The sequence below is a fragment of the Numenius arquata genome, chromosome 7 (assembly GCF_964106895.1).
Source record: "Numenius arquata chromosome 7, bNumArq3.hap1.1, whole genome shotgun sequence".
NCBI lineage: Eukaryota > Metazoa > Chordata > Aves > Charadriiformes > Scolopacidae > Numenius > Numenius arquata.
The window spans coordinates 55,689,000-55,761,088 of record NC_133582.1 but is presented as its reverse complement, the minus strand read 5'-3'; the positions used below and the strand labels follow the sequence as shown (position 1 = coordinate 55,761,088).

Here is a 72,089-nt window from a genome sequence, read left to right as displayed (position 1 = left end):
TGCCACAAGTAGTTGGTAGCTGCTTCCTGGGTGAGAAAAGGGACAGAAAGGGCCCTCGCCTGCTTTAAAGAGGTCAAAGAGGGAAGAGTCCAAGTTTGGAGGGGAACTCCTCTATCACAGTTATAAACCAGCATGAAGTTAGTGTTGGAGAATGCCCATGTGTTTGGCTCTGCAGACTAACACTTAGGGCACTTAACTGGTAGAGAAAAGACCTTGTTTAGATGCATGGTCCATGGGGATAATACATGAATGGATGCCTCTGTCACTGAATTTAAAAAAATAATAATAATTTATTTTTAAAAACACCAAAACAGACACAAGTAGGTTTTCCTAGGAGTAGGAAGTAGGAGTTACTTACTCTCTAGGCTATAACGCTGGGATATTTCTTCTCTGATGTCCTTCTAGACTTCTAACCATTGCATTTTTGGAATATATCTCAGATTTTCTTGGGTCAGAACCTTACATGTGAGTTGATAATATTCCTTCCGTTTAAAACTGCAGCTGAGGCTTTAGCTCCTCCACTGTCTTGTCCCAGCTCCAGTCAGCATGTCATGGCAAAGCTTACCTTGTACTGGCAACAAGTCCGCGCTGCTAAAGGGTAGCAAGGGGACTATTCTGTTTCAACCACTGTCATTCTAAGCTTCCCCCGAAATTCCTGTGCTTTCCTGCAGGCACCAGGAACAGCAGGGTTTCTCAGCCTCACCAGTAGCTGGCTGCCACTTCACAATACCAAGAGGGTGTTCAAACAGTATATTCAGCAATTAGAGACAGCCTCATTTGAGTATTCTATTACTGCTGGCAGGCAGCTGAACTTTAGCCAAGCCACGGCAATGCAGAAAAGACAATGAGACTTAGTGCTTCATGGCTTGCTCTTTCTTCTTGCCAGACAGGGTTGGTGGTGTTTTGTTTTTTTTTTTTTAAACAATCATTACGGAAGTATATGATGCAACACAATGTAATCTAAACATTTCTTCCTCATAAAACTTCAATCTTCGCTTACTGTTTGTTCACTACTCCTTTGAACCTAGTAGCCTGCTTGTGGCAGCAGCAGAAGTACATGCAAAGTTATTTTGTAGCATAATTGTAACAGCATTTGTCATGTACTAGCAAATCCCTTAGAAACGGGTTTTCCACATGCCTCCAGTCTTGGAGTGCAGAGGGTCTAGCATTTGGATCGGATGAGTCAGAAGGCTTTGTAGGTCAGACCTATGTCCTTACTCCATTAAAATAGATTTTTCACCTTTCCATTTCATACTTCCCCGTTCTCCTATTCAACCTTCCTCTTTTTCCACCTCCTTTTCCTGTGCAGTTCACGCTTTGATGATCTGATTAGACTCATCCTCAAAGTGGAGTTAAGCTGGGATTGAAGAAAAGTGTTTGCTCGCTGCTCAGAAATAGAAACTGGCCAGGAAACATGCACACCACCTGTGACCAGAAAATAATTAAAATAGTAACAGATGTAACTCTGGACACAGGACACTCCAGAGTGTCCTTGCAGGGGGTGCTAAAAGACAGTGTCTAAGGAAATTTCTCACTGCCCAGCTAAGAAGAAGATATTGAAACATTAACTTTCAAGAAATATTGAAAATGGCAAAAGGAAATATTTTGTCAATGAAAAAGTAAATTGAAAGATTGTATTGGTGGAAACGTAAGGAGGGGGAGAAGAGGGAGAATGACATCATGCTTCATGAAAAAACCTCAAATGTCCCTCAGGAGAGAAAGTCACATCTGTCACTCTTCCACCAGGTCAGCCGGTGCTCACAGGCAGGGCTGCTGGCTGCACTTGGGGCATCTCACCAGCACCCCACTTTCACCCCCTTTCCCCTGGTCACCTTTTCCTTACTCGGTCTGGATGACAGTCAGTGCAGCGTTACGAGGGAGAAAAAGAAAGAAGGAGCTGGTCATACAAAATGAATTGAGATGCAAAGGGGAAAAGGAATAGGAATATCAGCATTCCTTATTGTTAATGAACGGTGAGCAACAGGCTGATTTAAGACAACTATTTTTCTCTTTCGGGTCCCTAAAAGTTGCCTTTACAGCTAGAAATTGGCTGGTGTCTATGAATCTACATCTAGCTTTAAAACATGCTGCTAATCCTGCAACACATATACAATGAAGTCTTCTTTCATTATTTGAATAAAAAAGAGGGTGGCTTTGGTAAATGGAGAAAGTGTCCCAATTTCTGTGTCTCAACTGTTGCCTGTGCTACAACCAGAAAGGAGTATTTTTAGTGTACTATAAATACATATGGCTTATTTACTCCCATATTTTCAAAAGAGATCTTAGTGTGCTCTGCATGAATGGATGTGAGGGATATAGGAAAATTAAGTGGTTTTCCAATAGAAATCATAAATACTACGTTCTGCAGCAAGCAGCCACTACTGTTAATATTTGCAAAGAAATATTAGTTCCAAAAGGTGCTTTTTTTTTCCACAAAGGTAGATACTTGGTATTTAAGGACCTGATGCTGAATCTGTGTAAAACTTCATTGTGAGATAATTTCTAAAACTCCTGGAGGAACAGAGGAGGGAAGGGGACTAAAATACAAAGTATTCACGAGGACTGGAAAAGAGAACAGCCCGCAGAAGACCCTGCAGCAATGACAGCGTTGCCTTTGTAACCCAGAAAAGACACTGTCACCAGGGAGATCATTACACAGGGACTGGTATCCAAAAGCTTTGCATCACCTTATAAAAAAAAAGCAGCAAAACAATCCTATGGCCTGGACAAATCTCTAGGACCTCTGCACAGCCTGCATCACCTCAGAAATAGGCAATCCCTGCTTTCCCAGCCCCCTAAGAGATCAATTATGGAATTCTTTTGAATAATAAAACATAAGTGAAATTTCAGTCTCAGCTGCTACCTTACCTTGCATTTAAATTGAGTCATCAGAAAGGTGGAGGCAGCGGCACAGGAAGGGTAGGGGAAGTTTATAGCCTATAGTTTATAGTGCTCTAGCTTGGCATGAATAAAGTTGGTATCTTGCACAGAAATGGTTACTGTGACTGGTATTACTGATTTTGAGCACCTAATTTCAAGCCCCTCATTTTTAGACAATTTATGCTGCTGCAGAAGCAGTAACTCTGGAGGACAGCTTGGTGTAGGTGGTCCCAGGCTGGCAATGGCCTTTGTGTTGCTCCCCACCTCCCACCGAGGCTGTGGCTGGTCCTCCCCAGTGCCCACAGCCCACTGCCCAGGGCCACCACAGGATGGGCTACACCAACACCACATCACCTTGCCTGGAGCTCGCCTCAGAAAGGAACATTTCCACATGAATTAGCCCTTTAGGACAGGTTTTTAATTAGTGGCATTTCTTTGTAACTGATGCTGTCTGATGCTCTGAATGGTCTATGAAATCTCGCCTTAAGGCAGAGGCCATTGTGCATGAATTGCGCCAGTGGCCAGTGCCAATTCCTGTGGTATTTATACAGGAACCCTGTCATGGATTTCTGCTAGCCTGAGATGACATCATGAAGCGATACATTTGCTTACTTTTGACCTCTCACAAACAATACCAGAAGTCCTTTTTCTGCAGGACTTCCAGGTTCCTTCTTGTACCTCCAAACTTTTTTTCTCCATGGGTTAGTGCTGGAGCATGCTGGTTGTTGATTTAATAGTGAGACAGTGGAATGGGGCAGCAGCTTCTGCATCCTGGCCCGTGGAGCTTTTCCTTACGCTAAGATATTAACACAGCATGCATCTATCAGACTATCTTTGAACCAGTTTGCAAGCAACGTGTATAGGAACAGCTCTTGTGCAATGAAGCAGGTTTGGAGCAGGAAAGTTGCAACATGAATTCACAGTTTGTCTTCCAGATCTTACCCCGACTTGTAGTGAAATCCCTCAGCAGAATGGCCAGGCTTGCACTTAGCAGCTAGGAAGAAAAAGTGCACCATTGCATACTTGTGTTTTCTCTCTCTCTCTTTTTTTTTTTTTTAATTTTAAAGAGGGTTTATGTTTACCTTGACAGAAGAGGGCTAACTCTGTGGGTCACAAGCCCTGTGGCCCCACAGCAGCTGGGCTGGGAGGCTGGTGATGGCAAAGCAAGGGCTCCCTGCCCTGGTTCCATGGGTCCCAGCTCATGCCCAGGCACCTGGGAGCCTCACAGTAATCCTTCACGGCCAGGACGTGGGATTAAATTTATTTCTGTAACTCTGAAATTCACAGCTGCAGCTACTGAAGTTAATCACCATAAATTTCATAAAGGTTCACAGACATTTTCTAGGCCAAGTATTGATGTTCATGGAGGTGTTGCATTAAAAGTAAAGAATTGACTATTTAGACTTCCTTGACTGGTAACGCTTAACCAAAACACTGTTTGGAGAGTGAGATAATTAAAGCAAGTCAGATCATACAGAACACAGTGTCGGTATGTGAAAGGTTAACGTCAGGTAGTGAGACTGTTTCAGAAACATCTCAGCCAGAACTGACAGTTTTATAGCCTGCTGGAAAATATACCTTTACTTTTCTCAGCAGCACTTCAGAGCCTTCATATATCAATTGGTCCAGAAGGAAAATGTGAAGATTATTGTTTTGTCTAAACAAAAATAGTCTGTTTCAACAAATTTTGTGACCGAAATTAATGGGACTAAAATAATATGTCAAAATCATTGTGTGCTTAAGATCAGTATCATGTTCACTTGTTTTCCTTTGGGTCTACACACTGGAAAACATTTACAGGATGCGAGACTCCTTGTGAATTTCCATGGGTTTTGAGCCTACAGATAAACTCAGTAATATAAAAATACATGTGATTAATGACCAGTACTTGAAATAATACTGCAGAAGCATTGGCAAAGGTCAAGTTCTTATATGTCTCTATTCCATTTTGTTTACTGTGGGAAATGTTGGGTATGTTGCTGAAGTCCCAGTGTGGTATATATGGGTCCACTTATGTCATTGCACATATCTTTCAAACTTTTCACTGACCAAATAATTTTTCTGGATGTAACTGTGGTTTATGAGGAAGCCATGCCAATTCCAACCAGCAGATATTAAGTTCAATGGAGTGCAAGGCACTTTCTTTTGCATTACAGCTAAAATCTCATAACCACCTCTATCCAAAAGAAATACGAGCTTTTAACAGCTTTGAGGCGAAACTCATAATAATAATCTTTTTATGTAACATTTTTCATTTCAGGATTGTACAAAGCACTTTGATTGATGGAATTGCTTTTAAGCCAAGAGAGATCATTATGATTTTGGTCTCCTGCAAAGAGCAGACCTGTGGTTCTTCTACAGTACTGTGTAACTTGTGGCCACTGTAGAAACCTTGGGACACTCCCATCAAGGAGGTTATATCACACTTATTTTGCAAATAGGGAAATTGTGATATTCAGTTAACTGGCTGGCTCTCAGAACACACAGCAAGAAATACAATGCTCGAAATAAATTGAGATTAATCTAGAAATTAATTGTTTTGCCAGCTGCAAAATGCCTAGCTATTTTCAGACATGCATTTGATGGGGGAAAAAAACAAGCTTGTGAGCATAGTCCCTTCTTTAAGTCTCAAGGACTTATAAGAACAGGATTAATTGTCTTTAACTGAAACCATAAGAGCAGTGATACACACTTGCTGATAATCATTTTGGGGTTTCATTAGAGTATTTGGAGTTAATATGTAGCATCAAGGAGGAGAAAGTTTAGTTTCTCTTCCTTACATGTCATTAAACAAGCTGGTAGTGATGAAAGCAAGGCATAAAGAGTGCATTGGGGAGAGTTTACCACATTCCATTGCAATGATAAAATGATGAAATAGTAATCAAAGAGAGGCAAATCAAAGAACAGCAGAAGAAAATGGAGGTTCAAAGTTCTTTATGTTCAATGATAATAAAGGGCAACCTACTTTTGTGTTCACGATGCAGTGATAAGCAGAGTTGTGTGGATAAGTATGGAGTAATTTAGACAGAATGTCAGGTACAAAGGAGTTGTCATTTTAAAATAATTTCTAATGGAAATGATAAAATTATAAGGTTTACTTTCATCTACAGTGATGACTTTTTGAGATGCAGTGCAACATATGCTGTTCAAGATCAGGGTTAATGAAACACATTTAACAGAACAAGTTTATGGCTAAACTAAATACAGTTACTGTACTGTTCACAAGCTATAGGAAAAATCATATTAACATCAACCCAAGTTGCATTTAAGTTTTTAGACTTAGAGGCTATCACTAATAGATATATAAAATATGGGTAATAACTCCAGGTCCACAAATTCTTCTTGTAAGGATTCATTTACAAGTTTCCCAACAACCTTTCTAAAAGCGTTGCACAGATTGGTGCAAAAAGTTTGGTGACTTTTTTTTTTTTTTTTTTTATCTGCCTGCCTTTGTCAAAGTTTATTGTTGCTGTTGCCACTTTATCAAATCAGGGAATTCAAAATACCTGCATCTAGAGAAAAGTTTAGGGTTTCTAGGGAACGTGATTCCCTACAGAAAAGTTTCCACTGTTTTGGGAGAACTGTTGTTTTATTAATTTTTGTTTGTTTGTTTGTTTGTTTTTAAATCTGTGATCCACTTAATTATGCAAGATAATTTATCAATCTTGGAGTGCGATATAGCCTTATATCAATTTCGATTTCTCAGAAGGTTCTTACTGTGTTTATTATGCTTTGAGTCAGGTCCTGGGTATTGACAGAAAGACTCGATCCTTTTAAAGAATGGCTTTCAGCGTAGCCCTAAGTAGACGAAAGGAGTGTTCATACAGGGTCGCTTTGTTGTTTATCTGTTTTCTCATGATTCCTGAAGAGACAGACTTTTCCAGCCTTGCTGAAAAGAAAAAACAAGGAAGCAAAATGAGGAAATAAAATTACCTGTTTCTTCATCTTGCACTCTTAGAGCCATTTGAGGTCAGTTTGCTGTCTTTTATTGTGGTGATATATATTGCTGCATACTCCACCGCAGATATTTGTTAGAATTTTTTTCACCTGAGTGGTAGAAATAATTAATAACTAATTAATAATTAATTTTCACATTACTGACATTCCTTTCAAGCTGATTCTATGCTACTGTTCAAGTTAACGTACCACATCATTGATTTTTAAGCACAAAGAGGTTCCTGATTTCCCATGGATTCAATGATGTTAGGGAGGCTGGGGAAACTGTCGTTTATTCTGATTTGTTTTTCAGCGTTTAGGTGTTCAAATTTTGCTTAGTTAGCACTGTATTGATTTTAGCTCCTAAGTGACCTATGATTATGGGCTTATGTTCTAACATTTGAATGTAGATGGAAAAGGGGGAATGACTCTCTTTGTATCAATTTTCTTTTTTCCCTCTAATGGCTAGGAAGCCATGAAAATTTAAGATAAGCTGTGTCAGGGTGATTTCAGGGGCAAAATGTTGGCTTCAAAGCATTCAGCTTATTTCTGAGCATGAGATGCAACATAGCAGCATGACTTCGAACTACTGAAGTCTTTCATCACGAGTCTGCATTCATCACTGTTACTCTCAGAAACCAAGCTACACACTAAAAACAGCGAAGCCTTTAATTTCAGCACTGCAGAAACACTACACTGGAAACAGTTTTCTCCAGGAAACATGGTAAATTGTACATTGAGCACCTGCAAGGAAGAAAATAATTCGAAGTATGCCTTTGTGGTTTACTGTGGTTATAAAATGACAAATATAACAAAGTGGAGCATGGGCAGAGAATAACCTCTGTATTCGGTTGAAGAAGTTATCATTAATGTGTTGCAGAATCCATTAAAATAATATGTTGCTTTATGCGGTGTCTTTGGTAATCTAAATGGAAAGAAAATCTACCACAGACAGCAAACCTGAAGAACACAGATGAATTTGGCATCCTGCACAAAAACACAGGAGCATTGCTGTTATGTGGTATGCCCGAGGCCATCAATTGGTCTGCAGCACACTGCAAATGCTGCAGTTAGGGTTTTCATTAAAAACTCTTGTCCAGTCTCTTCAGTATCACACAGCGGTGGGCAGGTACATCACTCAGCTCTTGAGTCTTGCCCTGCCAAGTTATTCGTGTTCTCTTCCTGCTTTTGCTCCTGCTACTGGTAAAAGGCTATTTCTGCCATTTAGAATTACATGACAGTTCTCAAAAATGTACTGATCAGCAACAGGACGAAACCAAAACCTTCCTAAGGTTTCTCTCCCACTTCTGAAATACTGGATTATGAGATCTAACCCAGAGTACCAAAGACTTTGGTTGTAAGGAAACTCAGGATACAGATGGGTTATGAAGGCATGGAACAGCCAATATATCTCAGATTTCCTAGTGTGAATTATGACACCTCTGGCTTTGAAGGTTTCTTGCTTCTTGCCTGAATGTCCAAACTACAAGACAAATAGCTCAGTCGTTTAGACCAAAAAAGTTTTTTGTCAACTTGAGAAACCTTTCCTAAGGAAAGTTGCACTGAGATTGATACATGAAGTCTTTAATATTAAGTAACATGATAACTGCAGCTTGTTCTTTTTTTCCATTGTCTCTGCATAGGAAGACTTGAATGCTATAGACTTGGGTTTTGACAGATATTTTTTTTTCTGTATTCATTTTAGGGGAACTAGGGGAGTGATGGGTTGGTTGATTATGTTCGGGTTTTATTTTATTTTATTTTATATTTTATTTTATTTTATTTTATTTTGTCTTATTATGCATAGGCACTCTGGAAAAGGTAGAACTATCCCACAAAACTGTGTCTCTTGCACAGATGGACCCTTCCATCATTGTATAGATATCCATCATGTTGGATGGACACCTGATTGCTTTTTCTTAATATCTAATCTGGAAAATGCAGAAGAACAAGCTGCTATAAAGTTCTTTTGAAGTGATGTTGCAGAAACAATCTTTTCCCTCCCCCGTCTAACCTACTGCATCTCTTTTGAGTTAGCTGCAAAAGTGCTTTGGATTTCAGCCTTTTCCAAACCACTCTAATTGTGTGCTCATGTAATGAATACAGATGGGATTGTTTTGGAATATAAAAATTTAGTTCTTGGATTAGAGGCAAGTGGATGTTCACTCCAGAGTGTCTTTGCTCATCTTAAAATCTAAAAGGCCAGTCAATACATTTACAGATTATGTCAGGAAATCATAGGATTATGGAAAAATAGGACTGGAAGAGATTTGAAAAATTTACCCCATTCCTCTGCTCCAGATTGGTACCAGCCAGGTTTGTGGCATTTTAAATGTGGAGATTGCACAGCCTCCTCAGCAGTGGGTTCATGCTTAATGGTAGGTTGCTCCTGATAACAAACCCACCCACTTTCTTTAAATGAAGTTCACCCAGGAGTTCTGACTGATTCTGCCATGGTAATATATTCCAACATACTGTATTACATCAAAAACTGTGCAATTATCAGTAGGAGATGCATCAACTTTTTAATTATGTTCCCTTTTAATACAGTTGAGTACTTTGCTGGTAAGAACACTGATGCAAGTATAAAGTGAGAAGACTGACAGCATCCTTTAAATTAACATATTTTTTTTAATTGAGGTGTAACTGAAAAATAGATCAGGGAAAAAGAAATGTAGTACTTAATGGTTTCTGCTGCTACTGTGATGCTTAGGATAATTGCAATACCCTAATTGCATTCTTTTTAAGTAATCAAGCAGAAGTAAAGTTTTCCAAAATAATTGTTATTGGCAATAGTCATATCTTCCTTAAAAACAGTAGCTTCAATTTATATTTATCCAATTAGAATGATCAAATTAAACTAGACAGAATCTTATTTTTTTATTTATTTTTTGACAACCACGCTACAAAATTTTCTGTAGAGTGAAGGCTGAAAAGCTCAATGGAACATCTTAGTTTGACAACTAGTGATTTTTATCAGGCAAAATGGCTTTAATATAATGCCCAAATATTTTATTTGTGATTTTTTTTTCAACCCAGTAAAAATGCATCTGCAAGAACTGATTATTTACATGTTCATTTTGGTGTTACAAATTAATTTTATATTTAATAAAATATTTAGAAACATGAAAATTTATGGTTGATACACAGTCCTGTATAAATACTTCACCATTATAGTGAATACTATGGATGTGATGGTAAAGGGTCAATTTAGCAAAGCATTTTAAGGATGATCATAAAATCTTTGATTTCAGTGGAATTTAAGACGAATTGCACTCTGAATCTTCTTAACACACTTTTTAAATTATATATTAATTAAATACCCTTTTTGCAGTGAGAAAAATAAAAGCTGCTGTTTAGCCTAACTCACAGTTTGTCAAGATCAAAGGTAAATAGTTTGTCTCCTTCATCTTTCTACCATCATTGTGCTATTTCTCTAGAATAAAAGAAAAAGCTGCCAAAGGGGAAAAAAATCCACTCCATCCTAACTGTCAAGCACTAGGTATTCAGTCTGTATGTCTGCTAAATGTTGAAATAATGAAAGAAAAAGTGCCGTTCTCTTTCCAGTACTGTAAGAGCAGAATGGGGAAATGCAGGCTATCCCGGGCTTTAGGCTGAGTGGGAAATGGGAGAGACAACTTCAGTGCACTCCTCTGCTCCAGGCTTCCTATATAAGGTATTTCTTCCTATTTAGGCCTCAGGTAAATCGGTTTTCCAGCTGTAAAATAAAATAGATAAATCTAATTCCCCATTCCTTGAAGTGTTGTGAATAGATGTGTTATGTATCAGCTGCTCAGGAACGAGGACACTAGTAATCTAAAAGGTTTCAAAAAGATGGTCAGTATGATGCCTTCTAGAAATTTAATACTGCGTGATATTTTAGCCTATCTGAAAACATTCTTAAAACTCTTCATTGGTTAGATGTTTAAGGGAAGGAAGATGTTAAAACTTGAAAGAGCAGTAGTTAGATTTTCACTGTAGCTTAAGCCACTGAAGAACAGTAAATGACTTCATGTCAGCAATATAACATTATCAGAGTAGTCCAAACCACTGATCCTGATCAAGCTTTTTAGCAGGCTAAAGAAATAAATTGCCCAATTTTAAAAGAACATTTTCTGAAGCACAATCCTTTAAATTTGTCTCAAATTGGTGATTCAAAAGACAGCTAGTTCAAGTCATTAGTCCATCTTGAAAATCTTGGTCTTCAGTTTAGAACAGATCACCGTATTTCGATGAATCCTTTACATTCAAAGAGCTCTTTATAAACTCTCCTTCAGTGGGAGAAGTGTGGGACACGATAGTTAATGTAAGCAATTTCTACAGCATAAGTCACGGGGGTAGGTTTCAGCTTAGACACAAATTCTGGTACTGTTAAAGATCTGAAAAACGAGTACAGAACAGAAGGGCTGGCTCAGTGTTAACCTTGTGCAGTTTAATCAATACTGTAATACAGACCCTCAAGCTGAGACAGCATCACCCTTCCTGATCACCCCTACTTACTGCATGCAGCGCATTGTGTAAACGCTTCCTTTAACATTACAGGAAAGGATTTAAAAATAGAAATTAGGTGCAGCAATTACCACGGGGGTGGCTTTTGGAAAGGGAGGATGTTACAGACACTAGAGAAAAATCTTATCCTTTCCTTCTAAGTGCATTGGGTAAGAGAGAACTTGCATTAGTTATGCAAGCTGTATTCTGACACTGCACCAGTAAGACTCTCACTTTTGAAATCTTCTGGCAAGTTTAAAAGCCCAAAAGTAGGACCAGGCCTGCATACTTGATGCAGAATGCAACAGACTGCTTCCTGGCTCTGGGATCCCAGAATTTTTCCAGCGAAGTTGTACAGATCATTCTGTGGTTGGTTTATTGGGGTTCAGTGACTGATCAAACAGAATCATCAGGTAGACTCAAAATATGTTTTTTCTAGCTAAAACTAATAACTCTCTAAAAAAAAACAAACCCAAAACCAATCAAAAAACCTGCATTTCATTTCCACTTACTTTCCACTTTTAAAAGTCATGTTTCTCTAACGAATGTCTAAATTAGCCAATTTGTTTCTGTTTAGAAAGTGTCAAAAATATTCTGGTACTTCAGGGATATTTTTCTTATGAATAATTGGGAGAGAGGAAGAATTCTCTGTAAAAGATTTTATTTAATAAATCATCCATCTTAAAGCTGGACCTGGCTCTATTCAACTTTGACTACTTTGAATAAATGCGTGTGTGTGCTCAGTCCAGTCGTTGGGATTGTAACCAGCTTAATATCACTGTTAAACAAAAAATCACTGTCAAAACTGATTCCATTATTGGTAGTCTTGCCAAGCAACTCAAAGACTGAATGGATTGTGAGGCTAATTAGGCATCTGGAATGGGCTCAATTCTCACCTGTAAAGCTTGACTCATCATAAAGAGACTGGGGAGGACGAAGGATGCCAAAGAATACTTTTTCTTTTGTCACATGAGCTTACTGTGTTATTTTCCATTTCCTTTAATTAAAACATAGAAATGTATTGCACTGCAACTGGATGATTTTAATTGTTATAATGAAATGATAAGAAGATGACCCATGATTTTAATGATTTGAATCAAAACTCTGAGAACTATGGAACTCATTACACTCATTTTCAATTTGCCCTGTCAGAATTATTTTTCTAAAGGTAAATAAAAGCTTAATATAATGGAATTAAATATTTTAAAATATTGTTGAGGAAACAGTATTGATCTAATGAAAAGTTATCAATAAAAACTAAGAAATCATATTTTAAATTACTGTAACCATAGAAGAAAACAAAAATAATTCATTTCAGTAGATCTTGCTTCATCTTTTTTTTTAAATTTTATTGTCACTTTTGAGAATTCCACCCATGGGCACCTTTAATGGAATTGGGATTCTAAAATTAAGTTTCTATTTTTGCCCAGATGTATCATTCTTTCTTCAATCTTTAATCTTATTAAAGAAAATTTGCCGGTTATTATAAGGATTAGTTTATTAAAACTCTTCATCTCTCTGCTTATACATTCGCTTCTGCAGCTTGAACTGATACACTCTAGTCATTCGGTGCTGAATTCAAATCTGTCTTTCTACACAGCTGCCAACGTGGCTGGTTTTGTTAGGTACAAGTCTCTCATTTTCAATTATATTCTGATTTATCAGACAGCATTTTTGTGTTTTACAACTTTTTTTTTTTTTTTCATTTCTCCACATGAGAAATTATTTTCAATGGTTTCTAAGCATGGTGGTGCAACTCCCCACTCCTTTAGACCACCCTGTGTTTGCTGCAATTTCCTCCCCACACACACATGGGCAACATAACAATACAATGGATCAGAATGTTACCTGAGACACATAATGGTCCAACAGAAAGGAAAGAAAAAGGTGGAAAGTAACTGACCAGAACAACCTGGCAACCTCTTAGCGTACCTGGCTCTCATCGTTTGGGAGTAATTACAATGATTGATCACTCCTGACAATGTATCGATCATGGCCCAAGGAGGGCGATGATACTGCAGCTTCAAGAACTAGCAAGTTCTGGCTTGTGTAACCGGTGGAGTTGGGCTGGAGTGGACAAGCACCTGATGGAGGTCAGTTATGTCAGACACGGAAGGCTTTCAAAGTAGTTTCCTTTGAACTGTGATGTGAAATTTTAGATTTTTCATATCAAAAGCAAAAGATTCTGAAGTGAATTTAATCATGTAGAACTGTATATATGAGATAAGGTGTTAATTGTATCTAATTCATTGAAGATGCTGTATTTATTACTTTCTAGTTTATTTTCTCTGAAATAAGAAGCTGATGAGGAGAGCAGCACAAAGTGGACATTGAGCAGTAGGACTTGCCCTTTTGCCTTTGATGGTGCCAGAAGTGTATGCTTTCATTTCAACATGAATAGATAAAACACATTCTGCACTGTCCCTTTTTGAGAGGTCCAATAAAACATCTGTGTCTCAGGGCACTTATGAGGATATGACTGTAGTCTGAATGTATTTTATACCACAAAAAGAAGACAAGGCTCCTTACACTTGGGGAATTGATGACACGGTAATAGGCCAGGCTTTGCTTTCAGATACAGCAAAATATGGCTAGTACCACATTTGTGTTATTAGTTAACATATTAATACTGACTCTTTAGTTCAGTGAGTCTGCCAAAGTGCCATACAGCTACACACCACATGTAGCCTGTGCTTGTGGCTCAGCAGCCAGATAAAATCTCCATGACACCACAATGCAAAAATCCTAAAAAAGTAAGCAAGTTCTGAATGAAGTATCATCGAAAACCATGATATTCAAATCTATCAGTTCTGAAATGCATTTCAGTCACTTCTGCTGCTCTCATTTCATCTCTCCAGAGACTATCATCAGCCTTATTTTAAAACCATTGTACCATGTATTCGGGTGCTTCTACTCATTCTGCTAAGACTAAGTTGGATTCAGATTTTGTGATGTTTCTCAGCTCTGCTACAGCATTTTTCAAATGAGAAAGTGCAGAAAGAGACTTACTTTTCTATCTATGTTTAATAACTACCAGTTAGATTTAAAAGCTCTCTGACTAAAATAGCAAGAATAGAGGAACAATTAATCCCTTATTTTAGTGACACTGTAGCTGCAATGACTCTTAGCTAGTATTATTTTATTGATACCTTTCACATTATTTCATTTGATGTGACATGTTTCATTCACTAGAGTAATGAAAAATTGCCAGCTGTATATTACTGTTGCCAAGGATGCTTGTAGTCCTGTTATTAAACTGGACTAACAGAACAAATGACAGAAAATTTTCCATCATAATCTCATCATCCCTTAATTACCTCGAACTTCAGCTTCTTTACTTTCTTCCCCATAAGTAATGTGTAAAAGTTGATCTTAAAGAGTGTAGCGGTCATTACTAAAACTCTGTGTTTCTCACACATAATGCACATTCAACCAGTTCATCAATTTTTTTTCAAATCCTTTTTGTACCAAAGTGTCACTTACTTTTAATCGTGTAAATAAAATGGTATTTATCACCTTGTTTTGTGTAATACATGCATCAATATGAAAGATAATATAGTGAAAACCTTTGTTAAAATTAAGAAAAATTGTAAAAGTCATAAAAGATGTTAAAATGGAGTAAATGGATCTTTAAGTGTATAAATACGTGGTCAAACAGTAACATGACAAGGAGATGAATATTTTACCTACAGTCTAAAATAAAAAGCTTGAGAGAGTTAACAGCAGTATTCTAAAGATCTGTGGCTATCTTGAAGTGTTAGATAGTTTTTTAATTCCCCCCCTCTAAACAAGGTCATGATAGTTTATTCAGGATAACCTTCTTTGCATGAAAGAAAGAAATAAAAGAAAAATAAATTTGTCAATAAGAAAATGTACAGTTCTTTTTGAAAAAGACAACATCATCCTGGACTGAGTAGTTGTTACTGGAATTCTGAATTGTTTTTAACTGAATTTGGGGTTGAATTATGCATTTCTCATTGTGTATTGTGAAGGTGGGTGAGAAGATCTTCATACTACAGGAGACGTTTCCTGCCCAACTTTGCTTACAGGGCAAAGCAGAATCCATTTTAAAAGCAGAGGAATGATGGAGACACATTTAACATGGCAAAGCTAAAGGGCTGAGGTTGGGATGAGCTGCCACTGAGAACTTAACAGGAGGTAGCTGGAAGGTTTAACCACTACAGGTGATGCACGTGTAGTTTTAGGTGTCTTAAAACAGGTACAGTAGTCTCTGAGCATAAAATACAAATATTATAAGCTAGTAGCATTTTATGTCTCTGTTGCTCAATTAACACTAGTAAATGGTAAGTCAGCATTCTAAGAGGTGGAATTTGGCTCGGTCATTTGACTAAGGTTACTTGTGGTTTTCATTAAAAGAAGGAAAAAGATACTTGCCCAAGAGAGTTAAATTCATTGCTAAAATGAACAGTCAAAACTTTAGTGAGGTCATTTGGCTTAGTTAAAACATAAAATAACATAGCCTCCAGTGCTTAGAAAATTTCTGATCTGTGTCTAAACAACTTTATATCCCTATTTAGAATAAAGAATATACAAACAATATGTTCTCTCTTGCTTTCCATCTTAATTAGGCTGGAAAGTCTTACCAGGGCCATATGGCGTGTGCACAGTTAGGCATCCCTCAGTTGACTTGAGAATGAACAACTGTTACTGTTATGGTCTGTTATGGTATAAAACCAAACTATCATTCAAAGTCCATGAAGGGGTAGGAGATACCCCTTCCTAAACTAGGATGTTAGAAAGACGCCAAACTGGACATCTCTGAAAATTGTTCTGTATTTCTTAGGGTTTTGCCTCTCTGCAAAAGCCCCAGTTTGAAGTTAGAGAGAAGCATTTCTTCCTTTTATTCAGTGCCTGGCAAATGCCATGACAAAGAGTGAATTAAACATCTAAAGATGGTGAGCATCCAAGGTATAATCCAGCTGTGTGCAAAAGCCTCAGCCTGAGGCCCAGGTTTCAAGAGTGCAACAAACAGTGCCAATATTTTCTGCTCACACTCCACCTGGGCCTTTGTTTCATCCTTCATGAGAACCATACTCTGTACACTTCAGGCAGTTAAATAAACACCAATTTATTTTTTTTTCATTACGTTTTTAAACATATTTTCAGCTAATTTTACAATATAACAGTAGGAGAAGTGAAAAAGATCCCAGCACTTTAAGTTTATGATCAGTGAACATTTTGGAAAGAAAAGAGCTCACGGTCTGAGCAAATAGAGCGTTACTGAAAAATAATTAGTGCGCTTTGCCCTCAGGGACATTGCTTTTAAATCTCACCCAGTTTACCCTGCTCTTGGCATTCTGCTGCTGACATCAAACAGACATTTTGCAGTTAGTTACCTAGGCTGTGTCATAGATGTATGTGTCCCAGAAGAAGCTAATCGTATAAAAGGAGCTTAGCAGAACCAGCAAGCCATTTATAATGCGTCTCCAAATACCTGCTGGCTTTTGCAATAAAATTCCAACAACAATCACCACCGCTTCCAGAGCGCTGCAGAGCCTGCTTCTGGTTTGCATGGTGAGAAGGGTGGCTAGCTCTTTTTTTGTTATTGATGTAAAATTGAAGCACACTTGCAACAAAACTTTTAAAATTATTTTAAAAGCAGTGGGTTTTTTTGATGTTTTATATTTGTGTATATTTATTACCATTTAAAAAACTTTGGATCCAAGCCTCATTTAGTATATGTTGAAATCAATGATGCTGGGCTGCTATACGCAGATGCTGTGTGTTACTAGTCACGTAAGTTTGATAAGCAAACTTTTATATTTTGAAGGTAGCCTCTGGTATTGAATGAATCAGCCTCAGACTTACAGCACTGTCTTAGTAGGGCTGTGGCTCCTTCCTTATCTTTCCCAATTCATTGTGCTCACGTTGTGTCCTGCGATGCTGAGATGCCCGGGGTAGCGTTGCTGCTCCTGTTTTGTCTGGGCAGCTGCTGCTTCAAACCCTGCAAAGGGCCACTGTTGGCCCTTTTTCTTTTTCTCTTTTGCCTTGTCATTTCCTCCAAGAAAATGACTCCATGCTTATTTTAATCCGGAATGGTTGGACATCTCCTGGACAAGAAACAGATTCAAGGTGGGATTTCACAAGAGAGCGGAGCTGTGCTCTGACACTGAAGGCAGCCAGTTCAACTCAGTGAATCAGTAGAAAACTAATTTAGGAAAACAAGGATTGGTTTTCTTTCAGGTTAGTGTATTACAGATATTTGACAGAGAATTGCAAATGAGAAAGAAGGGCCATATACCTGTGAGCACTGACATTTTAAGGAGCAGTGACTCATTTAGCTGGTCAGCTGGAAGTGTCCTCCTTGAATTTTTGTCATGGTTTAACCCAAGCCAGGAACTAAGCACCACACAGCATCTCGCTCACGCTCTCCCCGGTGGGATGGGGGAGAGAATCAGAAGGGTAAAAGTGAGGAAAAGCTTGTGGGTTCTGATAAAGACAGTTTAACAGGTAAAGCAAAAGCCATGTACACAAGCAAAGCAAAACAAGGAATTCATTCACTGCTTCCCATGGGCAGGCAGTTGTTCAGCCATCTCCAGGAAAGCAGAGCTCCATCATGCTTAATAGTTACTTGGGAAGATAAACACCATCACTACAAACAACCCCCCCTTCCTCCTTCTTCCCCCAGCTTTCATGGCTGAACACAGTGACATACGGTATAGGATATCCCTTTGGTCAGTTGGGGTCAGCTGTCCCAGCTGTGTCTCCTCCCAACTTCTTGTGCACCCCCTTATTCGCTGGCAGGGCAGTGTGAGGAACAGAAAAGACCTTGACTACTTAGCAACAACTAAAACCACCAGTGCACTATCAGCACCATTCTCATCCCAAATCCAAACATAGCACTACACCAGGTGCTAGGAAGAAAGTCAACTCTATCCCAGCTGAAACTATGACAGTTTTAAAGTGTAAAGTTAAATCTATCCAATTCCCTTGAAGGGCATTGAAGAGGAGACTGGCTATAAAACGATTAGAACGCATGAGTTTCTGTCCTTTACTTCATACCAATCACCTTGACTTGTCCTGTGCAGCGGATCATGTATGTTCATATGTGTATAGTCCTTGTTTGAGGGAAAACTAGGTGTGTGGTACTCAAACTGCTGGTGCAGAATCAGATGGCTAATGGTACTAAAATGACAGTCATGATCAAAGCGACTATGGCAGTCAAAAATTAGTGGACATCTGTGACCTTTCTGCGTGGATGAAAAGCATCCTGTGCCAAACTGTGCCCTTTACAGTTGAATTCTGTAGTTGCTTCAAGGACATCTTGACAATTGCTTTTTGCTCTGACTTTATGCAATGCCTAGCCTAAGAGTACTGATGCTGCCTGTTTCTGGATCAGTTACTGCAAATTGCACAGTGATAAATCCCTTTAAATATGTTGGTCTAAATTATCTCCTGACCTTCAGCTGTGTCCTACAAGCATCAGGCTACAAATCTCTACAGTATGGCTTTTTCACTGTTTACATCAATATCCAAGATGTGCAAAGAGGCAGAAGGAAGGGCAGATGTAATAGAAGAGTAATGAAAGACAAAGGCAGGGTTAGAGTATTATGTGTTGCTTTTAAAGTAATCTCAATGAGTCTTGATGATAATGTGACAGTGAAGGGGGAAACAGTCAACCAGTCTTAAAAACAAAAAAAACAGAAAACAAAAAAAAAACCCAAATCAAACCAACAAAAAAACAAAACAAAACAAAAAACAAAAGCAAAAATAAAACCAAAACCAAAACAAACAAACAAACAAAAAAACCAACAACAAAAAAACCAACAGAAAATCCCAATTAGAATAGGAAAAAAGGAGAGAATTTTGAAGATTGAGATTTTGGATGTAATCACTTTAATGTCTGTAGGTACCTTGTAGGTACTTAAACCTTTAAAAATTTCCTATGATGCTGTCCTTCATTAATTAAGCTAATTACAAAGAGGAGTACAGACAAGATTATGCAAGCTAGACTTTGATTATTTTATTGTGCTCAGAAATGATTGCTTTTTCTTGAGGGGAGTACTAGCCACGGAGGAATATTTTCCAGAACTGTATATGAAACAAACAAGGCTAGAAAAAGTAATCCATATTTTTTTATTATTGCATTCATGCATGGAAACTGTGAGGCATCTTCCACTAAATGAAGCACAGAAAAAAAAAAGAACTCCAGAACGATGAAGAGTCGTGCTGTTTTTTATTAGTCTGTGACTTGAGACAATGGGTGACATTAGTGTTTATTTCCTTTTAAGTCAAGTTGTTTTGCAAAATTTTGGTGGGCCATAACTAATAACATCATACAGGAATTCTATAACTAACCTCAGCAATTATTCCGCTGCCTGTCACTCTGTACTATGTTGACTTCCTCTTAGCATTTATGTAAGCACTTTTGTGCTCATTATAATGTTAGTCATGTGCTGCCAGTATTTCAGTAAGTACCTCCCACAAAAATGTTCCTATGTACTGTATAACAAATGCTGCATCCTTCTGGTGCAAAGAAAAGAAGGGGTGATGGGAGGAGAGGAAATTTGGAGTTTTAAGTTCCATTTCTTAAAGAGAGGAAAAAATTGATGATTTGTGGTATAAGCCATTTAATATAGGTAAGTATAGGGAAATAGTGTGGTTTTGGGGGTGGTATTTTGTCAGCATTCGCAAGACTACAGTCCTGAAAGTGTAACACTTGGTAACATAAACCCAGCAGAATACAGACTAATGTGGCTATATAACTAAGATATTTTAATACGTACAGTGAAAACTATTATTACTGGACATAATGAAGGGCCAGAGCATCCTTAGTTTATACACATCTTTTAATGAGTCCATTCTGCCTTAATGAGAAAAAGAGAGAGCTAGCAGCACTATTCTAAGTTAATGGGCATCCCTAAGGACAAAAATAATTGGACTTGAGGGAAAAAAAAATATGTAAAGCCAGTACCTTATTTGGAGGCTTGTAGGTGGGCCCAGGTTCAAGATTTCTCATTTAGACTAACTAGCCTGGGATGCTATTTTCCTATACTCAGCGATATTCATTTTGAAAGAAACATGATGAGCTAGAGAGAGCTCACCTGAAATTACACAGTTACAGGAAAGTTGTTCACTTTGGGAATGACCCAATTATATAGTGAAATGTGAAATAATATTTCAGTTAATAAGAAGTGGTCAAAATTCTTGTTGCTGCCCATTCTGGAGGTGCACCTGTCATGACCTCTTGGATTATTTAAATGCTGTCTTTTCTCAAGAAAAACTTGCTGATTGGGTGTAACGCAGTCTCAGGTTTTACTTGCAGTTGGGTATTACACAGAGAGACAGAGGGACTCCTCTGTGAATGTCTCTGTCTGCTAAAGTTATTTCCCAGCTTTTATTTTTATTGGCCCATAGGGACATTGGAAGGCTGAAATAAAAGAATAACAACAGTCAGGATTTCTACAAAAACATCCTGTCTCAGAGGTCCACTGGTAAGTGAATAAAAACGTCTCTTACATAGCTAATCTTATAGCCCATCTCACTTTATGGCCTACAGTTGCAACCTGGGCTAGCTCCTCTCTTCTAAAGGTCCATCCCACATCTGCACGTAGTGTGAGGGTATCACTGACCCCTCTGTGACATGACTGCACCACTGGTCAGGTGGAGTGTACTTTCTCCATGTACAATGGCATGCGTAGATAACACATAACAGAGGACACCCACAGCTTGGTTAGCTGATGGATATGTGTCTGGCTACATGACAGAAAAAATGCTCACTGTATATGTATAAAGCCTGCAATGTATAGAGCCTGCAAATGTTTCCTGTGAAGAATCTGTGAACCTTGCTGCAGCCAAAAGACCAGTATTTCTTAACATACCACTTAATGATAAGCCAGATAACTATAAAGCCAGCAATGTCCAATGAATAAAGTCTGAACTAAAGTTTGGAAAAGTCTTGGAGTGACATCCTTTGGGTGACCTTGAAAAAAAAGTTTTTCTAGCTTCACTTTGCTTCTTGTGCTTTTTCTCGCTTTCCATTATTGGAGATCGCTGCACAACAGATCTTCAGCATCAAACAAGCCATTGATGTAGTACAAATAAATAACAATAATAATCATCCAAGTAATAATAAACTCTCTTTTTCCCACTGTCTCCTCTTTTACCCTCCCCTCCTCTCCAGACATACTTTAGAGTAGACAAAAATAAACCGTGAAGAGGGCTTGAAATGTGTTGATTGGCTGCTAATATCTTGTGGTGGTTCTAATTACTGTATCATCCATGTCCTGTGTTTTGGTTATTTTCCTTCTCTAGTGAAGTAACATGACATGAATTTCAGTAGGAGTGCAATAGTCCCACATAAGCTCCATCAACATTTTTCCTAGACTCTAATATGCCACATTTCTGTGCCAGAAGGGCTTACCTTTATGCAATCCAATCTCCAAAGTATAATCCTGCTTGTAAAAAGTCCTTCAACAAGACAAAAGCTATGTGAGGTTAAAGGGACTGTTAAAAAACAGGAGACTGGCCTCAACTTCTGTGCTGCTGTGAAATTTCTTGGCTTAACTCATTGTATAAAAAAATGTATAAAATAGCAAGAAACCAGGAACCTGTGAGAAGGCGTCTTTTTTCTAGGGTCAAAATATCATCCTTTGTCTTTGGCTTCTGTCTATTAACAGACAGGACTATCACATTTCTATGTTTTCTTTTGTTCTTTGTCTGGATACGTTCTTCTCTCCTGCCTTCAAAGTTATGTGTGGGCAGATTTTTTTGGCCGGGGCAGCCTGTGTCCAGATTGTTTTCAAACTCATCAAGGGCTGGATCCTGAAATCTATTCTTGAGGAAAGAGCCCAACGAAGGGCTGAGCTCAGCCACTGTGGCACTAACGGGAGAGCAGGGAACTAGTGAGGGACATCAGCAGGGTTTGTAAAAACCCAGTGAGTGTTGGTGGGCATGGGACAGAGGTGGAGAGAAGCTCACAGAGGTGCTGTGCAGGTGGTAGAAAGCTTGGGGAACTAAGGTTGTTGGAGGTGGGGATTCAATTTAGGAGGATCTTTGTGGGAAGGAGAAGGTCCAGAGGGATGGGGTCAGAGGAAGTAGGGGGTCTCAGGACCCAGGGATGTGAGTGAAGGAGGGTGGCTGAGATGTGAGGTGAGGTGGGAGCCCACACTGAACAGCTGCCAGTCATGTAAAGGAGAGGACACCTCTGGGCGAGGGGGTGAACAAGCCTGGGAAGGCAGGCTGGCAGCATGGGTGGCAAAGGGGTCTGTGTAACCGAGGGGCCAAGGGGAACTCTTCTAACTGGCACCTGTGGCGGGAAATGCCACCATGACAACTACCACAGGAGCCTGCACAGCTCCTTCTCGTTCTCCCGATCTCAGCAGCACCATCACTTCTGCTTTATGGAGCAATATGGAGCTTTTATAGGCAAATAAATAATGGGAAAGGACAAGGTCCATTTAGTTTTTCTCCAGTAGTTTGGTATGTTTGATACCTTGACATGCAGTGAACATGGACGGCCATTGACGTCATCTTGCTGGCTGGAGGTCTCAAGGTGAAGAGAGTTGTTTGCATGTATGAAAATGGGGCCTCTGACCTAAAACCTTTAATAATGCTTGCAGGCATGTGGAGCCAATTCAGATTTCCGTTTCTATGAGATAATCCCCTGGCACTAATGACTAAGGTCTGTAATTTATTCATCAAAATGTCCCAACTCCCTCTTGCTTTGTGACGTCTTTGTGCTGAGGCTTCAGGCTTTGGGATTTTTATATATATGTATATATCTTTTTAGATTTGATAATCCTATTTAACCCTACTGCCAATAGGACCCCAAGGAGAGGTTTTCGGTTACACACAATTAGTTTTATAAGCAGCATTATTAAAGCATCCATTAGCTGTTTTTTTTAAACTCATTTATTAATAGCAATAAAGGCTTTTGTATGAAGAATAGGGGGTGGCATTATATGGAATGGTTTCAGACTCTAATAATAACATTTCCTACTGGTGAGTAGAATTTAGAAATGAGCTTTCTCATGTGAGATTTCATTCAAAATCTGACACTCCTCCCCCCCCCCCGCCTTGTCACCTCCACGTTTTTTCCATCTGATGCCTGAAGTGGGGCTATGCTGGATGCTGAGAGAGAAGACAGGTCACGGGGCAGGGCTATCGCTGAGGAAGCCTGGCTCGGTTACCAGCGGCTTAGGATCGTGCTCCCCCATGAGCAACCCCATTGCCAGAGGCAGCCGGTCAGAGGATCATGGCTTAGTCCAACCAGCTGCTCTTGGCCCTTGAGGCCATGGACAAGGAGAGGGGCCATGGTTGTTGCCGAATAAATTGATGAGTTATCACTGCAGCTTGGGGCAGAAGGGAGACAGGGTGCTAGAAAGGAGCCTACAGGGATGTGTGAGGACTGTGCCAGTCTTGTGTTTATAAGAGCGCTGTGAGGGTCAGGGTGAGAGCAGACGCCTGCCTGCTCCAGCCCCACAGTCTCCAGGGGAGAGCGTGAGAAACAGAGCAAATGCGGGATAATATTTCTTCCTGCTGCATTTCAGTATCTGATTCTGTGTTATACAAAGCTGGTGGCTGTACACAAACCACTACATCCACAAGGCACTTTTTTCCATAAATTTGACTAATTGCCTTTTGCACCCATTTACGCTTTTGTCTTCGACAATATCCCGTAACAACACATTCCCCAGTTCCTCACTGTGTGAAAAGGTGCTTTCGTTTATTTTTAAACCCATCGCCTGATAACTTCATTGTTATGAGACATACTGAGCAGTCATTGCTTATTCACTTCCTCCCTGTCACTCCTGATTCCTTTTGTTCTCAGGGTATTGTATTTGACAAGGCTGTATTTAGATCTTGTTCTGAATTTACCACAAATGTAATGTTTAAAGCTCTGAAGTTGTGGAGTGGAGCTGAATGCACTTCGTCTTTGTCTGCTCTCTTGGGGCTATTGTGCTGCCATCCCTATTCCTGGCAGGCCCGTTCATTTACATTTTAAAACTTGGGATTTAGAATGGATATGTAAATGGACTTTCCAGCCGGTAATAGTAATTCCTGCTACTGAGTTTTAAATTAAAGTCCTGATCATAAATTTAGGATTGAAGATATAGGCTGTATTCTTGGCCAATTTGTACTGAAAGTATTGTAAGTAACAATTTGATTTGAGAAAACTGAAATAAATACTCAAATCCAATCAGCAGTATCATTTCTTTCTACTGGAGGTTCAGAAGCTTGTGTGAGTTTTGTCTGACCTTTTCAAACAGAGATTCGCCTTTTCAATCTTACTTTTATGATTGTGAAATAGGAAAAGAGAAAATTCGAGAGTATATTTTTGTGAGGAGGCCTGGCTTCCCCAGCAAGCTCCACAGACAGCCCTCTTTTCAATAGCAAGTTCATTCTGTTTTAGGAAAAAATATGATTAAATTACTTTTGCTTATGAACACGCCATGGTTTAATCCCAGCCAGCAGCTAAGCACCTCACAGCCACTCACTCACAGCCCTTCCCTGGTGGGGTGGGGGAGAGAATCAGAAAGGTAAAAGTGAGAAAATTCATGGGTTGAGATAAAGACAGTTTAATAGGTAAAGAAAAGCCACGCACACAAGCAAAGCAAAACAAGGAATTTGTTCACCCCTTCCCATGGGCAGGCAGGTGTTCAGCCGTCCCCAGGAGTGCAGGGCTCCATCACACAGAAAGGTCACTTGGGAAGACAAACGTCGTAACTCTGAACATTGCCCCTTCCTCCTTCCTCCCCCAAATTTTTTGGCTGAACATGATGACATATGTTATGGGATATCCCTTTGGTCATTTGGAGGCAACTGTCCCAGCTGCGTCCCCTCCCAACTTCTTGTGTACCCCCCATCTGCTCAATGGTGGGGTGGTGTGAAGAGCAGGAAAGGCCTTGCTGTGTAAGCCCTGCTCAGCAGTAACCAAAACATCCCTGTATTATCAACACTGTTTCCATCAGAAGTCCAAAACATAGCCCCATACTAGCTACCATGAAGAAAATTAACTCTATCCCAGACAAAACCAGCACAACACAGTAAAAGGAGTGGACATTCATCTCTTTAACACATCAAATTTTTAAATGGAGAAAAATGTGAAAAAAGGCATTGCTCATTTCCCTAGGATTAACAGAACCCCAATCTTTCAACCAGTGGACATTTTCCTCTTCTCTTCTTTATCTTACAAAAGCAAAATAAGATCCATACAAAATTCCAGTGGACAACATAATTTTCCTTTGTTTATTTTGTTTAAAAATATATATACTGTAAGTTAAAAAAAATAGATATATATATATATACACATTGGCAACAAATATAAAATGGCAATTTCTGTTCTAAGAATAACCGCACATTATTTAAGAACTATATCCCATACTGTCTGTAGGCATTTATTGACAGCAGAACTAACAAGAAAAATGGTTATCACCCACACTGGACTAACATTTTCTTTACATATCTACAATTGTTTTAGGACTTCTCCAGAGAATTTAATAGACTGACAGGTGTCTCACTCACATGCAGAATACCATTTGCTACGTGCTTTTCCTAGGGCGGGAAAAAAATCCAACCTCCTTATTCTCCATTGTATTGTCTTTTCATGGGTAATTTTCACAGCTACAACACAAACAGAATGAAAGAGCAAAGCTTTATATTCCTACTTGGTTCAGCTGACCATAACTGAAAAAACTATCAGCTGATGGAAAAGCAAGATCACTGGGTTTAGCTGGGACAATAGTATTATCATCTGCAGTTCTAAACAATAGCCTTTATTATTTAGTAGGCCATTGTTGGTTTGATCACTTAGTCCAGGAGTAGTTTAGGAATAAGTCTTGAGAGTCAACTCAACACAAGAGTTGCTTCTTTGGAGCTGCTTAGTATTTGCTTTTCACAGAGCTTAGGTTTACAGGAAGAATTTGTGAAAATCAGTCAATTTCACACACACAAAAAATAAAGACTTAAAAGAGACACTTGCCCAACTCTCACCATTTTTCTGGCCTCAGTAGGAAGAAGGATGCCTCTTCCTATGCCTCTGATGCCTCTTCCCCTTTTCTTCCCTGGACGATTCCACAAAGAACACCCCTCACCCTGCATCTTGATCTTGGCGTCCGATCTGCTGTCTGGAGGCTTTCTTGGGGAGTAGCCCTTTACTTATATTTTAAAAGAAACTTCCTTTTCCTTTCCTAAACCTCTGCTTTCCAAAAAAAGCAAGTGAAACCTAAGGAACTGAATCCTTCCCCAAACCCAACTGGAGCACTGGAACTTATGTGGGGGAATAATTTACCTTTTCTCTCCTCTGTTGACTGTTCTTAATTCAGAAACATGTCACCTCACTGTACCTTTGAATGGTGAGGAACTGAGATGCCTCTGCACTGTAACAACAGGAATGGCTTCCAATTTCATTGAAAAAAACAGTGTTTCTGACATCTAGATTTTCCTTGCCGCTGGCCACTGTGGAAGGCATCTGCCAGGCCTGAGGGAACCTTTTTTCCAGCTATCACGGGTAGATGGAATCGCAAAGCAATAGGTGCATTCACAAGTTTTCATTTGCTTATTTGCTTAAGAAACGTACCTATTCAGAAGGATGGTGAAAGGGTGTTTTTTTCTGCCTAAACATACAAAGGGAAATGGAACTGGCTGACACAGCTCTTTTCCCCAGGCTACACAAAGAAATTGGTAAACTGGGAGCAGAGGGTCATTTAAGGCAAAGACCAGGGGCTGGTATTTTTCCTTCTCTCCTCCCGAGGAGTTGTTAGACTCATCCCACTTCGCAGAAACCCAAGAAGGTATGTGTGCAGGCTCATGGGAAAGCTGTTCTCTCTTGACAGGGTGGGAGGAAAGGAGAAAAGGTCAAGAACAGAGCGTGTTTACCAAAGCCATGTGCTCCTAGATGTGTGTTGCTGCTGAGTGCAGCTGCTTCCACTCTCAGATGGCATTTTGTGGTTTTGAATACTAGAGAATAAAATATGGGGTTTTAATACCTTTTTTTTTTTAATATAACCAGTGTGGGCTGCTAAAGTAAACAGAATATTGCACGCGTGCACATTTCATTCATATGAGCAGAAGCTTAAAGCAAAAACGGGGAGCGCAATTAGCAACCAAAGCTCACAGTCAAAGACCCTGGAGTACAGCACAACTACAGACAGATATAAATTCCCTTTTAAAGAAATATACTTGGAGGACCAGTTGCATAATTCTGCAAGCGAAGGAGAACACTGACTCACTAAGTCAATATTTGCTAAATCTACCGGGCCAAATTCAACTCTCATTCAAGACTGAAACAACTTTGCTGTTGTTTCATAGCAATGGAAGGGCCTGGACATGAGAAGAACAGGCAGCAGCTTCTGCTCCCCCAGCACTTCTCTTACTGATCCAGATCACTGACCACCTTCTCAGGCTGGATAGTCCTTCAGCCTTGAAGGCTTTGGGCAGCTTGTCCTTCATATTTGGTATAATCACACAGCTAGGAAAGGGTGCTTTTTGTTAGCTTTCCCCCCTCTTTTGACTGGTAGTAATAACAGGAAAATACAGGACTGAACCAAGAAATTACTTTCTTTTTTAACAGGGCATGTAGTAAAAACACGTTTACTAAAGGTAAGAAATTATTATGTGCAAAAAAAGGATGGAAGCAGACACCTGTCTTCAGAAGCAGCAGTAAACTGAGTTGCTTAGCTGTTGCAGCCAGGTTAACAAAAGAGGGAAAAGAAGAAAGAAAAAAAAAAATAGGGAAAAAATAAAGTGGCTTAACAGGGCTTGAAGTAGGGGAGCACGACCTGCTGGGACACAGGAAGATAGCTGTTGAGAGAACATGGTGAAGCTGAAAGATTTGCTCTGTGATCTCCTCTGGTATTTCAGCTCTTAGGGAGCCAAAACAGTATTTCCCTGCAGTTTTAAGCAGGGAGATGGCACGAGACCTGTTGCACCGCTGCAAAATCCTGTTCAGGTTTCACAGTCTCTGCTACGAGCAGGGGCTAAGGTGAAAGCAGCAGCAGTCTGGGAAACCTACAAAAAATTTCCCTGGGAAGATGCAGTGGCACACTGTAAGTATTTATTTTAAAGAAATTATTTTTAATATCTATATTTTTAATATTTGAATTTATCATTTTACCTTTTAAAAAGCCTATTTTAAAAGGAACTGGCGTGAAAGAGAAAGGCAACAGCTACTTTCTCCCCGTTTGGGGGCTTCACTACCTGCAAGTTGGAAGGACCAGCTGGTCTCTGCACCAAAGTACAGATAACAAGAGAATGTTATTTTATATTTTCTCTGCAGCTCTTTTTAAAACTATACGGGACAAGATATAAAATAGGTGCTAGTACCTGAAACAACAGGGATCTCTGATGAGTTGACTCCCTTTTTCTCCACCTTTCCTTGATCAGCAAAACCAATTGCTGTTCTGTGGGCTAAATTCCTCATTCTGTTGCAAATCAGGATGCGATTATCTGTCCAGTGAAGCCGGATAACTTGCACGGATGCTAATTCAGTTGGTGAGTGAGCTTTCCTATTACCCAAGAAAGTGCTCTTTCCTCAGCCCGTTCCCTGGGCTATACATGCTTTGGGAAAGTATAATGAAAGTAGAAAAGAAAGCAGGTTAGGGGAAAGGGGAGCTGAAGAAAAATGTTTAAATGACCAGTTTTGTTTTAGAATCACAAAACCTCCTTTCTTAGTAGAGATCAACTAAGACAACATTGCAAGCACAGGTTATGGACTGAAATGTTACTCCTTTGTGGTACTCCTGAAAGAATTTGGCTTTGTCTTGCCAACTGCAAGCGATGGCAGAACACCACTTTCCTTTTCAGCTGGTTGTCATGAGTATTTGCTGATGTTTCTGAATGAATGTTGATCAAAGGTGCTCAAAATGGCTTTAACCTTTTAGATCTGCCACTTAACTAAAAATATATTTAACATCTTATGTTAAAAAACTTAAATAAAGTTGGTTTGTCTGCAACTGTTATCCAGCCTGTATTTTCTCTATTTATAATAAGCTACCCAGTAATTGAAAGATTTATATTGATAACACCTAAGCAGGGTTCTTTTTAGAGTAAATGGCTAATGATAATTAATTGCTCCATAAATAAATAAATCTAAAAAGCACCCAAGTGTTAACTTTTTTTGAGAAAATAATAGCCATCACGTATATTCTTCATACAGTAAGGTAAAAAGAAATGATTAACAGAAGCAGGTATGAGCTGTCTACAGCCCTTGTACCCACAAAGCCACCCTTCTCTATTTACCTAATTTTTTATTAACAACAGAGTAGGAATAAGCAAATGTTCAGAGGGACGGACAGTGTACACCAAAAAAAGCTTCCTCAATTTCGGCTCAGCAGAATCTAGACAAATTTGCTGTAATGCTGGGGAAAAAAAAAAAAGAGACACAAACCCTGTTGAATTACATTACCAAACCAATTGCCTTTGGCTATTAAATTGCCTGTCTCTCTTCCGGTCTCCAAAAACGACACCAGAAGCTGTTTTGGAAGGACTGAGCAGCACACACCTATTTTTCCAGGTACAAATAATGGTTGACTTCCTGTTTTGTGAGAAAATGAGATTAATTTTGACCCAGTTGAGGACAAAAGAACACTAAGGTTTTTTTCTAGGCTACCCTGCACCCTTTGACTTAAAGTTGAGCGTTTGGTGCACCAATTGAAATAATGTATTAAATATTTCATTTCAATACCACACTGAAAACAATGTAAACCAAGGCCCCACAGGCTGAACCCATCCATGCTTAGTTCTCTTTTTAAAACTGATCTCCACTAGAAAGTCAGTGCAATCAGAAATAGCTCCTTTTAGAAACTGCACTATAGAATTCAAGTCATTTTTGTTGACCTCACTAGTTTAAACCCCCCCCTTTTTTTTTTTATTTATTTACTCAGTAGCCCTTAGGAAGGTCTGACGATCTGTAGCTGAGAACCATAGGGCTAGAACCCAACATCAACTCCAGTAAAACAAACTGCATTCTGCCTGTTCTGCAAGCATCACTGAAACACAAATATCAGCAATACAGTTTCCCAAGAGATTTTTCCCAAAAACATATCTTGGTAGTCTATTCTTCTTCCTCTGTTTTGGAGAAAGCACTTGCCCTTAACACCTCCATGCAGTTCACAAGAATTAACGTTCCAGTTAACTCTCGCCAATGTTTTGTTACTGGGTTTTTCATTTTATCCAAGGCTGACTGCAGATCTTGCAAGACATCCCTGTAGCTGTCTCCATAATGGGCACCCCACGTGTAGAGAAAGTCATATGCAGGTTTCCACATCATCTGCAAATAAAGGAGAAAAAGAAAAGAAGTTTAGTTGCAGAAATTGAATTATTGAACAAAATATCTAAATCTTTCCAATAGTAGAAAAGTGATAGGAAAAAAAAATAAGTGTTTGATCGCTAGCCACACTGAAACGTTATATCATAAAAGACAGATTGATATAAAAACTGCAGCAACCTTATGTACTTAATTTCTATGGGACTTTCGGTTTCTTAGAGGGGTAAATAATGGAAAGATAAATTCTTCATTCAGATGATTATCACCAAGTTGAAATATATCCCTGTTTGAAAATTTAATTCAAAGAACAGGGGTGAAAGGAAAACACTTTCCTTCTTGGTCATTTTTGCAATGCGTGCACCCAACAGCAGTTTCCCTATTTGGAGTTTGGCTGTGCTTTTGATGGCTAATGCCTCCCTTTGTCTCATTAATCAACATCCCACTGTTCCCCTGCTTAGCCTGGAACATTTAAACATGATTCTTATCTTTACAAAAATGTCTTCTTGTAAGAGCAGCAGGAAGGTGATCTATCTAGAAAATCTCTGTTTAAAAAAAAAAAAAAGAAGAAAACCACCAAACACTCCAAAAGCAGGAGAGTAAAAAGCTTTAATAATTTTTTTTTTTTTAATCAAAACATGCAATTTTAAAAGTTTCCAGCAAGAAACAGGGGAAATGAAAAGACAGGTTACCAGTGCTCATTATTTCAAACTACAATGTGTTTATTTTATGCCAAACAAATATGGAGCAGATCCTTAGCAGGTGTAATTTGTCATTGGTTTGATGACATTAATTAAGCTATGACAGCATGATTCAGATACCAAGCTGGACATACATCTTTCAAGGTCCTGATGTCCAGACTAAGTTTGCTCAGCTTACAAACAAAAAGATTGTTTTCTCAGTTGCTGCTTTTCCAAATTTAACTTGGGTTATCCACTTTCAAGTTTCCCACTCATCATTGGCGATAAAGGTTTTGCTAAGAGCAATTGAGTAGCAATTGCAGCGGTGATGCACAAAGCCACAAAGAAATCCATCACTTTCCTAAAAGGCTCTGGCATTTTCTGTTTTAGCAGAAATACACTTATGCATAATAGTAAAAGCATATGGACTGATGTGTGCACATTCTTATGTGTGTATATATATATATACACACAGAAGTGATCAGGAAGTCCAGATTTTTTAACATCTTTTTGTCTTTTAATGGAAAGGCAGTTTTTATGGTTCTGAAGGAAAATTCATGAGGAAATTGGTTATTTCCTCAATGTAATCTGACTAAATTACAAATAATACACAGCACAAAGCTCTACTTCCTTGATTTAAGCTTTATTTACTTGATCCCTTAAGGAACTGAGTAGCAGGAGAATTTCTTTGCTCATAGTTCTGAGCTTTTCTCCACATTTGGGCTAAGAACTCTCAACTTACCCCAAGATTCATTCTGTCATAGTTTCTGTAAACATCTCCCTCAACTTTTGCTGCCTTTATCCCCCATCCCCAAATGGAAAAATCCATCAAACTCATAACCAGTAGTGTGTCTCACAGTCTGATTAGTCTGGCTTCTGCCTTCAGTTTAAGTCATAAAAAAGTGCCTACGTTTTCAGTGAAGTTTCTCATTTTAAGTCTACAGAAGGGAAGAGTATCATCATTTAGCCAAAATCAGTGGTGTCCACTTCTCACTTTAAGCAAGTCTATTTTAAATCATAACCATCAGGTTACAAAAGGGGGAAAGAAAAGTAGTTTGGTCGTAGGTTGGAAGAAGGAGAGCGATAAATTCTTTCCTTTTATTAGGCAGGCTATGTTGAAAAAGAAGTTTTTAATGTACTACTGTAAATACTAGGTGTTATAATATATTTTAATTAACTAAAGCAGCTCACCACTGTTGTATTTATGCTAAGACCAGAAAGTGTCTGTGTTCCTATTTTTAGCTTGATAATCAAAGTAGCCAACAAGAGAAGCTGGGATTTCCTGATACTCTGCTGCTGGTTCTGCCTTTTCTCTGTCTCATGCTTCCTTTCCTTATATTCCTGTTAGACCAGGATATTTGAAGAATTGGGGTACAGCCTTCTGTCTTCACTAGAATGTGAAGAGACAGTGAGTATAAAAAGATGCTGTGCTGTGACTTATGCTGAAGGTCAGTCTGACACTGCAATCAGAGAATTGGTTGAAATATGCCTAAAATACAAACCCTGCTTTCCTCTACTCTGTCACAACTGATATTTTTCCTGGCACAGAAAAAAAAAAAAAAAGAAAAAGAAAAAAAAGGGAGGGGGGATCAAAAGCTTTATAAACTGGTCATCAATGACGCATTATAACTCAGCAATAATCTACATGATTTCACTGAATTTCACTGAATTTTTTTTAGAGTTGGAAGGGACCATATAGATCATCTAGTCCAACTCCCCTGCTGAAGCAGGATTGCTTAGAGAATGCTACTCAGGACTGCATCCAGGAGGGTCTTGAAAATCTCCAAAGAAGGGGACTCCACAACCTCCCTGGGCAGCCTGTTCCAGGGCTCTGTCACCCTCACCATGAAGAAATTCTTCCTCATATTCGAGTGGAACCTCCTATGTTCCAACTTGTGCCCGTTGCCCCTTGTCCTGTCACTGGGAACCACTGAAAAGAGTGGCTTTATAAACTGGTCATCAATGACGCATTATAACTCAGCAATAATCTACATGATCACCACATTGAATTAAGACTGCAAACCAGGGTTCTAAGGCAGGTCCTTCTCCACACCCCCACACTTTAATGCAGTGGGTGAACTGAATTGCATTTGACATTCCTGAATTACATTAAGGCAGATTTTCAGGCAAAATATTAAGTCACTGCAGTATGCTGGGCAAGTCTCATCTCAGCTGCGTGCATGAGTTTTCCCTCTGCTCCCACTGCCTCTGCTGAGTAGATAATAATGATATGTACATCCCCTGATTTGGAATTTACTGATGAAAAGCACTTCAAAATCTAGGCACCAATTGTATGTACCTCAAGCTGCCTCTGTGATTATCTGGGAGAAGATTTCTCCCACTAAGAAAAATATTACGTTTAAAAGTAGAACCATTTTTCAGCCAATCAATGCTCTTGATGGTAGAACAGTCCTTGATGGGTAAAGAATTAGTTAATGTTTTCAGATAATCCTCACTAATTAATCAAAATGTATTACTCCCTCATCTTTGTTTGGCGTCCTATTTTCACACCAACAACTACTATCAAAGAGAAAGCTTTTCCATTAGAAAAATCCAGGCTGGGATAAGGTGGTTTTAATCGGGTTCTGTTATACCTGCTAGGTAAATGTGAGGATCAGCAATCATTCTGAAATTAGTCAGAGTAATACTAACCTTGTAACGACACTGGGGGCATCTCTACACAGGTGTGAATTTACACTGTGTTAGTTGCATTAATTTTGCATCTCTACTGAACAAAATACACAAAACTTTATAAACAGAGTATTGCTTTCTCTATTTAAATTTTCAAATTCATCCAAGCACTGAGAAGTTCAGAGGTCAGAAGAAAGCATTGAAATTCAGTAGAAAATTAAAGTTAGATTTTACTGAATTTTACTGATTTTTCATTAAATTTAAGGTTAGATTCACAGGACGGCAAGGATGCTGAGTTTTCGTATGAGATACCAGTGCTAGAAGCCTGGTGTGTTTTGAACTCACACCTGTGTGGACAATAACTGGTACAAAACACACAAAACCAGTAAATTCCTTATGGGGCCATCCTAAGTCTTGAGAAATTACATAAAAATAAAGCAAAATTCTGATTTTGATTGCTTGTTGAATGTTCTCTTAAAAAAATTGAACATGCTCTATTATTGGCTTTCTTATGATGAATTTGACTGTACTATCTTCTGGCAGCAGACACTGTCACTGAAAGGCAGAGAATCTTGTGAGTGGTTTATCATAAAAATAATGTAAAAAACTTTTGAAAGTAAAAGGACAGGGTGTATAAGGGAGAAGATGAGCTTCATGAAAATAGACACCCACTTAAAACAAAGTAAACATATTTTTTATATATTTATATACACAAATAAATAGGTACAGTGCTGGAAAAAGATTTTTAAGATTTTTTTCAGTCCTGATGTCTGCTAGCAAAGGAGAAAACATTTCCAAATACCACGGAGACCAGTAAAGTCACACATTGTTCAGGTCTATAATTCCTTCTGTAGAAAGCTGGGTTTTTGTCAGAGAAACACAGAAAGCTTAGTAAGTAAAACAAAAGTCTAGGAAGTTAGGCAAGGCACTGCATAGAGGTAAAAAAGTAAAAGAAAACATAATGGAAATGACAAACTTCCACATTCTGTTTGATTTTAGTATTTTAGAATAAGTTAGTGGAAGAACAGAGCCAATAACAGGGTGATTTTTTTCCACTAAAGGAGAGTAGTAGACTAGGGATTGATAGAGCTGAGAGTTTTATGAGAAAAAAATTTAATGAGAAAGGTGCATCCAGGCACAAGCAATGTACCCAGAGCAACTTAAAAAAAAAATAGCTCAAAGAGAAAAGCAAGATCAGAGGAGGCAGTGTTTGCAAACAGCAATGATAGAGATAATTTTGCAGAAAAGTGCAGAATCTTGTAAGTAAGCGTGTCGAATTTTGGTCAAATATTGATTAAGGAGGGAGGGCGGAGCATTCAGAGGGAATAAGAAGTGGTGGTTCGTGATTAGAGCAGAAATCTCTTGATAGCTATCACCAGGCAGATAAAACTGAGATGAAGGACACTGGATTCAGACTATGGAGAGGAGGATATGTTTAGCAGGGAATAGGAAGAATCAGCTACAGGGAAAGAAAAAAGGAAGAATAAGTTATCTCAAGTAGTTGTCAACCTGTGAATGGGAAGCAGCAATACCTTTGGTACTGAGAGGTGAGAGAGAAGGAACTCAGGCTGGATCATGTGCACTATCTGCAATAATCAAGGGACGATGGCACAGGCAGAGGGAGTAGAGTCTGAGTGTAAGCACTCAAGGAAGAACTGTCAGCTGGAGCATCATTCAGCAATGCTCATAAAAGAGGATGTTCAGGGTAAAACCCAGTCTGGGACCTGGAGGTCATTGGCACATAACTCTGTGGGAAACAGTGGATCTACTGTATGTTTCGATGGTAAAGTAAGAGTAGAGAAATACAGGAAGCAACGTGGCTGGCTGGGCAAAGGTGTGCCAGAAACACAGGCTGGCCCCATGGCTCAGAGGCACAGACAAGGGCCTACCCTAAGTCTTGTGACATATCTGACATTGCATGGATGCCATGAGTACCTCTGGGCATGTCAAATAGCACTAAAGATGTAATTAGGCAGCTAAATTGCTCCTTAGATGCATAAAGCATTAAAATACATCTGAGAGGACAACTTGACTTTTATTTAGAACTCGTACTTCTGTGTAAGCAGAGTGCTTTACAAAGGAGGACAAATAGCATGACCTACCTGACACACTATGAAATTAATGTGTGTATTTGCCATGTTCATATGGTATGACAGATATTAGTGTCAGAACTTCCAACCTCTTGTCATGCTACTTAAGTTAAATGATGACAAATATTACACAGGCGCAGAAGAGAAAAGTGTTAATGATGGAGGTTAGCTTCCTTTCAGTGGAAAGAGCAAAAGCTGTGCTGAGGGTGATTTGAAGTGGCTCTTCCAAGGACTGGATGGTCTTCCACACTGTGTCAGAAATGACAGCAGAGGAGTGAGTGAGATTAACAAGTGGACAGGACAGTAAGAAGGGACTGAAAGCGGCCCTTGGGGTGGGAGTAAAGAGGTGAAGCTAAAGACAGAGACCAGGACCTCCACAGAAAATTATTTTGGCACAATAACAGTGAACAACTGGCCTCAATGGAGCATCTAGGTAGTTGCTAATAGAAGTTGGTGAGAATTCCTCACATTGAAGGGCTTACAAATTAAATAAGGAGGCTGGACAGCAAAAGGGAAAAAGTGTACAAAGCAATGAAGAAGAAAGGTCCCTGGCTGTGTTTGAGCAGAGGAGCAAGTGTGCACACCCCGTTACACCAGAGCCTTACCTCCAGAGCCATTGTGCCATTTTTCCCATGGTGGGGTACTTCGTAAGCCTCGATTTGCTGCTTTGTGAGTCGGGCTAGCTTCTCCGCAAGCTCCCGCCAGTATTTGCCAAGCTTGACAGCTGCAGTCAAAATGATGGTGTCCTGGGTAAGACGTGCCACTAATCCCTGGCAATCTATTTTCAAAAGTGCCTGCAACAATCATTTTCATTAGCGTTCCTTCACCAGTAATTACAAACAGAACATTTTAATTTGTTTTTATAGCACTATTCTGTATTTCTAAGCAGACAGGAAGGCTTTTTGTCTATTTTGTGTTCTTACAAGTATGTAACTTTTTTTTCCTACAAAAGTTGTTGCCAACAGTTTCACAGGAAAACTGCCCACAAGCTTAAGAAAAAATTAAGCTGGCATTCAGCTGCTTCAGCATTCCAGTGTCACATGGATCCTGCCAAGCTTACAGATCCTAAAGGAAAAATATATTTCTCCAACAAAAATATTTGGGACATCAAATTTAGCTTCTTAAAAGTATTACATGAAACTTAAAAATGAAGTTAGAGCATTACTATACTGAGGTGTGGTCCTTTGTGTACTGCTTTTCTGGAAAATCAGTGATTATGTTGGCCAGCACCTTTTGATTTACTCCTCCAACAGGACTGATAATTTGTTGAGTATTAAGAAGAAACGCAAGCATGAAACTCTTCCCTCCCCCGTGCCAAATGAGCTTTTAACAACAAACAAATTAAAATGGTTCCAGGAGTGAAACCCTGAAATGCAGATATGTTGCATTCTCCTTTCTTTATTTGTTTGGGTAAGAGCTAATGAGAAAAATAGGTGGTGTTTTGCCTTCTCCTCAAATTAACAGCACAATGATCCATGGAAAATGTTGACTTTTTCAGTGAAAGATCAATAACAAAATCCAGAAGTTTTCCTTGGTTTTTAGCTACTGATTTTTAATAAAATAGCAAGCATTTCTGCAGAAATCAGACATTTGTGTAATTAATTGTAAAACATTTTTCCATAAAAATCCTCATCACAAACTAGAACTTTTGGTAGGCACAGTACTGAGAAGCAGACTATAGTGTAGGGTACAAAATTGCCCTACACTTTGCCAAAGTTGTTGTTTGCCTTTGCTCTGATAAACAAGAACCCTATTAAACATAAAAGTAGGAGATTAATTTAAAGAAATAGCCAGTAAATTCTACCCAAAAGTGACATGGGTGATATCTAGCCTTAAAGTCTAGCTTTACAAAGACAGGGATCTGCATTTGCAAAATCATATACGTCTCAATGAAATGGGACATATTGTTAATCTAATTGTGCTCCATCTTTTGCCTGTTCTGTAATGAACTCTATTTCACTGTATGTAATTAAAAGTTTGGATTATTTTCACCTCTTGCACCTCTCCTTTTTGTGCAGAGGCATGGCAGACTAAACTGTACTTCATACTTCCTCAGTTTTATTCCACAGAGTTTACCGCAGTCTTAAAAGTTGTAAGTGGCCACTGCTACCAAAATTTTCTGAATCCTACTGAAATTGCTGTCAGCACTTCAAAGGGGATAGACTAGTTATGAGAAGACCAGGCTGGATGGGGCTTTGAGCAACCTGGTCCAGTGGGAGGTGTCCCTGCCCATGGCAGGAGGGTTGGAACTCGATGATCTTTAAGGTCCCTTCCAACCCAAACCATTCTATGATTCTAAGTAAACCCTGCTAAGGTTTGCAATTCAGGATAGTCAAAAGGCTTCAGATGAAAGGCTAAAATGTGAAATGTTTTTATAATACTTTATTTTCATATGAGAAATTTAATTATCTTCTGTCCCTAAATAGGCTGGTAGACTTTTCAGTCAGAGCCAAGGACAGTACTGAGTAATCATCAACTCCTAATTAATTTGCATACAGATCCTTAGGTAAATTAAGATGGCTAACAATGCAGCCTATTTCCTGGAAGCTTTTAGAATAAAACCACTTTTGATTCACATGTAATGGCACTCAAAAAACATAGAAGTTGTCCAATGACTTACAAGTATGTACTGAAATACTTGCCATATTGTCCTTAAGTCACTACAACAGTGACTGTGAAGTTGTCGTATGTAGATAAAAAATCTTGTCTTCAACATGTGGGTCAGGATTTCCTTACTTTAAAAATATAAAGCAAACTTAGACATGTACCTTAGGGTACACAAGATATGCAAATAATGGAGTTTCCACACTATAAGGTTACTAAATATTTCGCAATGGGAATGTGAATCGGTCAGGAAAGCAATTTACTATGATGACTTCCATGGCAAAAGACAAAACTATTTCTATCATGGCCATTTGGAAACAAAGTCAACTCGATCAACCTACTAAATGAGCAAGGCTCCTGGAACATTTACAGAACACTGTTCAGAATTAATTCATCAACGTATTACTCTTCATGAGAATCTGGATGTATTTGCCATCTACAGGTGTCTACAACTCTTAGTAAGCTCTTCAGGTTTGTAAAGATTCCCACAAGGGTCCAGGACCGTTTTTTCTTGTTCACACATTACTGTTGAGTAGTATCTTGGCAATGCATTCCCAATAACCAAGTTAGTTCATGCAATACTTACAACAATGAGCTCATAAAGAAAGAGCCTTTTTTTTTTGTTAGCATGGCAATCTTCCTTCATCCTCTTCACAACGTGCGCTACTCTCTCTGATTCTTTATCAGCATGTGCCTCATTAAAGTCATCCAAAGACATGTGTGAATATCCTAGCACCTCAGCCAAAGCTCTCCAGTCATAAACACTCTCTGATACTGTAGACAGAACTACTGAGTAGATGTAAGTTAGTTTTTTGAATGGCAGTGCAATTTGTTCAACAAGATTCCTGGTTGTTAGCTCACTATCAGCAGTGTCCATAGCTTGCTCTTTGGAAATCACCTTAATGTTTTTGCAATGTACAAGACCAATCTTTTTCCTGAGAACTCCTACATACCACTCTTTTATTTTTGTTTGTCCAATGGCTTTTACTTTATCTTCACCAAGAAGAGCTATTGTGTCCCCTTTAAAATATTCTAGCAAATAGTCAATCTTATTTTGACGTAACACAGTTTTCAAAGCCACTCCGTAAGTATTAACACTCAAAGTTTTATCCTGAAACTTTGGATATTTAACCGTTGGTATTAAAAGCAAAGGCGCAGACTTGATTTCTTTGCGGTTTTGTAAGCGCTTTGGCCTATTGATAATTCCACTTAATTTTGGAGCTGGATCAGGAGTTGTCACATGGAACTGCATTACTTGGCTGCTTTTTAAGACTTTAATCTGAACGAGGAAAACAAAGAAATGCATCTCCCTACATCCAAGCATGGAAAACAGGAATTGTTGGCGGACCATTTCACCAGTTTTTAGCTCCTCCTCTTTAATATTTTTGCTTTGGTCTTCCATCTTCACTTCAAAATCTGGATCACAGGACACTAAAGAAATGTTTAGATCTTGTGGCTTTTCAAGCAGAAATGTATGTTTTCCCCACAGCTGAAACACAACGGGAGGCATACTTTTCCCCGCCTTTTTTATATCACAAATTGTGAGTTTTCCTGGAATGTAGTTGTGACCAAAGACTGTAAAAACTGCTGTAAAAGATGGATGAATATATTTGGGACCATAAATTCCGACTGAGACTGTCCTATGAACATAGTCCCAGACATTAGTTGCTGGAGGCTGGATTCTGTTTGCTTGTACGGCAATCACTGCATACATTACGTGACTTAGGTCCGTTAGCTTCACTTGTATGGTATCTTGGTAAGTGTAGCAATTCTCTAGTTTCTTAAAAGGACCTTCTTTACTGAGACTAAAAAAGCACACAATATCACTCATAACTTGGCTGAGTGGATCGTTCTTCACTTTAGCAGCGACTTTCACCTCTAGGAAAATGGCTTCCCTCGTGTTGAGGTTGCTCAGCGTAAGTTCTATCAGAGGACTTACAGTGCTAGACAGCTCATTGTTAAATGATGATGGAGGGTTAAGGATAGCCTTTAAACCAACTTCTTGGAATTCCCCGGGTAATACATGACCCACAGGGACATGAATGTTGATATCTGAGTCAGGTAGCTGTACTGAACCCCCTTCATGATTCAGTTTACAAACCACATGAATGTCTGTAGCTTGAGTTTGAGCCCATCCAGGACTGTGGCTCATAGCTTCTAAATCTAGGCAAGACCGGGTGAGTTGTCGGTGGCTCAACCAAGCCATCTTGTAGGCTTCACGGTCATTTTGAAGCCATGTCATGTCTGAAGCTATAGTCTTTTGAGGTGGCGTCTTGCGGGGATTAAATTTTCGGTTATCAACAATATCCAGAAAGTCAGAGACACTCTTGGATCGTCCAGATCTTCTTGATGAAGTCTTTCTTAGAAGACAATCAATATCTAGCTCATCACCTGAGGAAGCCAAAGAATCTCCGTTGCTAGAATCTTTGGAGCACAAATAGGGTTTTTCTTTTAAGATCGAAAGGTATTTATTATTTTCATTTCTGTTTGAAACAGCTATGTCATGTACAAAAGGGTTGGAGGCTGACAGTTCATTCCAGAAAGGATTAGTCTTGGAAACAGCATGGGCATGTTTGAATACATCAGACCAGTCAATATCCAAATCCAATTTACTTTCGCTGACATCTGTTTAAAAGGAAAAACAGAAGCATTTCCTAAAGCACAGAGAATTGAGACATTCCATTCATTTCCAAACAATAGTCTGTTAAGCTAACAGGTGGTTAAATTAATCCTCCTAAAATACATATAAATCACTTAAATATTTCTCCTTCAGGTTTTTAAAGAGTATCAATATTGATTTTTAAGTAGCATTAAGAATCTTTGTTAATAGAAAGAGTGCTTACAAATTAGTGCTGAAGGATGTAAAGCGCCTACTGCAAGATGCTGATCACTATCAACTCCTACAACTATTAGTTGACATTGAGTATGCTAAGGTCCCATAACGTTTGAACCCTTAAATTCCAGTAATCTTTGGCCTCTTACAAAATGCAATGGATTTCTTTCCCTTGTGTCTAACTCTCTGCAAAGATTAAACAACTACTGTTTCATTTGTCAAATGCTGTATGCAGTACAGTTAAATGCATTATTCAGGATTCCTTTTCATGGTAGTGCACATGCATTAATTGATAACAGCCCTCTTACAATTTATCTCGGTGTGTGTGGAATTTGTTATACTAGCTTTCCATTAAAAAAATTCATTGGTATAATTTATGAGGTCTTGTACAATTTGAAACTTGGAGAGAAATGTTTTTGTGGCTACTAATTTTTTCTGAGATTGCACTTAAACAGACAAACAAGGGTGTAAAATTGATATTTAATAATAAAAATACTCATTATTAACAGTAATGTCTATTTACTCTGAAGATAAAATGTCCTTATATTTTATATTAATAACAGTTCACAGAAGCTGTTTTATAAGTTGATTAAGGCTCATGCTTCCTGCAACGAATAGACTATCAACAACTTTTTGTGCTAAGGGCTTCTATTACTTCAGTTTGCTGTTATTTTTCTATATACAGAGGTTATACCATCCCTTCTTTATATACTCTTTTAAAGAATTTTAATTTTAGAGGGAAAATTCAGCATTTCTATTCTTTCAGCATATCTATATCCTTCATTATTACACTTTCCATCTCCAGGGTTACTAATTATTGCTTAATTGCAAGAATGACAGTGCATTCAGACACAAAAAGAAAAAAAAATGAAATTTTAGTACTTTTCTTTTTGTTTCATTTGTCATGAATTGTGACAAAAAGCCAAAATCATGAAGTTTTTCCACAGTTCCAGAAAAATCCCAATTTGGAAGAACCAAAGTGAAATTTATCTGCTTCCCAGGTGCCCATCTGGAAGCCTCTGGCCTTGTCTTGACAAGAGCCTTCCAGGTGACCTGCCAGGGGGAGCAAGCCCAGGGGCAGCTTCCTGCCCACCTGGCACTCAGCCTTGGCCAGGGCCACCAGACGGAGCTGGGCTGCTCAAAAACCAGCTGAAAAGTCCTTTTGTTTCTGCCCACAGGCCAAAAGCTTTCCTTGCTCTGTGATGCTATTATGGTCACACCATTATTATCTATTAAAAATAAATTAATTAATCCCAAAAGAAACATTAGGATTTGTTTCCCTATAGAAAGGACATGTTTCTACATGAAAAGTCTGAGCAGAAATCCCTGGCAGAAACTGAGTCATTAGGCTGGACACTTTCTCATGCCAAGGTAACCACATTATTGGGGTGAGGAATATAGCGAGGAAATAATTCCTGCTCCCCAATCCACACAGCAAGTGCCAGGCCCACTGTTACTCACATCTGCTACTGGACAAAAAGCAGAGAATGCCTACCTTGTGCAGGGGAATGTTTTCCTAACTTTTGGGTTAAAATAGCAATGAGGTTAAATCAATTTTGCTAAGACTCCAGTTTTTGGGCTAACTCCAAGATTACCTTGCCCTCCTGGTTCTTAAAACCCTAAATTAATGTAGTTTGTCTAAGAACTTCCTCTTCTCGACCCCCATGAACATACAGAGCATTTATTCATAAAAGGTTAACGATTCTAGCTCTTCCTCTCAACCTGCCCGACCCATGTTTGCTATGGCAGGGGACAGAGGACTTCTCAGCAAGTTTCTCCTAGGGGACTTCATGAAAACCCTTTGTGTTCTCATTCCAAGGACATCTATGATGACCTGAGTAGTGCAAACCACGCGCTATAAAATAATAAAAAAGCCACCACAAACAAACCAAAAAACCCCAACAACCAAAATAATGCTCTACAGGGGTTTTCAGAGTAGCTATAGCTCTTGACACTCCTGAGAGTTTTGCAGAAATACAGACTTCAGGTGTAAGGCATTAGTATAGAAAATTGCAGAGAGACATACTGTAGCTGGCTGAAGGTGTTCGGTCATCCACATCAATCAAAGTCCCCTCTGACCTGCTCCGTGGAATCTCTCCACTGGTTAGGGAAGCTGTTCCGCTACTGGAAGTGTTTTCCTCCTAGGAAACAGTTAAACATATAAAACATCAGCAAGTATGCAATTTGAAAAAAGGGGAAACTGTTGAAACGAAAAAAAAAAGTGAAGTTCTGTTTTATAAGTAAATTTATGGAGTCTGCCCAAGAGCATCACAATCCTGAGTGAGTCTTACTATATAATTTGCAGCGAAAACACCAGATGCTACAGCTGTAGTACAATACATTACCCCAGTCCACAGTGAAGTCCAATGACTCACATAATTAAGTGTCTTGCAATTGGAACGGAGCCAATTGTGTGATAACTTCTTGTTCAGAAGGTCTTGAATAAATTTATTTTTTTTTAAATAAATATCCTAATTCCTGTTTTTGGATAAGTTTGACAGAAACATTAAAGGGGAGGAGCTAGATCTGTTCCTTCCTTTGCCGGTTGATATGAAATATTTACACCCTTTCCGCTTTATTATTCTTCCTATGATCTTCCCTGAGAGACCACCAGGTCAGATTTTCTTTTTATTCCGTACAAGAATGACTTAAAGTACCCTTCTGCAGGGCCCATGCCAGCACAGTAACAGCCCAAGAGAGGACATTCAGCTCTCTCCTCTTCCTTGTTCTGGCTACAAGAAGTTCTGGTTGGTTTTGATGCAGTTTTCACGTGGACTGGGCCACACAAGAGCTGTAAACCAGATGTTGTGGTTGAAAGACAGAGGGTCAATGGCAAATTGATCGCTAGGGCAGGAGGGGCATCCCTTTGAGGCAGGCAACAGGAGAATGGACCTCCCAAGGTACCACTGCCCAATGCTGTCTTCAGCTGCCCAGAAAGAGGAGTTGCAGGTCTTCAAAGAAGCGTTGGGTATCCCACACGCTGAAGTTACTGAGTCCGAGAAACAGAAGCTGGAGGAAATAAAATATTATAGACATTTTTGTGCAGGAGACCTCATTAAGTCAGTGTTATAAACCAAGGGACCATTTAGTAGCTTTCCCATAATCCTCTCATTGATCCTGTATGTAGTGAGGTATGAAGGCTGATGGGCAATAGAGGCATTAAGACATATGGTTAAAAAGAAAAGAAAAAACAACAACAAAGCCGAAAAAAAAAAAAAGAAAAAAAGGAGAAAAGGTAAAAAAAACCAGCCGTTTTTTTGGGTCCATCCATAGGATACAGGAGTCTGAAATATTGTAGCCTGCTGCAATTGCAGCCTAAGCAGATCTCAATTTATCATCTTTAAAATGAAAAAAAAAAATAACAATGCATTGGGCCTGGTTTTACTGTGGTTGTAAGAAAAAGGAATTTTCAGTTACAGTTCTAGTAGGTGAGTTATGGGAAAAAGGAAGCATACCTTATACCAAAGCATTACTGAGTAGAAACTGGAAGTCGGCTCTCTGTTTCCATTGCGCAATGCAATGGTTTAAGACATCTTTTTTTTCCCACTACAAATGTGGGAAGAACAAAAAGTACTAATTTACAAGAGCTACCTTCAGCTAATGGCAATCTGTTCAGCTGCTGATTTGCTCCCAGGCAGGACAAAAGGCTGATGTCAGGCTAAGCCTGACAGTTACCCAGCCACGCTGCTGTCACAGGATTGTACTCACTTTCAGGTTCCTCTGTTAACAGAAATCTCAGGTGTTGGCCTCAAAAGTCCTGATTTCAGATGGAAGTGAAAGCTAACCTCCAAGACCAACACTTTGTGGTTTCTGCTATTAATGTCCTACCAGAATCAAACTGGAAACTAAACTAATCCTTAATCCCAACACTGTAGTTCCAAGATCAGACATATCACACCTGTATAAAAATATCAGTTCCTCCTATCTCTAATCAGAGACAGTATCTTTTATAATATGTACTGATTCCTTCAAAGGAAACAAGTTTTGCTCTCCTTCTGCATCTCAAAACTTTGAAAAGCTGAACACACTGTATGAACTTGTACAATTTTTATCTTAGGCTTCTACTTCAGGGTTTGGGGAGGTTTGGTCACCAGTGTAAGGTATGCAGTCTAAAAGTCCAATAAGTGTACAAAAAGAAAGTCTACTTTTTACAATACCAGTGTATTTGTTGCCAGTACTGATCTCTTATGAGTTATTGATCAATTGACATATTAATCTAAGAACCATTCTTTAAATAGTTAAAAAAACCACAATTATTGCGGTAGCTGCATGAAATGTGAGGCGGTAAGTAAGGATGAGGAAGGAGCACAAGACTGCAAGCAGATGCACAGAGGCTAAAATAGGAAACCCTGGGGGAAGGGAGAGGGAGAGAGAAAGAAAAACAAAATCTCTTTACGCAGTGGGAGTATATTGACAGAGACGTGACAACAAGATTGCATATAGGAGTTTTATAAACGCTAAGAATTTCTGCAAACAACGAGCCATTTCCTAAAAGTTCCCTCTGGGAACTCCTTAAAACCTTCACCTCTAGCCTGGCACAAAGACAGAAAAGGCTGATACTGAAAAGGAAAACCACTTTCAAAAATAAGTCATGCCCTCCCCCTTCTCCAAAAGCTCTCTTGGTAGGAGATCATGATGAGGGAGCCCTTGTGATTTAGGCATGTCTTCAGGCCGGCCAAGAAGAGGATGAGAGAAGGGGGAAATATAAACATTCCTGTGCAAAAGATGACCACGTTTGGTCAGTATGTCAAGGGATGTGGGAAATGCTGGGGACAAGCTGTACACAAGCTGTCGGGTACCAGGCAACGTGCCTCCTGAACAGAGACACGTGATCTGACACCAGGGCTGGGTCCCGTCTCTCCTGTGTTCCAGCCTCAGCGCTGGGAATGCATAAATCCCCAGTGCGTTTGTATGAGACTAGGAAAATAAGAAAACCCAATACTCACCCTTTTCTGTGGGTACATCCTGGGATAAAGTAGCATCCCAAATGAAACTTTTGATAGGACAACCCTATTAATTAGGATCTTACCTGCACAAATCCAGAAGAATGATCATTCACAAGAGAAGAGAGATGAGTGCATGTGGGGTATAAAGCCATGCTGATCAGTGGCAAAAGGGAAAGGTATGAAACCCTTTTGCTGCAAAAAGAGGGGATTATGTATAGGAAGAATCAGAAGCTAAGCTTTTCATTTGCTGTAGCTACTGAGTAAGAAAGATGAAAACTGACAAGTGCTTAATGGTGCAAAGAATTATCTGACTGATGGTGTGTCAGCTCACAGTGTGAAGTGAGCAGGGAATGAAGAAGTGAAGAGGTCGGAAAGAGATCAGCTACAGAGCTGATCAGGGAGGGAACCTGAGCAGCTGCTGAGAGATGTGGCATTTTTCTGTATGAGGGCAGGGAGCAGTTTGCCAGGTGTCCTCTGCTGTTTGAGCCTGGAGTGTGTTGCTGGACCCAGAAAAGCAGGCGACTCAGGACCCACGGTGCTGCTGGCAGGCACATTGCTGCACTGTTACACAGGAAGAAAAACACATCAGAGGAAGAAGAAAGTCTCAGGTAGAATGTTCAGTTTCACAGAAGTCAGAAGGCAGATTTGCTGCAAATGGCATTTTTGTTGCATGTGAAGCCTCCAGAAATCTCTTCCAGGTCTTTTAAAATTCAAGTGCGCTTTTTTTTCCCTAAACTTTTTTCTTTTCTCTTTCCAGTCTCTCTACCAAAGAAAACATGTCCTGCTATGCTTAAAATAGTGGTAAGGAAGAAAATTTACAAAGCCCAAAAGCAACACTTCTCCACTGTCTTTGCCCTCAAAAATGAGAGAGAACACATTCCTTTGTGTTTTTAAAGTATCAACATCCCAGAGCAAAACACTAGCAATTTGCCTTTCATTCAACCTTAACCCTTCTTCCAAAGCAGGATATGTTAAAAGCAGAGCTCTCCTGTGGTAGTGTCCCCCCACACGCTCCTTACACAGACAATGTACCATTATTCACAATGATTCATGGCCTTTGTATCCAGAGGATGAAGTTCATGCATTTGCAGAGACAGGACACAAGCAGGTGATGGAGATGTACCTCATTCCTCTGGCTCACTTTTAGCTGCCATGGGGAAAAATGACTGGCTAGTTATATAGGTTGGGTTCTTAGACTTACTTTACAAGTTTATTTCTGAAAAAGGAGAAAGGTATTAAACAGAATGTTTAACCAGAATGTTAAACACGGTGTTCCTGATCTGACCACATACTGAGTATACTGAATTATTTAAATTCTATTAAATAGAGAGAAGAAAAGGAATTCTAAAGAGAAAGCAATACACAGAAAAGAGATGGTTTCAGAAGCACTACACATCACCATCAAAACTAAAACACTGCCTGTTCTCAGGAGATTAACATGTTTCTAGCTACACATTAGTCACAGTTAAAAGGTAGCATTTTAACAGTTCCTCAGTACTTGTGGCCTGGAACAGCTTTATGCAGTTGGGAGTTCAGTGAAAAGCAGTTGGACACGAGTTTGCCAGTCTTTGATTACAGGGCTGAACTGTGGTACTCTAGCTCATGGTAGTACGGGAAAGCAAATGAAACCTTCAGTTGAAGCGATAAACTCCAACTTATTCTCCTAACCCGGTGCCTGTGAGGCAGTCAAGAAAATGCAGCTGTATCTCATTTTGAACAGAGACAGAAATGGATTTTAATGTTCAACCTTGAGAGATCTCAACCCTTGCCTTACTAATACTTGGCAGCAATCTTAATGCTTTAGCATGACCCCATTACTTGTCACTTTGCCTATAATGATAGAAAAGCATTTTAAATTAATATATCTACTAGTTTACTCTCTTGTTTAATAGTTGCCGAGTTTGGTACCTACTTTTTCAATGCTCTGAAAATTTATCATCCTGTGGGACCCTGTGGAACCATTCACGCTCCTTCCTGAACCCAGGGATTAAGATTTCTGCAGACCCCACATATGTCTGCACTACTGCTTGTAACCCCATAACGCTTCATCTGAGCCAGTGCTAAAGGGTAGAGCTAGTAGTCTCAGCGCAACAAAAACAGGACCTGAAGTGGGTCATTCTCTCAGTAGATTTCCATAAGTTCGCAAATGGGTTTTTACAGCCTTTGCTCAGCTCTGCACAACCCAGAACTGACTGATTTACAGCCCAGTTAGGGAACACTATGCAAGCAAAAAACGACTATACCGTAGACACTCCCTCTACAAGGCAAGAATCCTTCCTTCCATTCCTCCCATCTACGCTTCTAAAATTGCTTGCTGTGAGCAGAAGAGCTAGAGCATTTATTTTCAATTACAAACTTTACATTTGGGAATATTGCTTTCCAGAAGCCTCAAGAATGTGTAGTTAAGTTTTGATGTTGTCCTTTGGGTTTCAGCTGCCACTCAGAAATACTCCACGGTTTCTCTTTGGCCTCAGGAAAAACTAAATATGTTGCCTTCTACTTACATTACTAAGTAACTTTTTTAAGAACAGGAAATGGAAAGTAAAGATGTCACTAACTAATGAAAGGATCCAACTTTGCACTATTAAATTGTAGTATTTCTTCTTTTTGCTGAACAGAGGAAACTTTGCAAGTTTATTAGCTTAATTCTTTTATGAACTCATTACCTTACCACCATTCAAAAGCCTCTAAAATCAATAATAGTTAAAAATCACACTGGATTCTCACTTACTATATGTATGGAAGCACAGCTAGTTTCTTGACTTTTGGAGGTCTTATGAAAACATTTCTGGCTGTCTCACAGAGATTACAATACTACAAGTTATTACTGACCGTGCTGCCAACAGAGTTATTCCTTCAAAACAGCGGACTCTGTAAGGAACACCGTTTATTTAGCGGTTTCATTAAATGGCAAAAGTTTCCATTTCTCGGTGCTGCGTTTCAATGCCACCACAATCCATGCAATATTGCAAAGCAAAGACAAAGCCTCCATGTACCATGTTCTGCATGAAACTAGAGCCCTGCTGCCCATCCTTGGGTTCTTCTAATGGATGAAACAAAAACCTCAACTGTAAACATTTTTGAACAACCTAGAGGGGCAGGAGCAACTGGAAATCTCAAAATCTCTGCTAGCTGTTTATATCACAGAATCACAGAATCACCTAGGTTGGAAGGGACCTTTTAAGATCATCTAGTCCAACCGATTAAACAAACAAACAAACAAAAAAAACAAAACAAAACAAAAAAAACCACAAAAAAAAAAAAACCAAAAAAACCACTAACCACCAAACCCAACAAAAAAAGACAAACAAAAAAACACACACAAAACACCACCCAACACTAATCCATATCCCTGAGCACCATGTCAACTCCTCTCTTGAATACCTCCAGGGATGGTGCCTCAACCACTTTCCTGGGCAGCCCATTCCAATGTCTGACAACCCTTTCAGTAAAGAAATATTTCCTAATATTTCCTTCTGAATGATAGCTGTGATCACAGGTTTGTAAGTGCAGGATACCTCCAAAGTACTCAATGTATTATTTTGTTACCCTGATTTCTTCTTCTCTTTCTGTTACATTAGACTTTTAATCACATCCAAGCTGCATGCAGAAGTTACACTGGGTCCTTAACTGAGGAGCTTACCTGTCAGTAGCAAGTGGAGATAAAGCCTTAGACACCTGCACACTAGCTTGGCTTAGAGAGCACTCCCAACTCTGCATAGTATTTATTATGTTGTTCTCTAGGAAGGGCTCATGTCTCTGCCTGTTAATGCCAAAAGTCAGCTTTGTGGGGGGACAGATACGAGCTGTGGTCTTTGAGGGCAGGAAGCAGTGGTGGGGAACAGAAGTAGCAGTAGCATTAGGAGACATGAATGATTTACGATCTCAGAGCTAACTTCAAGGAAATAAATTTCTTTTTTTTTTAAAAAAAAAAAAAAAAAAAACAAACAGAAAAGCCTTTGTATGCCTCAGTCACAGGGACATGACAAAAAAAAAAAAAAAAAAAAAAAAAAAAGAAAAAAAAATTGGGGACTTGATTTTGGCAACATCTTATTGTTTAACACTCTTCCAGTTATATGTAGAAAACAGCACATCTACTATCCACCCAGAAAACAAGCAAAGGTAACAGTTTCCAGACAATCAAACCCAGGTCAAATAGTGAAGTAGTTCTTCATTAGGAACTGACAATCAGGCACTTAGTTATATGTTTCACAGAAACAATAGCTTTTTAAATTTAAGGGCTGAACACAGGCAGGGGAAAAATTCCTCTTGACTTTCAACATTTCTCATCCAGTCCAGTGATGTGATAACAGAAATCCTGCAAGAGCTGTGCTCTCTTCACAGCATCAGGGCAAAGCAGAACGCACCAAGGAACACATCTGCAGGGAAGGACCAGTGTTTTACTTGCTCATGGCTCTTGAAGTTATTAAAATTATAGTTTTAATTAACATTAACAACAGATTTTAAGGACCTGTATTAGCTTGGTATGTTGCAAACATGTAGGATGGGGTTTTTTGCTATTCCATGCTAAAAACAGTATGACAAAGTGATGTGGCTGTGGCTATGCCAGGAGCCATCTTGAATATCCAGCTGTAGAACTGAATTGCCTGTCAGCATGCTGCCTGGATACTGACACTTTATTTTGGACAGATGTAGACTGAAGATGTATGAGCAAAACATGCAATGGGAACCTTGAACTAAATTGACCCTGATATCCAAACACATACAAGGTGCCTTTACTCTCCTGGTGCTCTGTTTTCAGCAAGCTGAGGTGAGCACCTGGAGAAAGATAGCGGGGGGCACTGCCATATGCTGTGCTTTTGATGAGACAGAGGACTAGAAAGGTCTCTTCCCATAAGCATGACAGCCTTTTCCTCCAGGGGAAAGGAAAACACGTCAGAACGCCTGCACTGCCAAGTGGACCTTTCTATATGGAACCACTTTCATTTGGTGTTGGTTAACTTGAAGGGGGACAAAAAAAACCCCAACCAATCCACAAAACACCCCCACCCTCACCAAAAAATAATTTAACATGGCAATACACAAGGAGAGTTTGTTTTGCAATGTTTAAACTATGTCAGGGAAGCTTTCACAGCGTATAAACCAGCCAAGAAGAAATCCCAGTTGTGTAGGGCATGAATGGGGGGCAGGAGAGGGCACAGGACAGGATTCAAGTCAGTCACTTGTTCCATCTCTCCTGGGGAATATAAAGGGAGTTCAATACTGAGAGGGCAGAAACGATGGAAGATGGGTGACATGTGACCAGCTCAACATGGAAAAAAATGAATAAAACAGGCAGCCACCTGTGTTGGGAAAGTAATTCCATTAAATGTGGTAGAAGAAAGCACATTCATTTGGCAAGGAATCCTCTGGTTGTCATTAGAGGTTAGTTTAGAGAGTTAATAACTGTAAGCGAAATCATTCTTCACTGCATCCACAAATTACATTTTGCTCTACTTGACTGACCACACAACAGACACAAAGGATATGTAACAGCACAAATAGTACATTTGATAGATTGTGATAATATTTACAAGGAGAGACTGATACCCATTTTTTGTGTATTGATCTGTTTTGACTGAAGAACTTGTTTAATAGTCCTTGGCACTTTAGGAACATAGTGAAGAGAGCATCAGAGAGGGAGCCTTAATCACAGGGACACTTTCCAAGGTGTACTGCAGAAAGTGCACTTTTTCTTTGTTGCTTTTTATGGCAATTATAGTCCTCAAAGTTTGGTCAGAACTCTTCTCCAAGATTGCGACATCATCGCATTTAAAACATTTTTGCCTGTGTTGTTAATAATAGGCTGAGCTGTCCATTAAGGTAAACCTGCCAATATTTTAAAGTTATTTTTGACACTGTAATTTTGAAGGGAAGAAGGGAGGGGAATTCATAAAAATGTAATCTTTCCTCCAAAATCCAAACCCGGTACCTCTCAGTATATTGCAGACTCTCCCTTTACATAGCAATTGCAACATGCTCTTGACAAGCAGAAAACCCTCTTATTTCTATCAAATGGGATTCATGTTTAAATTGATAGCTTCTCTACTAATGAAGGACATCTGAATCTCTGAATCGTGCCTTTAACTACTTATTAATAGCATTGTTAACAGAATACTTTTACTGAAATAATATGACTGCCAGATCGACTCTGAAATGGTAATGATCCAGCAACAAAAATGAAGTCAGAGGAAGATAAACTGCTATGCAATATCAGATCCCATTTAATGATCCATCTCTGATGACAGAAGGCTACATATTTCAGAGAAAGAAGTAAGAAGACCTACGTGTGAAAATGAGGAAGAGCTGCTTCCAGTATTGCTGGTAGTTTAATAATTGAAATGAGTGATTTTATGTTTTTTTAAAAATATATAAAGTACATTAGTCTACAGTATCACTGTGATCTTCTTGTAGGGGAACGGTCAAGTTCAAGAAGATTTGAGGCAAGTTCCCAACAGATTGCATACCCTTATGTGTCTAAATTTAGTTCTTAAATCTAGCTGCCTTCCAGGGGCATTGATTGAACCGTCTATTCCTACCTGTTGAGAAGAGGTCCCTATACTTTTTTTCCTTACTGTTTGGTATGATAAGAAGAATAACATGTCCAATTTCATCTATTTTTATGCAGCAGTCACTGCTTTAAAGTCACTCTTTAAAGATTTTCTCATCTTTTCTTTTTTGATAAGTGAAATTAAGAATTGTGGGAGATAGCTGTTCCAGGTCTCCTCTTCCTCCAGTCCCTACATTCTTTATCCACCTTCATTCTCTCCATTGCATCACAGTGTCTAACTGTCTTTCCAGCAGCAGTTCTTCCTCTGGTGATACATACCATTAGCTTGGATGCAATACCTTCTTGGAAAGCTATGTTTCCCATCCAGAAAAACCAAGCTATTATATTGCAACGGACAGTATTACCCACTGGAAGCATTTTAAGGATGTGTATTCCCTCATCCTGCCTCCATGGATGGCTCGGGGGCAGAAACTGTTCCTGAGGTTCTCACCAGCCAGCTGGTGATCCAAAATCGATCTACGCTTATACAACAACTCAGAGAGGACCTTCATGTTACTCAAGGCTATGCTGACTTTAATCTCCCATTGTCTCTATTCACCCCCAAAAGCAACAGCGAAGCTCCAGCTTGCTCTTCCTAACAGCCCTACTCCTCAGGCTGCTACAGGCACCCTGCCTTCCCACTGGTTCCAGCTGTTCCTTCTGAGCCAACATCACTGACTTTTGAGGGCAAAATTTGATGAAGCACTTGAGAGCGCTGCAATTGCTCAGGATTAGCATGAACAGGCACTATGCACAGATGGGTGCCTACTCATTCAAGAAATCTTTCCCTCTCAGCCCTATAACATCTTTTCATGTCATTTGCCACAAAAAAAAAAACGACTTAATGTCATTTCTTCTTTGCATTTTGTATGACAGTGGCGAGAAGAGAAAGAAGGCATAAAGCTGTCATTTCCTTCTTTCTTACTTCCTTTTCTAATGCCACAGGGGTGCACTGGCTACGACACTGTGTTAGAGATGTGGAGGGGATTAGTGTAGGACAGAAAATTAGGGGGTCAGTGTCTCAAGCACCATAATAAGGAAGACTCTCAACTTAAGTCACACATCAAAGGGGAAAAAAAACCAAAACCAATCCCTAAATTGTCAAAAATTTTATCCTTCTATACACAAAAAATTGTCAGTTTAGTTGAAAAAAAAATTTCATCTGCCCCAACAAATCTGGCTGATACTCTCAAATAAAGATAATGGCTGGAGTGGTGCAGTTACAAATTGCTCAGAAAGTTGGATGAAAATCAAACTTATCAAATTCCCAAACAGTGCCTCTCGGATAACCCTGCAGAAAGTCTTCAGGAAAACGATTCAGAAATGTTGTGGATTATACTCTATCAGTTTAAAATGTGTGCCCAGTTTTTTATTTCATTTTTTCTGCCTCAGCAAGCTTTACTATTATTCACCACAGCTGAAATTATTGCCTTTCTAGCAGAAGTAGAGGGCTGAAGATCAGTAACTCTTAGATATAACTGCAGTATTTCAGTATATTATCTCCAGCCTCCCCCCTTGCCTGTCCCTGTCCCCCCCAATCCAGCCACCCACCCCCCCCCAAAAAAGCCCCCACAATTCCAGTCAGTCCTGCACTCCTTCAAGAATTTTTACATGCAGTTAATTAATTTTCACTCATATGGCAACCCCTGCAAGATCTGGCCACTGTCCAGCCTTGAGAAGATCCTGGTGTCAATCCTTTGGTTTGCCTCACTCTTCACAGCCACTGCACATGCTCATCTTCCAATTTCATATAGACTGAGCATGTTGAGTATTTTATACTATTAAAAGGTTGCAGTTCTTTGACCTCGCTGGCTTTCTACACAGAAAAATCCTGGGCCTCATTTTACATCCAAAACCACCTCAGCAGCCATATGATGCTCCATTCACTAGAAAGAATAATCACCTGGTACATGAAGTGGAACTGCTATATAGGCTATTGTCAGGTTATAGAAGTAAGTTACAGAAAATCGATTTGAGACTACTATGATATTTAAACATCATGCAAAACCACATTAATTTCACAACTATTACATTGAAAGGAAATTTTCATGCACTACCTAGAGTTGAGGTTTTTCTGCCAGACAGTCTTGCAGGAGGGGAGGTCAATCTTTCCCTTCTGGAGGGAACTACCAACAGTGTCCCATATATTGGCTATGGCAGATTGAAAGGAACAGACAAGTGTCTCAAATATCACTAAACAGCCCAGGGTGAAAAGTCCCTACAGGTACCAGCATAGGCTACTTCATTTGGGATCAATACCTCTGTGAAACTGGAGTTCCTCTAGCTGATGAGTTTCAATCTGATCCATAATAGCAGAGAAATCTTTGCTTCAGACAGAAATAAACCAGGTACAAGGTTACAAGAGAAATAAGATGAAATCCAGACCACACTTACAACAGCTTTTTAGCACTTTGACTTTCCTAGTTAGGAACCTGAAGGAACCTGCCATGTGTTAGCTCAGAGAATTCAGCTTATTCAGCAACACCTTCAAAATGTCAGCCCTAAAGAAACACTTTTTCTGGTTTCATTTTCATAAGTTTATTGTCCTTGCTCCATTTGTACCGAAATGTGGGAGGAAGCATTCACAGCTTTTCCAAAAGGTCACTGGCTTTGACGATCAAAGTATTTCCCTGCCCATCTCACCTCCCTGGCAGCAAGTCCCGAGTTTTGCACCTTTAACTGGCTCTTACCTCTCAAGATAATAAAGGTTCAAAATGTGTGTTGTGTTACATGAAATACTGCAAAATCATATATGCAAAATTCTACTGTTTGGGTTTTTTTCTAACCAAATCTGTTATTTTATGTGTTTTATGGATTGGGAGACCAATATACACACCACATTAACAGTGCAGCTGAAAGACTGTTAAGATCAAGCAGCTCACTCCTACCATTAGACATGTATCCTTGCCATCACTGTCAGCAGGTCCTTGATAAAAGTTTACAACTGTCATAATGTGTAGATACCATTTTAACATTTAACTTGTAAATGTCAAATCAAACACACACCTTGATGTTTGATGGCAAGTTATTTTGCTTGAGATGTTTTTCCGTGGCTGTAGTCAAACAGGAGACTATTGTTACATCCCTTTGCTACAGACACATGTAATCCTGGCTGTGCAATTTATTGGATGAGATTTTCAGTCTCCCTTTGATGGCAATTATTCTTCTATGTTTTGGGTCATTGATGATGACAAGCAGATATTTACAGAACATAAGATTCTTCAACAAAGAGCTGTCTAGTACAAAAAGGGAAAGAAAAGCGTGAGGTATGAAAATCAAAACTCAAATTAGATATGTTCTGCTTCCGAAATTTTATCTAAACTTTAATTTGGCAAGTATTCTTGGAGGCGCATGAACCAAATGTTGTGCAGCATAAAGTTAGTTTAGGTCAGCTCCTGGCAGATCACAGGTCAGGGTTATATTTGTATAGGTTGCTTCGTCTCTAATAAACAGGAATGTGTACAACTCTACTCAAAACTTGAATCATCGTGATTTAAAAAACTTTTATCATGTAGTGTTTTTATGTTCGCTATTGTATAGCTATGTCATGTCCACCAGAAATGAGAAGTATCAATCAGCAGATCATCAGTAAATGCATATAAAGATATTTGTTTAATTTTGTGCAATTTCTAATCTTCATAACTTCAGGATATTCTGCTCAACTTCACACCAAGCAGAAATGACTGTAAACCCAGACAGTCTTGATGAATTTAGCTAAACAGTTATTTTTTAGTTCATTTTATTTTACAGTGCAAACTCATCTGACATTGCTGATTTTAGCAAGATTTTACAATGGTAAGTCAATGGCTGTCGTCATCATTCAGGATGCTGAATCACTAGCGTTCATGCAAGTAATTTCGTTTTAAAGTTCTTTAGAGATTAACATTAAAAAAACCTAAGGCTTAACCCATAACCCATATGTGAACTTTTTGCCTGGGGGGAAAGACAGTGAGCTTTTTCTTCACTTGCTCCATATTAGGAGAGAGGTGATTTGCCAACCTAAAAAACATGAAGGTTTTTCAGCCTCCCAGATCTTCAAGTCCCAAGAGTAAAGGGGCTCAAGACACACCAATTTTGGCACCACAGGCACAGAAGCTCAAAACCTGGCAGCTCCTACAGTTGCCAGACTGTTTCAGAATCACTAAATTCAATTTATTCACAGATTTCAAAGCCAAAAGAAACAATGCAATCATCTTTACTCTTCCTATGCAGAATCAAGGCCTCAGACTTTTATTTAACTATTATGTCAAGTTGAATACTTTTTATTGAACTGAAAAAGTTGGGGTTTTTTTAAATCCAATTTTGAGTCCCAGAGCTGATGTTTATATTCTGTTGGGACCCAAACCAGAGTTTTCTTTTACTTTTTCATTTATATCCTGGTAGAACTAGGCGGAATACCATCCCTCTGCTAAGCTTTGTACAACACATGGCAAGCATATCCTGGTGACAAGGAACCAATTGCTTAAGACAAGGAAGGGCAGGGATTGGGGGGGAAAAGGAAGATAGACAAGTTTACAGATGGGAATACGAAAACACAAAGAGACTGATAGCCACATTCCAGCATCTTCCTCCCCTACCATAAGACTGAGTAAACATGTGCTAACCACAAAGAAATCCTGCTCCAAACAGCTTGTCCCAGACCACTCAGGAAATCAGTGACAGAGCACAGGATGTGTGAGTGCCACAGGAAGAAAACTGCCACCAGGAAAAGACTACGGCTCTGAAAGGAACTGCATAAATGTCACAAGAGCCCTTCTCTGTCCCAAAGTGTTCACACCCTGAAAAGGCAATTAACTTGAGAGCAAGGCAGGTATTTGTAACACCTCCTGACAGCCTTCAGTATTGCTAGGTTTGGCTTCCCTTTCCAGCTATGAGCAGAACTCACATATCAAGATCAGATACAAGTAAACTTTAGCTACAAATAACAGGTAACAGAAAATTACTGATGTGTACACACACCCTCCGCACTGTTTTCTCTCTCCCATTTTTTTAATTATCTGGTAAAACAACTGACCAGTAACCAAACTTAGAAGTCTGAGATAATTTATTACTTAAAAATAAATAAATAAAAATCACAGTGATGGTGAATGGAACTTCCATTAAGTTCAGACTTCAAGGAAATTGTCCTTCTGTTCCTGCTACCATATTCCACACAGATGAAGAAAAGTCCAGGGAAACTCTTACTTTTCTGAGGAGCGCATCAGTAGTGCATACAGTACCTCCTGCCTGTGTGTTTTGTGACTGGAGTACCACCAATACACCGGGGAATTCCAAGGTGCAAAGGGTTCTCACATATTTTTCAGAGTAGTAGCACTTTTCTGCTCAGCCCTATTAGCATCCACCCGGCGGTGCGAGCCAGGCAAGTAACTGTGGGTGGGATCCAGCTGGCAGAGCGTAAGTACCTGTGCTCTGGCAGACAGAAACGTAACTCTGAGAGCCATTAAATGCACTTCTTACTCTCCACTGATGAGATAAAGAAATTAAGTTACTTACGTTAGGATGATGCATGCATTAAGAACTTACAACTAGATTCACACACATCCCTCAGAGTCATAACACTTCCACAAAAAAAAGCAGTTATCTTACTGGGGAAGTCACACTACCTTCCCACACTCTCCTCAAACCTATGTGGAGTTTAGCTTGGGGGCTTTTAAGCTTGGTTGAATTAGGGTAACCCATGTCCTGTGTACTATCTAGCTGTAGGACTAGACAGCTTTGCTCCTTCTCAGTTTGTCCTGTATATGGAAAGTGAGGCGACAGGTTCATGTTTAGCTTTCCTCTTCTCTCATCCCTTAAGACAGATATTACGAACCCTTCAATCAGAAGTTGCTTCTGCTGAGAACTACTAGATGTTTCCTTAGAAAACTAATGAGATTTTACGAATGTGGTTGTGATGTTATTAATTTCACTTGATGGTTGTATGTAACTTATTGGAAGCAAGTTAACAGCCTCAGTCCAGAGCTGGAGAACTAGTATGGACACTAAAGAACAGAACAAATTTCAAATAGGAAGAAGAAAGAAAGAAAAGCAAAAATAAGAATACAAAAATCACTGAGCAGAAGAACAGACTGGCATTACTCATGTTCATAGCACTATAATTTCACAAGGAGCAACAAGTGACAATTTGTGCTGCAGGAATTAGGGCAGTACTATGAATAAATTGAGAATTCTTCTCTCCCTGCTGCGTCACACTCCTCCCACCTTTACAGAGATCCTGTTAAATTAAGGCTAGTGGATCAGAGGGAGTGAACTCATAAAAAGGTTATCATCACATCGTAGGCTTTTCTTCAGGGCTCAGAGTTGGTATTGCATGAGATCATGTATGAATAAAAACAAACTACCTAAAAGTCTTGCCAGCTGCTTCTCCCCTCCCCCCAGTTACTTCAGACAAAGTCATTTCCTTTTAATTACGCAGCTAAGTACATGTAGAAATACAGCTTATTCTCCATGTAAATAGACATCCAAAGTTCGGTCCCAATTAGACCACAGGACAAAAACCAGGCTGTAGGATTTGTTACAGATGCATCACAAACTTCAAATCTACTGGTGAAACTTTTGGATTTTCTTACAGATGTGGGCTCAGGTAGGAACTCAAACAACTCCTCCTCAAGTTGTTGCACAAATGTTTTGTGGTACAGCCTATTGCAGCCAGTGGGAAAGGAGCTGTTTGCTTTGGCATTAACTGCAAGATGACTGGCACGATGGACAAGCAAGGCTGTTGGCAGTTTGTCTTAGTAAGTAAAGACACAACCTGAATTAATAACATTATATCTAACTAGAGGTCAGTGCAGATTAAAGTGTGAGCCAATACATTTCAAAATCAATTTAAATACTTGTTAACTTCCATGTCATACAGGGAAGTATTATATGCCTCCATGGAGAGAGAGAGAGAGAGAGATGAAAGAATTAATTCAGAGCAAGCCTGGGATAGAACTAGGGTCGAATCTTCCAAGTTTTTAAGGTATTAAACAAGAGACAGGATCATCTGGCATTCCACTTGAGGCTAAACCTGCTCTGGGGGATGCCATCTGACTGGGTGGCTGTCTGGCTGGCTGCTCCAGAAAGCAGCAGTCCTACATTTCCTTTGCATCAACACTGGTGCTTATCTGGTCTTACTGGGAGCTGGCCCAGGCACCATGAGTCAGTGTTCACCTGTGCTGGCCTGTGGGAAGTAATGGCAAGGTACAAGAAATGGGACTGCGCCGTTCAGCAGCAGGTAGCCATTACAGCGGCTTAAATGTAGTGCAAGAGCTTACCCAGAGTAAAATGGCAGCTCCCTACCTCACAGGTATGTTGTAAAGAGGAACACAAAGATGAAGTACTCTGAGTCTGCAGTGAAGGCAGACTTCCTCTAATAATTCAAAAAGATTCTTTGCCCATTGAGAAAGCTGAAGAAAATCATAGAATCAGAGAATGGTTAGAGTTGGAAGGGACCTTAAAGGTCATCAAGTTCCAATCCCCCTGCCATGGGCAGGGACACCTCCCACTAGACCAGGTTGCTCAAAGGAAAAAAAATGGCAAAGAGACTCAACTATTTACATTTTGGATTCAAATAATTGTTATTCAGAGTCTTTTGTAAATACATATACCAAGCAGAAGACCTAGAAGAATCTCTTCTGGGCTGCCAGATTACCCTCTAGTTTTCCAGAGCATTTCAGCTTGCAGTCACCCACACCCACAGAGGCAGCATTTGGGGGTAAATAATGCAATTTTCGACAAAATAATCAGTCAGTTTCTTCATGAGCAGGCTGGCTTATGAGGCGAAGCTCAGCTACTCAAGGGAAGGACTCCTACTGTTACAGAAGTTAAGCAGTTTATGCCTCCTATAAGATTCCTTGAAAAGGATGACTGGATACATCCAAAACTAAAAGTTTTTCCTCTCTACCATGAGGACAGCAAAAACAGAGCCCAAAACATCACTTGCTACAAGCTATAAAACTTTGTTTCAGTTTCCTGAACTTTTCAGTGGTTCAAAGCCCTGATTCGACTTCACCACCGGTCCTTGGTAGGGAAGCGCTCCCGTGCCTCCACTCACTGCGCTGCACAATAGGCGCTTTGAGTAAATTCTGGAGGGTGGGATGGGAAGGTCAGCAGAAAGTGATACGACAGTGTTTGCTCATAAATTGAAATTACTGAGATTACTATCACTAGAGCAGACTATGAAGAACTACTTGAAAGCCTAATGAATTGAAGAGCATAAGATTAAGTTTGCTGTAGATAAGAACATGAAGAGGAGCTTTCAGAGGAGCAATTTAAAATTACTCATACACGTTGATTTCTAAACTGGTTGTAGTTTCTTAGAAAAAGTTTAAGCATGATCCTCAGCAATTTAACAAGGAAGTTTGCTCAATGTGCAGAAATGCAAATCAGATACGGGTGTGTACGAGAAGCAGATGAAAACATGGTAAAATATTACAAAGCCAATACATATATATGTTTTCCACGAGTATATGACCTCACGTTTACTCCAGAATTCAGTTTCTGAAAAAAAACCTGTCTACTCCTGAAAATACAGAGTTGAAGGAAATGAACTGAAAGGAACTCAAGAAAGAGGGTAAGAGATGATAGGACAAGTAGTTGTTAGAAAGATAAAAGGGAAAATTAGACTTAACTCTGTGGTAGCAGCAGAGTATGGGAATGTCAGGAAAGGGATGCTGGTGAAACATCTCCTTTTCTCTTCTCCAGTCATGTTCCATTTCCCATTTTCCCCACAGATCCATTGTTGGATCTGTGAGGTAACCTAGGATCCTATGCAGTATTTTATAAGAGAAGGGATGGAAGAGTCTGTAGTCCCAGACAGAGCTTTGTTTATTCTTTTACAACTTTTTTTGCAAGTACACACCATCCTTTGGGGTGTAGGAGTTTGCCATACTGCAGCTGCCACTACTGTAGAGCTCAGCTCTTCAGACAGGACATCCTTTAGAAACCATTAGATTAGGCTGACTAACTGGCTGTTCTGTCCAAAAAGCCAGTCTTTCGTCTTTTACAGCAACACAATTTATTTTTCTGCATTGTATGTGCTTTTGGTGTTTCTTCACCCTATTTCAAGGGTCCCTGCAGGGACTTATGCCAAAGTTTACAGTAACATAAACACATGTAGTTTCTCAAGGAGCTCGAGTTTATCTGTTGTGGAAAGTAGAGAGGAAAGGCATCCAACTTCAGAGGTAGAGAATTTTAAAGTTTTTTCTTCCCTGGGATACCTCTCATAGAAATCTCTTGGAGACAATCCACCAAACACAAATATTCCTGGGCCACAGGCTGAAAATCGTTGTGATAAAGAGTTAAAAGGAAGTTGAATAACAAAGAAGAGTGCAATTGAACCCAATTAGCCATTCTCATAACAAGGGGAGAAAGGGGGGAAAGAGAGACAGCAGAACATTTTAAACCAAACATTTAAATGCTCAATAAGCCTTCTATTGCAACATATAATTAGCCTGCTGAACACATTCCCACAGGATATTGTTGTACTATATAGTTTAGTGAATATGACTGTAGGTATTCCACGTTTTTAATGTACCCAAGGTAAACACTGTTTTATGGCTTCTAGCATGACAATAACCAGCTTGTACTTGTGTTGTAAATGCCATTGTATATCTCCCACCCAACACAGACACTGTGCAACTGGTTTCAGCGTGCAACTTCTGCATTGGAGCATTTCACGTTAACCACTGTCAAATACATGGTTTTGGGCTAGGGAAAGCGTTGCCAGTGTGGCAACTTGCACCTCCCCAAGATCTGTTGAGGTCGAATGATCCCCTCCCTCCTTCCCTTCCTCTTTCACTTACTCAGGAGGGTGCCTATTGCCAGTTCATAGGAAAGCCAGTCAAAAATTATTCCCAAGCTGTTCAGATTTTGAACCTGTCTCCTTAGAAAAAGAAATCTATATCAATGAAGAGGTGTTATTAGCTGAGTGGTAATAACATGTGGGAAGAGAACAAGAACTGTTTCTTTCCTGTCTTTCATTTAAATGCTTCTATTTTTAAAGAGACCGGCCAGCTCTGCTTGTCATTTTTTAGCCATAAAGGGAGTTGGTTCAAGGTCTGTCAGCATGACAGGTCTTGCCTCCATTTAGCCTGGAGATATTACCTTTCAAGTATTCTTTTAATAGAGAACAAATATTTTGAAGTTCAGAAGTATGTGTGCTCTTTAAACTCTATTTTTCTGATTTCTTATAGCTGCCTTGTTAGTGGGGAGGGTTGTTATGCAGTGTTCAGCACCCTGTTTCACCCTCCTGATCCCCAACGCACAAAGGCAGGGGCCGGTCCAACTGCTGCATACGGGAGGAGGAGTATTTCAATTTATATACTGCCTCAATAAAACCAAACCAATCAACCAAACAAACAAACAATTAAAAAAACCCCAGGCCCCACACATGCCCGCACACACACACACACAACTACAGCAGCTTATGTCACAACAGGAAAAAGCCAGAGAAGGCCAGCTTAATATTGGTTGATTTAAAATTGTAAGAGGTTCACCATTATTCAGGCTCTCAGGAAAGGCAATCACCAGCGCTTAGCAAAGCACTGTGCCTGTCTCCACACATCCCAAACCACCCTAGGGTACAATACCGTGCAATTCAAAATGTACACATGGGATCTGCACCTTCTCCAGAGGCACCTGGCACTGGCTGTGGCCAAAAAGAGGGTATGGGACTGCAGTATTAGTACCAGGTAAAAAACTACTCCAATATTTCAACACTTACAAAGTATTTTAAACAAAAACAGCAAAAGAAAAAAAGGAAACTCACCATTCTGGAAACTAAGAGTTTTCTCCTAGATCCAAATTACGTTGTTGCTCAAGACATCAGCGCTGTTGAAGGAGCACTTATTCTTGCTCCGACTTTGAAAAACTCTTCGGCGTGCTCAGGGCTCGGGTAGGTGCTGGGAGCACACCTGACGAGACTCCCTCGTAGGGATGCTGAGCGATGCCTGCTGGAATGTGCAGTCCAGCAGGTACCTTGCACCGCTTGTTCAGACAGACAGGAGGGAGCGACGGAACTACATTACCCATAATTGCCTTCAGCTGGTTTATGATTACACCTGAAACCAGGAGAGGTGGTGTGGGAGTTTCACCTTAGGGAGGAGAGATAGGCGAGCACAGGGAAGAAGAAGGAAGCGTGTGCTCCTCGTGTGCTGCTGGAAGAGAGGGTTTTCTGCTTCCGTGCGCCATGTTGCAAATATAGTGAACTTTCTGGGAGGGGGACAAGGGGTGACCTTCTGATAAAGGTCAAGGTTAGAAATAATTAGATTTACAGGCAATGAATACAGTGACCAAAATCGTGTGGACCCGTACGACCGGTTTGGGCATCTCTGTGCACGTGAGAGAATCAGACAACTGGGTATGAGGAAGCAAGTGAAGGAGGGGTGGCAACGGCCTGAGAAGACATCCACAGAGGAGGGAAAGCCAAGACATTCAGGAGGGTGCGGGGGGTAAGAGTTCCTTTTTGGCTTCATAAGTTTGAGGCAATAGCAAGTTTTCCCAGTCATCATATTGCAGGTGTTTTTCTCAGTGATTTCAGCATTTTGCAGGGTAAAGTTGTTAAAGATTAGAGGGACAAAGATTATAGCCACAGAGAGATAAGATAAATGGTCTTTAAGCCAGGAATGTCATGGGGAGCTGGAGAAGAGGTGATTTGCCTGTCCTGTTGTTATTTGCTACCCTTTTTTTTGTGGTACTTAGGACTCACAGCTGAAACTCCTCTTTGATGAAAAGAAGCTTCACAGGCTTTTTAATCCTGTCTCTAAAAAAACTGAAGTATAAATCAAACAGGATAAAAAAATTGAAGAAAGGCAAAACCCAGCTGTTTTGGGGGAAGATAGATAGTGTCAATATTGTGGGCGATTTCCACCAAATAAGCTACTTGCCAAAATTAGTGGTTTTGTTCAACCAGGACTGGTAGCATAGCAGGGTGAAACTCAGCAAATCATCTGGAAAAAAAAGAAGTTGAAATGGTGCCATCACCGTTTCAACATTTCAATGGTCAATCAATTGCAGCACAATTCAACTCTTTCAGAGAAATCAACACTTTCCCTCCCCACCCCAGCCTTTCCCACCTGACCTTATGGGATCTTGGGGTGGGAATTCTATTTTGTGTAATAAAGTAAGGCATTGACGGTGACAAAGATGAAAAAGAGATGCCCCATCTCCAAATGCTTTAGCCAACTAGATATATTGTTGAGAGAGTTCTGTCCTGCAGTCAGAAGCAGAAGTTTAGAGTACACAGCAGGGTTTTTAGCTTTGTACTAAAATTACCTATTACAGAAAAATATAGTAATTTCTACTTCCACTGCCTCTCTAAGGTGTAGTTTAGAAATTCAAGATCTGGAAATAGAATACGTAGGGCAGATAAAGCCCCGTCAGACACCAGGAAGAAAACAGAAACATTTCTAGAGACACTTAGTGGCTTACTCAGAGGTATTAAGAAAGCAAGTATTTAATTTTTGTTAAATATTTCATTTTCGGGTTTTTTTGAGGTAGATACAGTCTATCATGTGTCTCTAATATTAATGACAACGACACCCCAAACTAGTTGTAACTCACTGTTACACTAATATAATTTAATAATAAATGAAGATTTTGGTATCTTAAACTCTAAATTTCAACCCCTTTCCTGTCATCTCAAACTACTCCTTAAAATTTCCTTTTAGATAAGATATTTTCCCCAGACTTCATTTCTCTGAATGGGCCATTAGCTCATAACACAAGTGTTGGTTCCCAGTAGAAGTATATTTCAGAACCAGATGTTTTTGATTTGTTAACACAACCAGATGTTGTTTAAAAAAAAATAAGTAGCATTTTACCTTAAACAGAAAGATTCTGGAGAACCTTTCCTATGAAGACAGACTGAGAGTTGGGATTGTTCAGCCTGGAGAAGAGAAGGCTCCAGGGAGACCTTATAGCAGCCTTCCAGTACTTAATGGTGGCCTACAGGAGAGATGGGGAGGGACTCTTTATCAGGGAATGTAGTGATAGGACAAGAAGTAAGGGCTTTAAAGTAAAAGAGGGAAGATTTAGACTAGATGTAAGGGAGAAATTATTTACTCTGAGGGTGGTGAAACCTGAGGGTGGTGAAACACTGGAACAGGTTGCCGAGAGAGGTGGTAGATGCCCCATCCCTGGAAACATTCAAGGTCAGGCTGGACAAGGCTCTTAGCAACGTGATCAAGTTGAAGATGTCCCTGCTCATTGCAGGGGAGGTTGGACTACATCACCATTAAAGGTCCCTTGCAACCCAAAATATTCTATAATTCTATGATTAGGTTGATGATTTTTAACATCTCTTTTTATAGGGATGAATCAAAACTCAGTCAATCTAATATGCTTCCTAGCTGTTTCTCAGCAAGAAAATGACTACAGAGGATAGTTGTACCCGTAGCTTTGTGGGACCGTGCATATGGGACCCTGCTGACGCAAAAGTGTCTACATGACTTCAGTTCATCTCTGGGCCTCAGAAAAGGGCTCGAGTATTAACATAGTCTGTCTGGGTTTTCTGTACAAGGGTGACCAATTGTTCGTTCCCACATTTTTATTTAACTCTGCGACTTCTGTCTTATTGCATAACGGATTTAAACCTTGAAGGCATCTCAAGTAGGTCTTTAAAAGACAGCACTGCATACCCTGCTGCCTCCCCAAAAACAGATCTGACCAGTCAGACTCAGCCAAAACCCATGGTCTGCAGCAACTTTTCTTTGAACATCGTCTGATGAGACACTGTGGTTTTCTGCAGTTTGACTCATTTTCAAGCCAAAGTCATCCAGAAAGCAGATTTAGACTGTTAGGTCTTAGGAATGCTAGGTATTATGTGAATAGTTAAGAAGCAAATTCATGTGTTTAATTAACTGCACTGTTTGGGTACAGGGGAAATCCACATGCTGTACACACAGACAAAAGCAATAGCAGATGCTCACAGGCTCGTTTGGCAATATATTTTTCACATTTTTTTGTTTGCTAAACTCAATCCATTTCTCAGATATACTTCTGTCATTGAAATCAATGGAATTTGGGAAGGAATTTTTTGGGACAGAAGTGGGACCTATGAGGTTAATTTTGAGATGGGAAGTTTGGAAGCTGAGAACACACATATGTAGGAAGCCCTGGATGAAAGCTGGACGTGATGGGTCGGTCCATGTGAGCGCAGTGACTGGTGTAGCAAGAGCAGACGAGCTGGGCGACAGGGGCTGCCGACTCCAGGGCACAAGCAACATCACGGGATACTTACCTCACTTTGGGAGTGGGTGAATGTCGCCAAGCCACATCCGTTGGTTTTTGCAACCTTACTGGTAGTGGTGGCAGGATCCTGGAAAGCTTGGGAGCATAAACAGCCACAGTCTGGCTTGACATAACATAACATATATGGGAAGTGCTGGCCAAGACCTCACTTTTGATTTGATTACAGTATGTGCTTTCCACTTCACTGATTTTTTCCTTTTTGTTTGTTTATTTAAATAACTACATATTGCAAAGTTGAAGGGCTCTCTTTGGTTCTATCTGTAAACATATTTTATTTGCCTGCAACAGATTGAGCAGTTGGGGCAGAAAGTAGTATATCTTTCTGGACCTGATCTCATTTTGCTACAGTTCTCATCAGAAAAATGATAAACACCAGGGCTCCATTGTTCTCATCCTGTTTGTTTCAGTCATTACTAAAGCTCATGAGATAACAATATGAACCCCCTAACCATCAAAGCATTAGAAGAGGGGCACCATAAACCCTGGACTACGTGACAGTTACCTGTACAGTGATTTCCAGTGAAAATTAGCTGTGGCCACTACACCATGATTTATGCATACATGTGTGAGAGGAAACAAAGGTACAATGTCAGGCCATTCTGGATATAAAGAAGCCACTCAGACATGGTCATTTTTACATTTTTTCCTCTCCTTCCTTTCCACCCGTGGAAGAAAAATTTCCAGGGCAGACAATATTCTGGCCAAGGATGTTTACACGTGAGGTAGCAGCTTGAATATATCTCCCAATGAAATAACATTTAATAACTAAGAGAGGTGTGGCGGTGAAAATTGGGTTTCTGCCAGGTCTATGCTAGAAAATGTTTAATCATATAGTTATGCTGGCAAAAGTGGTGTTGACTGTTTTTACTGGTTCCAGAAGCTTGAGTATAATCTACACCAGCAAAGGCACTTCTTCTGCCAGTTCTGTGTCCACATTAGGGCTGTTGCCAACATCAAACATCGCCAAAAATCACATTCCTAAGGGACATTACTTACACTAACAAAAGTTTCTAATACAAAGCAGGCTTTACAAACACTAATGAATACTCCACCCAGGCAGGCAAAACCACCTTTCCTGATAAATAGTCAACCAAAGCAATCAGAAAGTTCTACCTGGTTTCTGAAGGGCAGGATACAGTTCTGGGCAATGATGTTAATCATAAGAAAAACAGCTCTCAAAGCACGTTGTATCCTCAGTGGGCTACCTTTTAGACTTTAGACAAGGTAAAGACTTGGTTTAAAAAAAAATCTGTGGCATTGCATTTTAATGAACACATAAAACTTGTGGCAACAGTACCACAGTATGGGAAACTATAGCCAAAGTCTGTGGCAAAAATATGTACTGAAACTGCTGAAGGCAATAGACCAAACTGAAACAACACTGGGGAGCATGGAAGTTAGTAACAAAAATGTTATATTGAGCAGCCGAGGCTCCATCTGTATTTACTATATCTACTTGTGCTCTGAAAAAATATAAATAATTGGAACTGGAATCAGTTCTCTATGGTGAGCTGGACTAAGAACTGAATTTTTTTTGGCCTTTTTTTTTTTTTAAAAAAAAAAAAAAAGGAAAAAAACCTACCCAGAAAGTCCCAGTGAAAGTATAGTTGTTCTTATTTGCATATATCAACAACTCCAGGAAAATTGTTGGTTTCCTCTAGTATTTATCTTAGTGAAGGTATGAGTATACCATGCCCTTATGCTGATTGAACATTAAACTATTTTTAAAAGAGATTTTTTTTTTCTAATGAAGAGAAAAGGTTAAAGAGGATCATTCAAATGAAACATTAATATAAACAGGTAGCTGGCAAATTGGACTGAGGAATATCAGGGCAGGAACCCAAAAGGGTTCAGGGCAGAAGTCCCCAAAAGGGACTGGGAGGAAGAGCTCTGAAAACAGGAGAGAAAAATCTCTTTCTGTCTTGAAATAGCAAGTGGGCTGGAACTTGTGCCCTAGGGAAGGATCCACAAGATGTTTTTTGTACCATGAAAATATTTGCATTTCCTCTCTGTAACTAAAGCTGTTTAGCTTGGTTAGTTGCTAGATTACTTTATGCAAAGTGTGTTCGTTAAACAAACAAGTTCTTTTTGTGTTTACACCGGTTTCGCTCTGTTGCTAGTAAACCTCTCTCTCCCACAGCAGAATCTGCTATGCTCTGCAGGGAAGGTTCACTTACTCCATTCCCACAGAGAAAAGGCACCAGGTGACCTCGAAAGAAGGAAAACAGATTTGGCTTTAGCATGCAAAACTACCACCTCGGTCAGTAAGAGACAGGCAAAGATCCCCGTGGCCCAAGCAGTGCTTTGCAGAGCCCCATCCTGGAGAAGTGCTCACAGTGATGCCTCCAGATTTGAGGCAGAAGCAGCAGTAGACAACAGGGCCACATAGCACTTATCCCTCTAGCATTAGACTGGGCAAAAGAATAACATCTTTCAGGTTAGGAAACCCCTATTTTTGCCCCAGTTCCTCATTAAATCCTGTGGGATCATTAAGATGGATCGCTTCACTTACTTACACTTCATAGCACCAAGGAAGATGTTCCATGTGACAGTAAAAACAAAAAATCTGCAGGTGGGAGTGACAAGGCAAAAGAACATCACGCAGGCCAAAAAGTTCATGTCCTAAAGAGTAATGAGCAGCGGGACAAGAAAAATACTGTTCCACCTCAGATTTTCTTATATTGTGTTTGCAGAAATGATTAGCACACTGTACTCAGCCACACTTGGGTAGAAAATAACTGATTGCTAGGAATGAAGTGAATAAGATTTTTTTAATTGATGTTTTTTAGCTGGATTTCCTCAGGAAACGAGGTCTATACAATCACGCTGTGTTTGTCTATGACAACGACTGATCCTACTCACCACTACTTTGTGAATCCATTAGCCTGCTCAGCTCAATGAAGAGACAGAAATCTCTGATTTGGTAGAATGTTGCAAGTTTCATGAAAAAGCTCATCCAGGTAAAAGAGAAAGCTGAAAATCTCTGTGGAGGAAAGGTTACTGTATTATTATACCCAGAGAATCACAAAGAAGACAACAAATGAAAGAGGGACTGCTATGAAAGCACAAAATCCAGAGAGGTTTTCCTTTTTTAACAATTAAAAATCCAGTTCAAAACACAAATTCATGAGAAATTCAGCTCCAGAAGCTCCTCTTGCCCATAGGAATACATTTGGGTTTGTTTTTTTTTTTTTTGGTTAGTTAATGTCCATACAGGAAAAAAAGAAGGCATTTATGTGCATTTATACAACACAGACATGAAAGGATCCGGGTCTGATCTCACTGTAGATCCCAGACAGCTCTGCTGAATTAAGTAGTAGGTGGCTAGCCTTGACCATATAGATTGTCAACATGGACCAGTTTTTCAGCAACGAGTATGTTAAGAACTTGAAAATCTGGCCACGGGTGCCTCACCGGGAGTCAGGAGATACCAGATGCTTTTGAAAGTCAAGCCTTTGTTCAGGTGCCTATATGGAAAGCAGGTGCTTCTGAAAATCAGATTTGAGCTACCAGGGTAAGACCTGAAAAATGTATTCTAGTACACCATTACAAACTTAAAACTCATTGTCTCCATGTTAGATAGGGGTTGAACACTGGCATAAATAATAGGACCTTCGTGTTCTCTATGCCATTTAAAGCTGAAGCTAAGTATTTAGTAGGTGTGGTTTCTTCCTTTTACTTTAGATTGATAGAGGTGTAACTTTGGAAAGGCTCAACCACATTAAATTTTTTGTGTTATACCTTCTTAGCAACTTGAATAACTATTTGCTAAGTATCTGTCACAGCATAATTATAACTTTTTACCTATAAACCAACTATTCATCCCTTTAACACAGATTATACCTCCACTAATATAGGAGCTAATAAGCTCTGAAAACCTAGGGCCCCAAATTCAGTGTTTTCTTCATTGTAAAGTGAGGGGTTGTTTTGGCTTTTTTCCTCCAGGTAAGAACATTTCCTCAGTCTAGTAGAAAACATTTCTCCTATTTTAAGTTTAGCCTGTATTAAATGATAAACCCAAATGTAACTTATTTGCTGAACTGTGTTCTAAAAAGTAGCTAAATAGCAAGTCAGCAGTGAAACTGTGGGTGGAGCTAAAGGTTGATTTCTAGTCCTTTCTCACAATCACCTGGCATCCTTAATCACAGCACGTTGTTGCTCCCTGTGACATTTCCTTGGAATATGATCTATTACCATATGACTCTATTTCCACAAAGACTGAAGCAATAATCTAGGTCTACTACATTTTTGACCTGTCATACCCAGTACTTCATGTCTAATACCTTAAGTATTCATTAGTCATATACTGAGTGGTATATCAGATAAAGAAGTGTAAAGATTTGTTTTCAAATATTGCATACAGCTACAAATTGGAGTCAGGGTTTAGACAACGTCTGTAGCTTGAAGAACATGTTATTTGTAAAACTACCATGGAATTGTATAGGACCTGGATTGATCAGGTTTTATGTATCAATTGCTTACACATAATTTTTGTAAATTAAAAATGTACAGGCTTGGGTTGCATTTTGCATCTATTTTCCTTGATAATTGATCATATTTATTTTTATAGTGACTCTAATCAGCTAAGTTCTACTGTGCCTTTGTCACAGATTTGACATACAGAACTGCAGGTCTGAGCTCTCACTTTCTGTGTACTCATTACCTGGAAAAAGGCACTCTGTTTCTCACCATCAGGTACATCAAGCAAGGGAAAAGTCTTATAACAACGCAAAGAAAAAAACCCCTACCACGGATAAAGAAACTGTTCAGCTGTATAATCACCCAGGTGTTCAATTAGGTTTCTGAGTCAGCAAAACCTGAGTTAATCTTGTTGTTGTTGATGTAGGTGTAATTCAGATGCATATTTAACTGTGTATTTTGGTGTTTTGCTCTTTAGGAACAGTATTATCATACTTACATTGCATATGTATATGTTTTTTTTCTGAGCTGGAATCTAAGGCTCTGGAGTACATATCTCTCAGCTCCACAAGCAA

General features: G+C 39.5%; 1 protein-coding gene across 1 annotated transcript; it reads right to left on the bottom strand.

Annotated features, from left to right (window-relative positions):
* Positions 1-30,319: 30,319 nt before the first annotated feature.
* On the bottom strand, positions 30,320-46,465 carry MACC1 (MET transcriptional regulator MACC1). The gene is made up of 5 exons (XM_074150907.1): positions 46,397-46,465; positions 43,394-43,508; positions 39,121-41,159; positions 36,536-36,724; positions 30,320-30,535 (listed from the first exon to the last, which is right to left on the bottom strand). The coding sequence occupies exons 1-5, from the start codon at positions 46,463-46,465 to the stop codon at positions 30,320-30,322; spliced, it is 2,628 nt and encodes an 875-aa protein (XP_074007008.1).
* Positions 46,466-72,089: the final 25,624 nt, after the last annotated feature.

What these genes read in the sequence shown, in the direction of transcription:
- MACC1 (XM_074150907.1), bottom strand. Translation starts at nt 46,465, where the DNA reads ATGGCTTTATACCCCACATGCACTCATCTCTCTTCTCTTGTGAATGAT. An exon ending in ATTCTTCTGGATTTGTGCAG is followed by an intron (nt 43,509 to 46,396) that starts GTAAGATCCTAA and finishes ACTGTTTCCTAG; the next exon opens with GAGGAAAACACTTCCAGTAG. An exon ending in TTCTTTATGAGCTCATTGTT is followed by an intron (nt 36,725 to 39,120) that starts GTAAGTATTGCA and finishes TGATTGTTGCAG; the next exon opens with GCACTTTTGAAAATAGATTG.